Source organism: Podarcis cretensis (genome assembly GCF_951804945.1).
Source record: "Podarcis cretensis genome assembly, chromosome: 7".
NCBI classification, from domain to species: domain Eukaryota; kingdom Metazoa; phylum Chordata; class Lepidosauria; order Squamata; family Lacertidae; genus Podarcis; species Podarcis cretensis.
In genome coordinates this window covers 80,537,695-80,609,783 of record NC_137176.1, presented here as the reverse complement: position 1 = coordinate 80,609,783, position 72,089 = coordinate 80,537,695, and the positions used below count along the sequence as shown (strand labels likewise).

Below are 72,089 nucleotides of genomic sequence, written 5' to 3'. Positions count from 1 at the left end.
CGAAAGCACACCAGTGCAAGTAGGTACCACTGCGGCGGGAAGGTAAACGGCCTTTCCATGCGCTCTGGTTTCCATCACAGTGTTCCGTTGCGCCAGAAGCGGTTCAGTCATGCTGGCCACATGACCCAGAAAGCATTCTGTGGACAAACGCCAGCTCCCTTGGCCTGAAAGAGAGATGAGCGCTGCAACCCCATAGTCGCCTTTGACTGGACTTAACCATTCCTTTGCTTATATTTGCAGTCCTGCATGCAATCTCATTTGACTATAGCATTTTCTCAGGTAGCCCAAAAAGGGTTTCTTCCACAACCATTTTGTCTTTTTGGTCTCTTACTTTTGCCATCAATTTTCAACACATACAGTATAAAAACGTAATAAAACATCAAACATTAAACACCTCCTGATAGAGGGTTGCCTTCAGATGTCTCCTATAAAGTCATATATAGTCAAACCTCAGTTCCTGAACGCCTTCATTATCGTACGTTTTGACTCCCAAACGCCGAAAACTTGGAAGTAAATACTCCGGTTTTTGAACGTTTTTCGGAACCTGGATGTCCAATGCGGCTTTCGCTTGAGTGCAAGAAGTTCTTGCAACCAATCGGAAGCCGTGCCTCAGTTGTCTAACGTTTCAGAAGTCAAACGGTCTTCCGGAACAAACTACGTTTGACAACCGAGATTTGACTGTAGTTGTTTATCTCCCTCACATCTGATGGGAAGGCCTTCCACAGGAAAGGCGCCACTGCCAAGAAGGCCCTCTGCCTGGTTCCCTGTAACCTTGCAGTGAGGGAACCACCAGAAGACCCTTTGAGCTGGACCTCAGTGTCCGGGCTGAATGACGGGGGTGGAGAAGATCCTTCAGGTATACAGGGCCGAGGCTGTTTAGGGCTTTAAAGGTCAGCACCAACGCTTTGAATTGTGCTTGGAAATGTACTGGGAGCTAGTGTAGGTCCTTTAGGACCGGTGTTCTATGGTCCCAGCAGCCACTAGCAGTGACATTCTTCCCAAGTCCTTGCCAGATGTTGGGGTCATTGGGGTCAAGTTACCTAGCAAGCATAATCAGCAGCAGAGAAGGTGAGTGATAGGCAGAGCGAAACCCTTCAGTGACTTTAAGATTTGCCTAAAGATCGCCTTAGGGACCATTTCTTCCACTGAGTGTCTCAGGTAGGAGGATGGATGGTGGCTAACAGATTGAGGTTGAATCCTGACAAGACAGAAGTACTGTTTTGGGGGGTTAGGGGGCGGGCGGGTGTGGAGGATTCCCTGGTCTTGAATGCGGTAACTGTGCCCCTGAAGCACCAGGTGCTCAGCCTGGGAGGCATTTCACAGCTGTCCATTGAGGTGCAGGTCAATTCTGTGTCCAGGACAGCTGTTTATCACCTCCATCTGGTACGCAGACTGAGACCCTACCTGCCCGCAGACTGTCTCGTCAGAGTGGTGCATGCTCTAGTTATGTCTCGCTTGGATTACTGCAATGCGTTCTATGTGGGGCTACCTTTGAAGGTGACCGGAAACTACAACTAATCCAGAATGCGGCAGCTAGACTGGTGACTGGGAGCGGCCACCAAGACCACATAACACCAGTCTTGAAAGACCTACACTGGTTCCCAGTACATTTCCGAGCACAATTCAAAGTGTGGGTGCTGACCTTTAAAGCCCTAAACGGCCTCCGTCCAGTATACCTGAAGGAGCGTCTCCACCCCCATCGTTCTGCCTGGACACTGAGGTCCAGCGCCGAGGGCCTTCTGGTGGTTCTCTTGCTGTGAGAAGCCAAGTTACAGGGAACCAGGGAGAGGGCCTTCTCGGTAGCGGCACCTGCCCTGTGGAACGCCCTCCCACGAGATGTCAAAGAGAAGAACCACCACAGACTTTTAGAAGACATCTGAAGGCAGCCCTCTTTAGGGAAGCTTTTAATGTTTAACAGACCACTGTATTATCAGCAAACAGGACTTCTTCTCACCCAGAGTCACCTCTGAGAGCAAAAGCCAGCTCTGGACCTCTTGGAAACTCCCTGAAAGCCCAAATGCATCTGGCAGCATCAGCATAAAATGTTGCCACCCTCTCCCCATGGTGAGAAGCAGCAGCAGAAATAGCTAGGATCTGCAGCATGTGCCACACAGAACTGGGCAGTTTGATTCACTTCCACAACTTGCGTGTGATTTCTGGAAAAGGAGGCACTAGGGTTCAGCTCTTTCTGGAAGAACCACCAACCTCCGTGATGTGGGAGGACTGTCTAGACATTGCCTTATATATCATAATGCTTAGCATTTCTGTAGAAAACGTCAACGGTTCAAAGCTCCAGCCGAGCAAAAGATTTTGCTGTGAAAAAATGGAGTCAGAAAGGTTTTTTTAAAAAAAAATCCTCCACAAACTTGGGCGGGGAACTTTAGGCCAGGGACATAATGCAGCCCTCCGTAGCTCTCTGTTTGGCCCTTGGGAATCTCCAAAAACCATGCTCATTGGGCCTCTACACCCTAAATTGCTGCAGAATAAAGGAAGCTGCCTTATAGCGCATCAGGACCATTGGCCCCTCTGATTTAGTGTTGTCTACACTGACTGGCAGGATGAGGGTGGCGCTGTGGGTTAAACCACAGAGCCTAGGACATACCGATCAGAAGGTCGGCGGTTCGAATCCCCGTGACGGGGTGAGCTCCTGTTGCTCGGTCCCTGCTCCTGCCAACCTAGCAGTTCAAAAGCACGTCAAAGTGCAAGTAGATAAATAGGTACCACTCTGGCGGGAAGGTAAACGGTTTTCCGTGCGCTGCTCTGGTTCGCCAGAAGCGGCTTAGTCATGCTGGCCACATGACCCGGAAGCTGTATGCTGGCTCCCTCGGCCAATAAAGTGAGATGAGCGCCGCAACCCCAGAGTCGTCCGCAACTGGACCTAATGGTCAGGGGTCCCTTTACCTTTACTAAACACTGACTGCCAGCATTTCTCCAGAGACAGGGGACTCTCCCTAGAGATGCCAGGGATGGGACCGGGGGCTTTCTCCATGCAAATCAGATGCTCGTTCACTGGGCTACAGCCCTTCCCTTGCTGACACATGCAGAGAGGGCAGGCGAGGTCAGATGAGACATCGTGTTTCTCTGAAAATAGCTGTGTTTAGGGTAAACCACCTCGCTGCTCTGGAATCCTCTGGCTCAGGAGAGCGAAAGTTCCCAGAGAAGGAAATGAATAACCTACAAAAAAAATCTGAGGAGCAAACTTCACCATTCCAGGTGAGTCATTACCCTCTGTAGAACTTGCAGATTGATTCCAGTGCCGGCCACTCAAAGGCAGTGTTGCCACTTGGGTTACTGCTATTTGTTTTGAGGATATTTTTTCCCTTGTGGGTTTAAAAAAAAAAATCTGAAATTTTAAAAGACTTAGGCATAACTGCATGCTGACTTTCAGATTATTTAAGGAACACTGCAGCCAACAACACTGGCGTGGTTACCAATATTGAGCAATATTACCACACTATGTATTTTTTAAAAAATTGAAATTTGCAATGCCATGCATACACAACACATACACACACACACAGTGTAATATCTGCACTGTCATGATGACTGAAGGGTGACAGGAATCGTAGCTGGGTACTCCTGTGAAACTAGGCTTGCTAACTTTGTCTGCGAAGGCCCCTGTGTCAAGCAGTTGCATGATGGCAGGAAGAAATTAAGAATACAAGAGACTGGATCATGCCAATCAGTGGCGTAGCGTGGGGGGCGGTCCACAGGAGTGGTTGCCCTGGGAGCAAAATTGTTAGGGGGTGCAAAATTTCAACACCCGGTGATGCCTCAATACAGCTGTGCACTTCCAATGCTGGGCTCCATCGAAAAAGGCTTCTGCGCTTGAACCAGGAAGTGACCTCACCGGAAAACGGAACGCCTCTTCTTTTCTTATCTCTATAGCTGCAATCTCTTGGGTGATATGGATGCCATTAGGCAGCTGAATGAGCATGCATACTCCATCCATTTCCCTCCCACCCCAAGCCCTCTGCACTGCCCGGGGAGCTGGCAACCCATGCTAAGCCACTGAGGTCAATGACCCACCTCTGCTCCAGCATCCTGTTCTGACAGAGGCCAGCAAGATGCCGTGTAGGAAACCCACAAATAGAACTTGGGTTCAACAGCACTCTCCCCACATGCAGTTCCCAGCCACTGGCGTTCAGAGGGGTTACTGCCTCCGACAGCAGAGGGCAGAACCCAGTCATTGTTGCCAGTGTTCATTCATGGATAGCCTGATCCTCCATGATTCTGCTGTCTGAAATTCAACGTAAGATATCCAGTCTAGCATTCTGTTCCAAAGGCAACCAGCCAGATGCCTCTCAGGAGCTAATTCCATTAATTCATTCATTGAATTTGTATTCCATCCTTTTTCCCAAAGGTAAAAGGTAAAACTAAAGGACCCCGTGGACATTTAAGTCCAGTCAAAGGCACCTATGGTGTTGCGGCGCTCATATCGCTTTCAGGCCAAGGGAGCCAGTGTTTGTCCACAGACAGCTTTCCAGGTCATGTTGCCAGCATGACTAAAACGCTTCTGGTGTAATGGAACACCAGAGCGCACGGAAATGCCGTTTATCTTCCTGCCGCAACAGTACCTATTTATCTACTTGCACTGGTGTGCTTTCAAACTGCTAGGTTGGCAGGAGCAGGGACAGAGCAATGGGAGCTCACCCCGTTGTAGGGATTTGAACCGCCGAACTTCTGATTGGCAAGTCGAAGAGGCTCAGTGGTTTAGACCACAGCACCAGTGGCCAACATCAACACATGCAATTTAAAACAAACATCTAAAAACAAACACATGCCCTCACATTTATTCTCTTCATCTACCAGCCATCAAATGCTTTTAGAGTTCTCCTGGAAGTGAAGAAGAAGAAGAAGAAGAAGAAGAAGAAGAAGAAGAAGAAGAAGAAGAAGAAGAAGAAGAAGAAGAAGAAGCATATAAGCCAACTCCTAGGGGCTGAGGTCCCTTCACTCCACTCCCCAATAAAATATTTGAGGGGGGGGCACCACCACCCCAAGCTGATGGGCATAGCTATTCAAACAGACCCTCCAAGTGCCCCTATTTTCCAGGGACAGTCCCAGAATTACAGAAGCCATCCCAGTTTCTGATTTGATCCCCAAATGTCCCACTTTTCCTTACGTCGTCCCTATTTTCATCAGAGAAATGTTGGAGGGTATGGCAGGACATCCCTATTTTCTTCAGAGAGTATCGAATCATGAGACCCCTGAGCCAAGGAGATAAGTAACCATACAACCTTTAGAAGACCTCTGAAGGCAGCCCTGTATAGAGAAGTTGTATTTTTAAAAAAATTAAAAATAATAATGTTTAATTATGTTTTATATATATATATATTGGAATCCAAGCTCTCCCCTAATTCAAGCATTTCTACTCCACTTGTTAAATTTCTGTCTTCCATGCAGAAAGGTAGAACGAGGTAAAGGCCAAAGGCAGCAGGTCTTAATAATGCCAGGAAATGCAAGCAGACGTGAGCCTCACATTTCCTACAGGCAAAGATGCTTAAAACCTCAACCCGCCTGATGTCTTCTGATCTCTCAGTGATTTAACCTTACAGAGCCAAGAGTCAGAGAGGGTCATGGCTACGTGGAAACGAACTGTAATTTGTTAAGGGTGCTGAGAGTTGTATGGGGGGACACCCCCCAAAAAAAACCCCCACCCAGAGCTACAATTCCTAGAGTGGTTTAACAGTAACTCTCTCTTCCCAGGACAATTGCACCAAAGTGCTGCTGAATTTTTATTTTAATGCAAACTGGTGTGTAAGAAGAAGAGTTTGGATTTGATATCCCTCTTTATCACTCCCCGTCAGGAGTCTCAAAGCGGCTAACATTCTCCTTTCCCTTCCTCCCCCACAACAAACACTCTGTGAGGTGAGTGGGGCTGAGAGACTTCAGAGAAGTGTGACTAGCCCAAGGTCACTCAACAGCTGCATGTGGAGGAGCGGAGACGCGAACCCGGTTCACCAGATTATGAGTCTACCGCTCTTAACCACTACACCACACTGGCTCTCACCACACTGGTAAATACAAGGAACCAAATTTAGGACAGGAAAAGATAAGTGCTAGAAATGCAAGGAGGTTGAGGGAACGTTTTTTCATATGTGGTGTACCTGTAAAAGGGTAAAAGAGTTTTGGGAAATAATCCATAATGAATTGGGGGGGGGGTTCAAAAGTACTTTTCCAAAAAAAAAAAAAAATGAGTCCTTTTCGTTGGGTATAATTCAGACAGAAATTCCCAGGTGTCAAAAAGGTTATTTATGTATGCCACTACTGCGGCCTGTGTTTGGTTAGGCCAAAATTGGAAAACAAGCGAGGTCTCAGCTAAAGAAGAATGGCAACTTAAGCTGATGGAATATGCCCAGCTTGCAGACTTAACATACAGAATAAGAGAACAAGAAGAGCATACATTTAAAGAAGATTGGGAAATGTTTATTGGATATATGGGGGGAAATTGTGTACATTTGAAAACACTGGCAGATAAATTCAACAGTGTAAATAAGTTTTGACAGATGTAATAATGGAATACTGAATGGTTTGGTTTATGTAAAATATGCAGGGATTTATGGTGCGCAAAATGAGCCGTGGAAAGAGAAGATGGGGAGTCGTTGATATTGCAAGGGTGTTTAAATGAGTATTCAAAACTGTAAAAGAGAAAATTTAATTAAAATGATATAAAAAACAAAAAACAAATTTAAGACAGGAAATAATAAAGACTTGAGAAAAACCAAAATTAACAGCTTGGCCCATCCCCAAGAACATGGCTCCTGCAACCTTAAATAGCTGTGTTTGAGAAAGGGTTCTCCTAATACAATTGTGCCTTTTGAGGGGCAAAAGGTTTCGCCGGGTGTCAAACCGGGTCGGGAGAGAAAGAAAAGAAGCCGTTTTCAACTTTTCTTGCTGTGCGGCCGCTGCGTGAATGGAAGAAGGAGCGTTTGGGGGCTGTCCCCTCCCACCATCAAAAGACTCGGTGTTCTCCATGTCCCAGAAAATCCCCCTGGCTCCTACACCTTCCTGAACGACAAAAGGCCTCGGCTGTTCTCTAAAGCAACTCTCCCCACAACAGTGTATCGTGCAGTCAGGCGTTTTCAATAGAAGCACATGGTTGGGGGTGAAATAATTGGACTTCATGTCAGATGCCCTGTGGCTGCAATCAGTGTCGAATGAGCTGGGTTGGAGAAAGAAACGAGGAAGAGAGTGGGTGGCTGGGAACTGCAAATTAGCTTCCAACAAAACAGTGTGCCGTTATTTCACTGCTAAGTGTAGGGGCCCCACCAACCTCCTCCATCATTTCCTTGCACAAACTGTTCGGCAGTTTTGAAGAGGAAAAATATTTTACATCAAGTTGGAAGGCCGGTCACACATGCAGGCTTTGTCTGCTGGCTTGCTCTTTGTGGGACGTACGTGGGTGGGGACCCAATTCATCCTCTCAAGTGTGGTGTAGTGGTTAAGAGCGGTGGACTCGTAATCTGGTGAACCGGGTTTGCGTCTCCGCTCCTCCACATGCAGCTGCTGGGTGACCTTGGGCTAATCACACTTCTCTGAAGTCTCTCAGCCTCACTCACCTCACAGAGTGTTTGTTGTGGGGGAGGAAGGGAAAGGAGATTGTTAGCCGCTTTGAGACTTCTTCGGATAGGGATAAAGCTGGATATCAAATCCAAACTCTTCTTCTCAACAGCCCTGCGGAGATGGCCAGGATGAGAGACAGTGGCTGGATCACGTCACCCAGCGAGTTTCAGGGCTGAGAAGGGATTTGAACTGTGGTCTCTCAGGTCCTTATCTGACCACTGCACAACCATACTGGTCTCAGATATATGCACAGAGCAGTTATCTTTGCAAGCTCACCTTGGAAAGCTCATAGTGTAGCACCCTGCTTGTGGTTAACGCTTAGCTGGAATGAAATATTCAACGCAGCAATAGAGAAATTAAAATAATAATTTATTTGTCAGACAAATAAATGAGAGGCACAGTGGTATATGGTTACCAAGCTCTGGCCTGCCCTCCTGCCATTCTGGCCAGCACTTATATTTCCTTAACCCAGCCCCCTTGCTCCTCCTGTGGCTGCCTCTGTCCAATCAGCCTGGTTGAAATTCCTATTGGCTGTTTGCTAGAACCAATCACAAAAGATACACCCATTTCCTTTTGCCCTTTTATGGGAAACAAAAAGCTATATATTCTTCTATCTATAAATGACAAATAAGTAGTAATATATCTTACATGTGTCTCAACAAGGAAGCTTAATTACCAGCTCACCTCTTGCCCTCCTTGCCCTATTGCCCTCCAAAACAAATGGTTAATCTTAAATTTTTATCTTAAACAGATGTCAAGGATCTTGAGTTCACATCATCATTGAAAGATCTCCTTCTTTTGGAGGTCTTTAAACAAAGGCCTGACAACCATATGTGTGCTCTAATGATGTTTCCTGCTTGGCAGGGGGGCTGGGCTGATGGCCCCTGTGATCTCTTTCAACTATATGAAATAAGAATCTAGCATAAGGATTTAACATTTCTTAGTTTCTAAATCCTTTGCATAATTACATTTAAGCCAATATATTTAATACATAACATAAATAACCTTTTAAAAGGAAAAGAAATCTTAAAAGGATCTCAGTTTAAGAAAGAAACAACTTTAGAAAAAGACTTCCCAAAATACTCTCTTCCTTTCTGCCAGCCAGATGCTCTTGGCCTTTTAACCTTAGGAAAATATGGCTCAAGTTTAATGGGAGGCACATGGTTTTATTTTACTATTTACCAACTCTTAATTTAACCACTCTTACAGCTTAATTGTACTTTGCAACATGCAAGGTCAGTGTCCTCGCTCTCAGCCTATAATTCCCTTTTTACGACTTTGAGAATTGTTTTCTGCTATAAATCAGGGGGGCCCCTTGTCCGGGAGAATAAACATTGCCAAGGTTCTTAGGCAGCTGGTCTTCTGCCTGGCATGAAACATTTGAAAATCTTTAAGCTCATCTTAATATACAGGGCTTAATCAAAAATATAAGCTTTGATAAAAATGCAAGCTTATGATTAGATGCCTCAATAGGTAGGCCTGGGGAAGACTTGAGTCAGTAGCCATACTGTCTGACAGTGGGAACCTGTTTCCCTCCCTAAGTTGTTTTGACTCCAGCACCCATCTTCCCTGACTATTGGTCATGCTGCCTGGGGAAGATGGGAGGTGGAAGAAGAAGAGGAGGAGGAGTTTGGATTTGATAGCCCGCTTTATCACTACCCGTCAGGAGTCTTAAAGCAACTAACATTCTCCTTTCCCTTCCTCCCCCACAACAAACACTCTGTGAGGTGAGTGGGGCTGAGAGACTTCAAAGAAGTGTGACTAGCCCAAGGTCACCCAGCAGCTGCATGTGGAGGAGCGGAGATGCGAACCCAGTTCACCAGATTACGAGTCCACCGCTCTTAACCACTACACCACACTGGCGGAGGAGACAAGCTACTGCCAGTATTCTCCCTTGGGCAGCTCATAATGTCTGCTGGATGAGAAGGAAGAATGGCTGAGCTTTGGCTGGGTTACATGCCAGCTCTGAGGGGCAGGCAGAGGGCAAGGCCACCCTGGGCGGGAAGAAAGTTGGGGCAGAGTCTTGGTTTTTTAAAAAAAGAAAATGCTTTGTGCAGCCATGTCTAATCTCTCCACTTTCTAAAATCTATTTATTGGCGTTTGCTTTTCTTTATATTAATCTACCAAAAGATAAAACAAAATCTGGGGTTTTCTCAGGACGGTGGAAGGTGTGTGTCCCATTGGTTAAAGTGATGGTGACTTTTGCACTTCTTCTGATAAGAAATACCCTGCAAGCTGAGGAGGACCCAAAAATGGGAGGCTGGGGAGGTTCAGTTGGTGGGGAGTGAGAAACGTCCCAATTTTCATCTGATGAATGTTGGAGGGTGTGCAATTCATGGATGATAAGGTTGCAACCCAAGATGGCTATGTTCTCCCTCCAGATATCTTCTGGTTGCCTATCCCTGCCCAACAGTGGCACTAAATAAATAATAATTTGCAATTATAGTACCAGTGAAATATTGGTAGCTTGGTGTGCCAACCTCCCACAACAACAACAACAACATCATCATCATTATTATTATTACCCCACCCATCTGGCTGGGTTGGGCGGCTCCCAACAGAATATTAAAAACATGATAAAACATCAAACAGATGTCTTCTAAAAGTCAGATAGTTGTTTATTTCCTTGGCATCTGATAGGGGGCATTCCACAGGGTGGGTGCCACTACTGAGAAGGCTCTGTGCCTGGTTCCCTGTAATCTCACTTCCTGCAGTGAGGGAACCATCAGAAGGCCCTCGGAGTTGGACCTCAGTGTCCGGGCTGAATGATGGGGGTGGAGACATTCCTTCAGGTATACTGGGCTGAGGTCGTTTAGGGCTTTAAAAGCTCAGCACCAACATTGTGCTCACCGTTGCTTTCATTCATCTGTTTAAATTTTCCACCACAGAATCTCTTTACTGCCTCAGTATTAGTGGTGCAGACAACTACTCACCAATCTTATTGGTGCCTCCTCTCCCCATCTGACGTTTAGCCTATCTTGACTTGTGTAGGTTTTCCTTTGAAGGCCACACCTGTTGCAAGGTAGGGAATTTGTAACATTTAGCTGCAAACTTCCATTGGGCAACCTGATTGTGTCTGATGGAAATATCTTGAGTAAACAGCATCTTGTGCACATGGACACTTGCTCAAGAGGCCAAACATTGCATTACTCCTTTGCACATGGGGTGTTTTGAAAATCTATAAAAAGTCAGATTAACTGCCCAGACTTCTAAAGGCCAGAATCCGCACTGAAAAACCCGATGTGGTTCCGAAACAATGCACACATCACCTTGGTTTTTATTTGGTCCCAGGGTTCTCAAAGTCTGAAAATGAGTTTCTAGAGAAATGTAGATATGCAATTGCTACTAATTATATGGTTTTCTTTCTCAAGAGATCAAACAAACACGAGGAAGCTAGTCTCTGGAAGACTTTCGGATGCAAATTCTTTCCATGGGTCTATGGGCCATGGCATTGCATTTTGGGTAACTTAAAATGGTGTGTAGCCACAGTCACGGCTGTCCCCAGAGGATCCTGGGAAAGGTAGTTTGTAGCTTCACAGTCAAGCCCTTTTCCCAGGGAACTCTGGGAATTGTAGTCCTCTGAGGGGGTCTTCTAACAACTTTCAGCACCCTTAAACTACAATTCCCAGTGACTGCTGGGAAGAACCATGTTTGTTCGAAGTGGTGTGATGCTGTTTAAAATTTATAGGGCAGGTGGGGTCTTACATACCCTCCAAGCGTCCCGATTTTCCAGGGACAGTCCCGGAATTACAAAGCTATTCCGGCTTCTTTTGAATGTCCCTATTTCCCCTGCCAATTCTGCCCCTGCTGAGCTCAAAGGGAAGAATGAGTCAGCGATGGCGGCGGCAGCAAGAAAACATCCCATTGCCTCTCCATGGCTGCAGCTGCTGCTGCTGGCCTCCTCCCGTAAAGGTAAAGGTAAAGGGACCCCTGACCATTAGGTCCAGTCGTGGCCGACTCTGGGGTTGCGGTGCTCATCTCGCTTTATTGGCCAAGGGAGCCGGCGTACAACTTCCAGGTCATGTGGCCAGAATGACTAAGCCACTTCTGGCGAACCAGAGCAGCGCATGGAAACGCCATTTACCTTCCTGCCGGAGCGGTACCTATTTGTCTACTTGCACTTTGATGTGCTTTCGAACTGCTAGGTTGGCAGAAGCAGGGACTGAGCAACGGGAGCTCACCCCATCGCGGGGATTCGAACCACCAACCTTCTGATCAGCAAGTCCTAGGCTCCGTGGTTTAACCCACAGCGCCACCTGTGTCCCTGGCCTCCTCCCTTGCACAGGATTAAATTGAAAGGGTTTTCTCAGGACGGTGGAAGGCATGTAGGTTGTGTCCAATTGGTGGAGTGGTGGTGGCTCTTGCTATTCTTCTGACAGAAAATGCTGGGGGGGGGGGGGAGAGACACAAAAAATGAGGGGGTCAGAGAGAGTCAGTTGGGGTAGACTGAGCAACATCCCTATTTTCATCTGAGCAGTATTGGAGGGTATTGCCTTTGTGGGGAGAAAATGAGGCTTTCTTCTGCTTAGTCTTCCAAGCCAAACAGGTCTGGTCTCACACCTTCACTTGGGATGTTTATCTATTAATCCTTCCAGATCCTTGCTTTCCCATCCATGTTGTCTTTGCATGCCAATAAAATAAAATTTAATATGGCCTTGGTAAAGGTAAAGGTAAAGGTACCCCTGCCCGTACGGGCCAGTCTTGACAGACTCTGGGGTTGTGCGCCCATCTCACTTAAGAGGCCGGGGGCCAGCGCTGTCCGGAGACACTTCCGGGTCACGTGGCCAGCGTGACATCGCTGCTCTGGCGAGCCAGAGCCGCACACGGAAACGCCATTTACCTTCCCGCTGGTAAGCGGTCCCTATTTATCTACTTGCACCCGGAGGTGCTTTCGAACTGCTAGGTTGGCAGGCGCTGGGACCGAGCAGCGGGAGCGCACCCTGCCGCAGGGATTCGTACCGCCGACCTTTCGATCGGCAAGCCCTAGGCGCTGAGGCTTTAACCCACAGCGCCACCTGCGTCCCTCCTTGAGCACCTAATAAATAATATTCTTGTGGGTGTATGAGTTCATGCCTTTCCTTTTTCATGTTTACTACTTTTCTCTCATATTCTGAGCCCAGGCACGTTTCCCATCCTCTTCCTCTTCAGAGGCCTGTCTTGCAGCCAGCCCTTTTCATGTTTTATGTGCTCATTGGGGCTGCCTAATGAAACTGGGACTGCGGTGCATCATGATGGCAGCACGGGACACCTTTCCAATTTGGTTCGTAGCAATGTTTGCAGCACAGCATTGAAGTTCTGCAACGAAGCCTATTGTAGAGGTTAAAATAGCCATTGTTTAGATATATGGTGGCAAATTGCCCCACAAATGATACACCTCTGTCAGACCCCGAGGGATGTCTTTGTAGTTAGGCAGGGCCAAATGAAAACCTGCCTTTTGGGACTTAATGATGTTCACCACAAACCTGGAGCAATTTGTGCTCCATGAAGCTCCATTTCTAATGTAAGGGGTATTCATTCTGAATGCTCCCCCACATGCTGAACAAATGAATGGATCTCCTCGCAAGTAGAAAATCAGCACATCTGGGTCATTCCACTTCTTCATTATTATTCTCAAAAGAACGTCAGTGAGCAAGTGAAGAATGGATTAAAATGAAGGTGGCAGCTTGAATGTTAAAATGAAGGGGGAAGTTTGCGTGTTAGATTTCCATGGGGGGAGTTCCTTGCCAACATTATTGCCTTTGAAATAACCCAACCAGGAAGTGGGAGACTTTCCCCATAAAAACAGAGTATAGAGATGGATTTGACAGCATCACCAGCATGCTAGATCATCTCCCGCCACGGGTGAATGGGGCAGTCAATCTGGAGACTGTGAAAATGAGGTCATGAGAAAAGCCCTCCTAGAGGAAATGGCCAAACGCCTATCTAGTCCAACAACCTGTTATTAAGAGAAAGGGAATCTCTCCAAAGAGAGGAGGAAATGTGCTATTAACCTGCTTGGAGCAAGACTATTATCAGCTGTATGAATAAACATTTAAGACTTGTCAGAACAGACTAAACGTCTGGTTCTTTATACAGCGAACCAGGAAGAATGTAACAAAATATGACAGCAAAACATGGTAGGACAGGTCTTCTCATTCCAGAGCAATTAGCAAGAGTCCTCTGCAGATGTTGCTCACATGAAGCGGGCAAGCATGGTACGAGAGGACTGGAGAGGCAGTGCCATGCATTTAACCCAACAACCAAAGTCTCCAGGCTGCCGCCGCAAGCCATATTGGGGCATCACTTTGGAAGCACAAACTTTAGTCTACAAGCGGACCTTGGGCGTTCTTAGGGTTGAGCCCTGGCTCTTTTGCCCTAAGCCCCTGGATCTTTTGCTCTTTTATCAAATTTAATTTTTACAAGACACCCCACTTTCATAGAATTGGAAGGGGCTCCAGGGTCATTGAATCCAAGCCACCGCAATGCAGGAATCTCAACACACGGTCCCCCATCCAATTTGAAACCATTCCAAATGCTGCTTAGCTTTGCAAATGTGCTAGCAGTTTGATTGCTGCACCCTTTGGTTTGAGGGCAGCCCAGAGGCAGCAGAGCATAGAAATTAGCACATGAAAACATTGTGCAAGTGTTGAGAGCTCTGTGCTAGCACCTCGAGTCTTTCAATAACCTTGCAGCACCGCTGGCATGGAGGATTCCTACATGATTCAGCACCCTTGGTGGCCAGGGTTCTAGGTCACACTGAGAGTAGGCTCCCATCTTCAGAAGCTAGGTCCACGCAGCAGCAGGATGGGTCATGCAACTTTGGGGGTGGGGCTAAGTTCACATTTCTCCATCCCTGCTTCCTTCCTGTGAGCAACACCTGAAGAGACCTCATGTCAGTAACTAGAAGTGGAGCAACAATTTCCACAGAATATGGTGAAGTCAGTTGAGGACATCTGTAGTGAAGTGCTTCACCCAGAGTCTGGAAAGCTCACGTTCATCCTGTTCCAAAAGGAACCAGTTCCAGTTTGTTCCTTTTCAAAACAAAATTAATTTAGTATGGCATACAATTTAATTCAGGTTCATCTAAATTATCCTCGGCCATTTACACACATACACACAAACACACACACCAATGTTCAGAATGCTACACGCTGCTATGCTGAAGAATTAAATGTACTTTAAGAGGCTAAGAAAACATGGAATGGAATGTGGATTGTTGACTTTTCCCAACAGTTACCGTCTTTAAGCTAAAATGCCGAAAGTGTCTATAGCGTGAGATGACTGAGAAAACCTTGGAATGCACACATAGTGTAACTGTGACTGCCAACCTTTTTGTTCTTGGATCACATTTGGATTTTTGAAAGTGTCCCCTTAGCGCCCTTCACACAACAGCCACCACCAAATTGTGATCTAACAGGAAATGACTGCCGGGTGGTTTAACACAAGATGGCTGCCCCAAGGTAGCCATGTTACGGAATTGGGGGGGGCACTCCTGTGGTTGCCCTCTTCTGCTTTCTCATGGCACGGGACAATGAGCTCAGAAAGCCTTTTCTTCAACAGTCACAGAAGCACAACACACACACTTTTCTATTAAACAGAAACCCTGTCTCTTTGTCTCCATGTATGCAGACTCTGTATGTTATGAATCAAACTTATGAATGAACTCTGTATTTGTGAACTGCCTACGACTGTTTTGCTCCTATATTTGGCTGGAACTTCCTTCCTTTCTGGCTGCACAAACCCGCGGGTTCTTTCCCGACGAGCTGGGCTGTTGAGTAGCCTCACCACCTAGAATTTCTCGTATCAAGATAAACTAGAAAGTTCCACCCGAACTCACATTCAGTTCACCCAACAATGACGCAAACAAAGGTTCCAAAATGTTTGAACTAAGGCAAAGAACTTCGTTCAAGCAAACTAGCTCCTTTGAAGCATTGACATCACCACACTTCTGAAAGCGGACAAACTTCTCCACATTAACCACTTGGGAAGATGATTGCCTGTGTTCAATCTGCGTCCTATCGTGATACCTCAGACGAAACAAAACACTTTAATAATACCACCTGCAGACCAATAAATAACACAAGGCCAAGAGTGCCAGAAGTGGAGTTCTTAATTTTTATTACCTGATTAGCCCATGCTTTTGGCTTGGTTCTGGATTGCCTGAGGTGTGTGTGTGTGTGTGTGTGTGTGTGTGTGTGTGTGTGTGTGTTACGCACAACCCCAATCTCCACAGCCATGTGAGATTCCAGGAGCTCCTGGTGCGTCTTACACACCAGGGTCTTTGTTTCCTTTTGGAAAATGAGGCACAGCAGAGACTGTGGTGTCTTTATGATATACGGTTTATTTACACATATTTACAATCTGAGTCTACAATGGAGGGGTCCCCAGAATTGCACTCCAATAGGGTCGCACCTTCTCCATAACATTCAGTTCAAACAGACACTAGACATTTTTCTCCCCCTGCCCCCTTATATAATTTTTATTAAATTTCCTGTTATACAATTTTAAAAACTCATTTAAACATCCTTAAAATATCAATGACTTCCCTTCTCCTCTTTCCATGGTTCATTTTGCATACCATAAATCCCTGCATATTTTACATAAACCAAGCTATTCAGTATTCCATTATTACATCCATTAAAAACGTATTTACACTGTTGAATTTATCTTAATGCTGCCACCGTTTTCGAGTGTACACAATTTCCCCCCATATATCCAATAAACATTTTCCAATCTCCTCTAGACATTTTCCTCTGCCTCCTACATTCACATAACCTTGTCTCTCTCATCTTCCGGACCCGCAGAACCTCCTCCCCCTTCCCTAAGCTCTTGGCTCTGTCTCTAGAGTCAAAGGACCTATTTGATCCTGTGTCAGGCTAATAATCCATTGCCCCCAGGCTGCCACCTCAAAGGGGATCAGTCTGAGTTAATTAGTTTTAAACATATCGCAGGAAACACCAGCCTGCCTTAATTAGCCCTTAACACATGCTAATTTCAGAGGGTTTGGAATTGTCTAATACATGGGTCAAATATACACCTGGGTCTAGCTATCACCTCGCACAGGAGACTAGGTTTTGACATCCTAAATTTTAATTTAACTCACAGGATCTTTTGGCTTACTGTCATTTTAGAAACTGGACCAATGTAGGTTTTGCATTTGCATTAGAAAAGCAATAAACACCAAATCCCACCCCCCATATACACCCTTGTGCAAATTAATTGAAACAAACAATGAATTTAGTACAGTAGTTTATTACTCACATATATGTACATTAGTAACGGATATGACCTCCACTATTTTTAAGCAGCATTTGAACACGGTTTGGCATGGAGTCTACTAGTTTCGAACTGTCACTGTTGATTTTCATATCCCTGTACCAGACTTGAATCAGTGCCTGAATGAGCTTCTCCATAGCTGTACAGTCTACAGCACGGAGGTGACTTTTGCATATAGCCCACAAATTCTCAATGGTATTTACGTCCGGGGAATTGCCTGGCCAATCAAAGTACCTGCATTTACTGCTCTGTCATGAATTTCTTCACCACTTTCGATGTGTGACAGGGGACTAGGTCCTGCTGCAATATCCCAGTACCGTCAGGCTACCTCTTTTCCAGCTCTGGAATAACTCTCTTTCGTAGAACCTCAATATATTGTAGCGAGCACATCATTCCTTCTATTGGCTGCAGGCTTTCGACATCATAAGAACTGAAGCATCCCTAAAACATCTTCTTTTGTGGGTGCTTGACAGACTGATTGATGTGGCATAGAAAACATGCTTTGCTTCAATTAATTTCCACAAGGGTGTATATATATTTACAAGTCATACCTGCTTGGCTATAATCCTAAACACATCCAGCTTAGCAAAGTGGCCATGGAAGCAACTTTACAGTCTTCTCTGTTTGAAGGAACCTATTTGAAGAACTCTCCAGTCTGTGTCTAGTTGAAAGATAAAGAAAGGAGATCAGAAGGAGACCTTGAAGTTGCCGGTCTGTGTCTGTCCTTCCAGTGAGCACTCAGGGCTGATTTCCATTAAGACATAAATTCAGCAATCGACTGAAATACAACTTAAAAGCGGATTAAAATCTAAATAAGATCAGATGGATCAAACAGGACGCGGGTGGCACTGTGGGTTAAACCCTTTTTAGGGAAGCTTTAAATATTTGATGTATCACAGTATTTTAATATTCTTTTGGATATTTTAATATTTTAATATTCTTTTGGAAGCCGCCCAGAGTGGCTGGGGAAGCCCAGCCAGATGGGCGGGGTATAAATAATAAATTATTATTATTATTACTAGGGCTTGCCGATCAGAAGGTCGGCGGTTCGAATCCCCGCGACGGGGTGAGCTCCCGTTGCTCTGTCCCTGCTCCTGCCAACCTAGCAGTTAAAAAGCACATCAAAGTGCAAGGAGATAAATAGGTACCACTCTGGCGGGAAGGTAAACGGTGTTTCCGTGCGCTGCTCTGGTTCGCCAGAAGTGGCTTAGTCATGCTGGCCACATGACCTGGAAGCTGTACGCTGGCTCCCACAGCCAATAAAGCGAGATGAGCGCCACAACCCCAGAATTGGTCACGATTGGACCTAATGGTCAGGGGTCCCTTTACCTTTACCTTTAAGGTCAGATGGCTACCCACAAATTATACCTATAGGGGTTAGGAACCTTAAGTACTCATTGGGCTCAACTATTTGTATGAGCCGGTAAGAAGAGTTAGAGAAGCCACTTATATGCAGGGAGAGGAGAGGAGAGGGCTCAGACTGAGCCTTGACCAAAGGCCAGGCGGAACAGCTCCATCTTGCAGCCCCTTTGGAAAGATGTCAAGTCCCACAGGGCCCTGGTCTCTTGCTACAGAGCGTTCCACCAGACTGGGGCCAGGGCCAAAAGGGTCCTGGCTCTGGTCAAGGCCAGTCTAACCTCCTTGAGGCCTGGAACCTCCAAGATATTATTGTTAGCGGACCGTAAGGTCCTCCGCGGGGCATACCCAGAGAGGCGGTCCCGTAGGTACGAGGGTCCCAGGTCATATAGGGCTTTAAATATTAGAACCAGCACCTTAAACCTGACCCTGTACTTCACCGGGAGCCAGTGCAACTGTTGTAGCACTGAATGGATGTGATCAGTCAAATTCATTGGCTAAAAACCATCACAAAAACTATTGTTAATGTATGAGTTATAATATAATGCAGTGGGGACAGAGAGAAAGCAAACTGAAAATACTACAACGGATACACCTTCACATAAAAATCATTTTTACAAGATGAGCATAATGTTACTTTCCTCCTGTTACTTAACAACATGCAACAGCATCTCTCCCTGCTCATAAAGATGTTCATCAGATTTTGGTGGTTTCCTTGCTAATTGAGATTGTTCTTAATCCTAGGTTACAAGTGTACTTAAAACCTTAGTGCAGCAGTTCTTGGCCTGCCAAACACTACCACTGTCTGGGACCATAAACATATCACCTTTGCTTCATAACTGTATTAAGATTTCTTCCTGGAAGAATTTTCTCAGGCTGTGCACTGTTTGTACCGGCATCACCTGACGGTTCTCCTTCGGACACCTGCTTTCTGGGAAACGCGTGCCGGATCTTAATCTTCCTTATAATAATCCGTTTTGCAATGGGGCGAGCAATCCGTTTCAGCACCCTTAGCAAACCATGGACCCCAGAATTCATTGGGGGGTTGGAACCATGTCAGTTAAAACCGGTGCAATACTGCTTTAAAGGTATAGTGTAGCACCCTGCTTGTGGTTAACGCTTAGCTGGAATGAAATATTCAACGCAGCAATAGAGAAATTAAAATAATAATTTATTTGTCAGACAAATAAATGATAGGCACAGTGGTATATGGTTACCAAAGCTCTGCCCCTTCCAGCCCTGATGGCCAGCACTTATATTTCCTCAGCCCAGCCCCCCTTGCTCCTCCTTTGGCTGCCTCTGTCCAATCAGCCTAGTTGAAATTCCTATTGGCTGTTTGCTAGAACCAATCATAAAAGATACACCCATTTCCTATTACCTTTTATGGGAGACAAAGAGCTATATTTCCTTCTATCCATAAATGGCAGACAAGTAGCCATATATCTTACATTTGCCTCAACAAGGCACCTTAATTACCAGATCACCTTTTGCCCCTGTTGCCCCTTCATTCCAAAACAAATGGCTCAAACAAATGGCTCGTGGCATTAAATTCTATCTAAACAGAGATCTTGGGTTCACATTCTCACACACCATCAATGAAACAAAAATCTAACATAAGAATCTAACATTTCTTACTTTCTAAATCCTTTGCCTAATTACATTAAGCCAACAAATCTCATACATAACATAGCTTTTTAGAAGAAAAGGCCTTTGCAAAGTAAAAAGGAACTCAGTAAAAAACAGCTTCAAAAGAAGCCTCTTCAGTTTACACACACCCCTTTCCTAGCCAGCTGCTTTTCCCATTAGCTCTTCCCAAAATTTATGGCCCTTTAACTCTCTCAGTATACCTTAAACCTTGGGAAAATATGGCTAGAGTTCTAATGGGAGGCACATGGTATAATTTTCTGTTAAACAATAAATCTTACTATTTACCAACTCTTAATTAGTGTTTTTGCAGCTTGATTGTGAATATGTAGGGTCAGTGTAACATTTGCTCCCAGCCTGTAATTCCCTTTTACAACTTTGAGAAACTTATCTCCTGCTACTGCTATAAATCAGGGGGGCCCTTGTTCAGGAGAGCAGGAAGATAAACAACTGCCAAAGTACTTAGCCAGCTGGTTTCTGCCTGGCATGAAACATACAAACATTTGCAAATATATCTTTAAGCTCATTTTAAAATACAGGCCTTGTTCAGATGCCTAAATAGCACAGATGGGGAATTAGTTTGGTGTAAAAGAAGTGCAGGTGCTTTCAGGAACTTCTGGAAATCATTTATTTATAGCATCCAGTCAAGTGTTACTACTCAGAGGAGACCCACTTAAACAAATGGCCCTAACTTGATCACGTCCATTAGTTTCAATGGGTCTACTTTGCGCAGAACTAGCGTGGGATGCAATTTCCTTCCATTTATGAATCACTTAGCCTTGTGAAGGGATTTCGCAATGAAAGATTCAGCAATAAAAAAAATCTATGCACAATAAAAAAAACAAAACACTTTCATATGTAGCTTCAAAAATCCCCTCTGGCAAGCAAGGCTTAGGGTAGCCCATGTGATCCCAACACAGTTCAACAACGTTGCTTTCGAAACACGTTTTCTAAAAATTAGCTCCATGTCAGATGTGCTGCGCTAGGCTAGCCTTCCATGTGCTGTCCCTAAAGTTACTTCCACTCCTCTGACATTTGTCGCCCTCAGCATTTTGTGGAAAGCAGAAGGTTGTGTGTGTGAGAGAGAGTGCTGGGGAATCTGAATTGAGCAACAGGGCACAATTCACAATGGTCTTACAGTCACAAGCGGCCATCAGCACTGCAGCCGAACAGTTTGCTCAAGGTAGACTTCACTTAATCCTTTAACAAAAACTGCCTTGTAAATAAATAAGCCCACTAGGCTCTGGAAAAATAGTGAAAGAAAAGAAAAACAAACAAACAAACAGAAAAGTAACTTTCTCTGTCAGTCACCTTGAGATTTATTTATTTTACTATGAAAGGATGAACAAATGAATTTTTTATGTACTTACATATTTATTTTATTAAATTTGTATCCCGATCCTCCTCTCAGTGGACGCTGCTCCTTTGCTCATGCTTAAAGTGGTTTCACAGTTGAAGAGATACGAAACAGAACATATCTCATTTACTGGTAAAGTCTATTGCAAAAGCCAGGAGTGGTAAATCTTAGAATTAAATAGATTAAACCCTACTCAGAGCAGACCTACTGAAATCAATGGGCATGGCTAATTTAAGCCCCTGGTGAACTCTGAGTAAGACTAAGGCCCCACCTGGGCTTTGCATTTAAAGCGGTATCATATCACTTTAAACAACCATAGCTTCCTCTAAAGCTATGGTTTAGAGCAGGGGTCAGCAACCTTTTTCAGCCATGGGCCAGTCCACTGTCCCTCAGACCATGTGGGGGGCCGGACTATATTTGGGGGGGGGGTGAATGAATTCCTGTGCCCCATAAATAACCCAGAGATGCATTTTAAATAAAAGCACACATTCTACTCATGTAAAAACATGCTGATTCCTGGACCGTCCATGGGCTGGATTGAGAAGGCGATTGAGCTGGATCTAGCCCCAGGGCCTTAGGTTGCCTACCCCTGGTTTAGACAGAAACCCTGACAGAGCTACAACACGTTGAGTTGCGTAACCATCGATCCCTCTTCCTGCAAACTATGGAAATGAAGTTCTGTTATGGGAACAAGGTGTGATGTTTCCTAACAACCCTTAACAAACTACATCTCCCAGGATTTTTTGAGGGGAGCCATGTCTGTTTGAAGTGGTCTGGTGCTGTTTTCAATGTCTGATGCAGGAGGGGCATTTGCTGGAAACAAACCTTGGGTCTGGAAGGGACCCTGAAGAGCATCTTCTCCAATCTCAAGGTCTTGCCACTACAGCAGCCGCCCAGCCTCCAATTCAATAACTCCAGCGAGGGAGAGCCTTTCACTTGCTTAGACAGACCTGTCAAACTAGCTCTATGCCATTCAAAAGCACATTCAAAGCACATTCTTTACCTCGAAGAATTCTGGGCTCTGTAGTCTCTGCCCTTGCAGAGTTTCCTTTCCCAAGAGCCCTTTACAAACAACAGCGCCCATAATCCTTTGAAGTAAAGAATGTACTTTGAATGTGCTTTAAAGGTACGTACAGTCTGCTCCAACTTGATGGGCAAACGTCTGTGGCGCAATTAATTCTGCATGTGCCAATTTCACACACCATAATGTGCATATAATTTCCTGAACAGCAATTATCGACATGATTGTGTGTGTGTGTGTAGCTGCCCTAAATCTTCTTGATCACACCATCAGAGATACCACCGGAGGAGGAAATAGTCATAATTATCCTGAAGCCTTTTACGGGCAATGAGTAACTCCTAATCCCACAAACAGGCCTAAATGCCTCCTTGGCATTAATTATGTGAGCTAAAATTGGCCACAAGTTATTCTGACAACTTCAAGCCCCTCCTCCCTCCCTTCCTACTTGGGCTGTGACCATAAAATGCTTTCACCATGAGGTGATGTGTCGAGGCCTGAGGTAAAACGAACACAGGCATTAGAACCAACAATGCTTTTACACTTGATTACATTTAGAGTTTCTTTGTGACTCATCTCAACTTTCATAGGTTTGTCATCACCTGTTTACTGTACTTATTTTGAACATTTATCAGCCACTTTTTAGAACAGCCCTATCACCTAGATGGGTTAAACCACAGAGCCTAGGACTTGCTGATCAGAAGGTCAGCGGTTCGAATCCCTGCAACGGGGTGAGCTCCCGGTGTTTGGTCCCTGCTCCTGCCAAGCTAGCAGTTCGAAAGCACGCCAAAGTGCAAGTAGATAAATAGGTACCTCTCTGGCGGGAAGGTAAACGGCGTTTCCGTGCACTGCTCTGGTTCGCCAGAAGCGTCTTAGTCATGCTGGCCACATGACCCGGAAGCTGTATGCCGGCTCCCTCGGCCAATAAAGAGAGATGAGCGCCGCAACCCCAGAGTCGGCCACGACTGGACCTAATGGTCAGGGGTCCCTTTACCTTCACCTTATCACCTAGAAGTAGGAGCCGATCCGTGTCTTTGAGAATCACTGCATTACACAGCACCGGCCCAACCATTAGGCAAAGTGAAGTGACCGCCTCAGGCAGCAAAAGTTGGAAGCGACAACCAGTTTGTTGCTAGTATTGAACAAAGATCCAATTGCCACGCTAGCCAGCTTCTGTGCATGAAAAAGGGAGGGGCATCATACTGACCTTTTCCACAGGCCACAAAATGTCTCAGACCATCTCTGTCATCAGGTGCTACTACTAGCAAACCAAGCTCTAAACGATTTGCAGCCCAAGTACCTAAAAGCACAGCAACCACCCTGGGCCCTACAATAGGCAAATAGCCTGTTGATAGTGCCACCACTGGGTGCTGACTGGTTGTTGCTCACCCAGAACAGGGACTTCTTGGTGGTGGCTCCCAATTTGTGAAATACCTTACCTGGTGAAGTGCATCGGTCACCCTCACTATTTACTTTTTTTTTAATTTGCTTTTTATTGAAATTTCCACAAAAAAACAAAAGACATACAACAGAGGAAAAATAAACAGACAAAAAGAAAAAAGAAAACACTCTTATTAATCAATTATAAGTATTATCCACTTATTTAAACAACGTTAACACACATCTTGACTTCCCTCCTATCCTGTTGCGGTTTTCTTACATCTTTTCTTCTCCTGCAGTTTCTAACTCTGTGATTTACGCATAGCAAGGTGTTTATGTTAGGCCTACTGTAGTTTTTAATTTGTTACAATTACTTTCAATGTACTTCACAAATTTACTCCATTCTTCAATAAACTTTGTTTCTTTTTGATGTCCCTCACTTTTAGACACCCTCACTATTTACATTCAGGAAGACTTAAAGGAAAAAAAGCATTCCTGTTCACTCAGGCATTTGATGACTGAAAGGTGTCGTATGGGAATATTTCCTGGGGTACCTTGTTGGGAAAATTTGAGTAGGAATCTCTGGCAAACCTATTTGGAAGACAGTGGCTATTTTTGTTTGATTTGTTAAGGGGTGGATTAAGTTTGTTTGCTGGAGTCTTCTGGAGCTGTCTGTCCTGCAGACAAACCTTAGTTCTCGCTTGCATCTTTCTCTGTTTGTGCACCACCTTAGGGGATAGGAATTTGGCCTGGTAAAATGAGAGGTCTCTGTGGAATGTAAAGCAAAAAGGGAGGAGTGAAACTGAAGAAGGAAGAGAAGCCAGATGACCAACTGACGTATTGGGACATAGGAACAAGAAAAAGAGCCTTGACAGATCAGAGTAAGGGTGGTCCAACAAACCCCTGTCTATTTATTTATATGCAGACTTTCTGTGCTCAGAGTGATAACAACAACGATAAAGCATGCAGTATCACTGAAACATAACACCCAAAAACAAATAGCCAACAATTAACAGATCATTTAACGTACATAAACGTGTAAGCAAGCATGCAGCATACCAATAGGTCAAGTCAAGGTATCCGTTAAGCTACTCCCTTCTCAGACTCACAGGACTTAGAGGGTGGGGCAACACAGGTGAAACCCACCACCCCCTGATGGCAACTACAAAGCCTCTCTCCACACAGTTATTCCTCTGCAAAAGGCTGGAAGGTGGTCAGTAATAAAAAAAAACAACCCACACATTCACCCACATAATGCATGCATGCATAAGGACTGGCCACCCTGTCATCAGGTGTTAGTACTAGCATAGAAAAATTGGTTCTGGCAAGTCCTGCTGTTCCCCCACAAATTGAGAAAATAGCTTGATTCATTCCAAGCCAGCCAGATCATAGTCCTGTTGAGAATGTGAATGCCCCTTTTACCATATGTGGTGGGAATGCAGAGAAATGAAGCAATGTTGGGAAATGATATATAATGAATTGAAGAAAATGTTTAAATTAACATTTGTAAAAAAAAAAATAATCCAGAAGCATTTTTGTTAGGGATGGTAGGAGAAGACCTGCCAAGGAAAATAAAGAATTGAGCCAGTGTGGTGTAGTGGTTAAGAGCGGTAGTCTCGTAATCTGGGGAACCGGGTTCGCGTCTCCGCTCCTCCACATGCAGCTGCTGGGTGATCTTGGGCTAGTCACACTTCTCTGAAGTCTCTCAGCCCCACTCACCTCACAGAGTGTTTGTTGTGGGGGAGGAATGGAAAGGAGAACGTTAGCCGCTTTGAGACTCCTTCGGGTAGTGATAAAGCGGGACATCAAATCCCAACTCTTCTTATTTATGTATGCTACAACGGTGGCAAGAGTCTTAATACACAAGGATGGAAGAATGAGGAAACCCCGACAAAAGAACAGTGGTAAGAGAAATTGATAAAGTATGCAGAACTGGCAAAACTGACATACAAATTGCGAGACAAGGACAACTGTGACTTCAAAGAAGAATGGGAACTTTTTACAAACCACTTAAAAAGACGGCAAAATGAATTGGACTCCTTGGCAGGTTTTGAATAAACCTACACATATTTATTGATTGATAACATAATAGATAATGTTAGGATTTATATAATTTTACAATATGCAGAGAATAACATGTATTGAGATATCAGAGAGGAACTGAGGGAAGTAGGGGGGAGGGAGGCAGGGGGGAGGAAATAATGTAGGGGGGAGGGCTCTTTGGCAAGGGGGGAGGGGGGAGGAAATAATGAAGAAGATATGTTTTGATAATTTGTTATGTTGAAATTCTTAATAAAAATTATTTTTGTTAAAAAGAGAATGTGAATGTCCCAGTTCAATGTGAGCTTCTAAATGCCCCCCCCGACCCTGCACCTCTCACTCCCGTGCACCCCTAAATTCTAATACCTGCTTGCAGAAACATCTATGTCTCTTGCTGCTCTCTCCCTCTCTCCCTCCCGCATGAAACATTTCTAAACATCCCTGTTACAGCAGTATTTCAAGCATCCCAGAGGGAAGGGAAAGGGAAATGAGGTGAGGGGGGCGGGACCTTTGTTGAAGACACTGCCAGAGCCACAGCCAGAAAAATGGGTGAGATGGAAATAGGAAGACCTTTTCAGGTTAAAGTTGTCATCCAAGCCAGAGAAGGAATGGGAGGGTAGGTATGGCTCAGTTCAAAACACCTGTAGGCTTTTTTTTTGTTTGTTTGTTTGTTTATGCCAAATTCTAATTCCAAACTAGGCTATTCTTATTTTTATTATTTATTAAACTTACTAGTCGTTGCTGGGGTTTTTTTGTTTTTTTTTTTAAAAAAAAGTAGCTCAAAGCATCTAACCCCAAAGAAATAAATAACACCTGCATTTAAACCAGCATAAAAGCGAAACAGAATAAAATATAAAACTCTAAAAGGCAGGACTGAAACTTTCCACCCACTGAAGGAGGCAACAAATGATCAAAAAGCCAGAAAATAAATGTTTTTGCTTGGTGCCTAAAGATAAGCAATGATGGTGCCAGGCGAGCTGTCCTGGGGAGAGCATTAAAGGTAAAGGTAAAGGTACCCCTGCCCGTACGGGCCAGTCTTGACAGACTCTGGGGTTGTGCGCCCATCTCACTTAAGAGGCCAGGGGCCAGCGCTGTCCGGAGACACTTCCGGGTCACGTGGCCAGCGTGACATCGCTGCTCTGGCGAGCCAGAGCCGCACACGGAAACGCCGTTTACCTTCCCGCTGGTAAGCGGTCCCTATTTATCTACTTGCACCCGGAGGTGCTTTCGAACAAAGGCCTGTTCTCGTGTTGCTACCCCTCTGAGGAAGACCTCAGATGATGATTGCAGGACCCAGGTCAGTTCATATGGGATGGGACTGCCCTTGAGGTACTGAGGTCTTGAGCCATGTAAGGCTTTGCAGATCAAAACCAGCATTTTGAATGGAATTATGAAGCCACTGAAAGGATGACTTCATCTACCTTTTGTCAACGCTTGCTAGCTGGGTGCTTTTAACATATTTCAAGTAGGATATGGATGACAAATGTGATAGCCCTCTCCCATTCTTTGCCCCCTGATCAATATATTAAAGAATATAATTGTTTCTGAACATACAGACTTATTTTAGCGATCTTATCAATCCGTTGTAGCAAGAGCTGCCCAGAACATATGGTGACATCCTGGTTTTCTCTGGAAACAGCTGTAACCAAGTTGAAAGTTATTTAACAATACAGTGGTACCTCAGTTTACGAACTTAATCCGTTCCAGAAGTCCGTTCTTAAACCAAAGTGTTCTTAAACCGAGACGTGCTTTCCCATAGAAAGTAATAGAAAATAGATTAATCCGTTCCAAACGATGAAAAATAACCCCTAAAACAGCAATTTAACATGAATTTTACTATCTAACGAGACAATTGATCCATAAAATGAAGGCAATAATCAATGCACTATGCTATAAAATAAATAAGACAGTATTGTAGATGATAAAAATTAAAAGTAATTTTTTTTCTTACGTGCACTGATGATAGTCATTGTTTGGATGGGGGGCTTTTATACATTTCTGCAGTCACACAATCAATCAGTAGCTGAACTGGATTCCACACCCAGTCACAAGTCAGTCCCATAAAACGAAGAACAAGTCACAGTCAAAAAAATGAAAAAGCCACACAAACCAAAACCCAACAAGATAGCAAAAACAAAAGCTCAAAATATCACCTCTGTGTTGCGTGGGTGCTCGGGACTCAACAGCCGACAGACTTAACAGCAAGTCTCTGATTAGCAGCGGGGAAAACATGTTCAGCTTTCAAGACAAAGTTCACAAACCAAAACACCTACTTCTAGGTTTGCAGCGTTCTTATACCAAGTTGTTCATAAACTAAGCTGTTCTTAAACCAAGGTACCACTGCAGTAGAAAAAGGTGTGGGTGTGGGTGTGTGTAAAATGCAGACATAGGTTATTTTGCCAGAGAGATTCAAGGACGTGCTGGAAACTTAGGGTGTCGCAACAAAAGTGGGAGAAATCATTCTGACACTCTAGCAAAAAAACCCCAGCAACATCCACTTAAATATAAACAAAACTGTTGTGGTTAAAAAAAGTATCAGGTAAATGCACTGAAGCATGTGGGATGGATGAATAATTAAGTGAGAGAATGGAGGATGAATGGCCATTGTCACCACTCAGCTACCGCCCTTTCCATTTGAAAGTGGTGCCCTGGAAAATTCTGCCCTCTCTCCCCTTCCCTTCCCTTTCTCTTTCTTCCTAAATGAATCAGCACTTGTCATACTATTCGATATTGCGTCAACCTTCTGTGGGTTGCTTTGACAGATATTACTGGTATGTGGGTGACTGCACTTTGGATGTGGGTATTGGCTGACAACTTCCGGGTCTCCATATCCCGCTTCTTAAATTCCACTGGTGTCATCAGTTCCAGGGCAACCTCGCTCGTTTCTACACTGCCAGAGCAGTGGGACCAAAATCTGAGCCTTGTAGGAGGAGTCTATGCCATGACTCCTCTGTTTGCCAGCCCGACTATCATTGGCTCCCAGTATGTTTCCGAGCACAATTCAAAGTGTTGGTGTTGACCTTTAAAGCCTTAAACGGCCTTGGTCCTGTATACCTGAAGGAGCGTCTCCACCCCCATTGTTCTGCCTGGACACTGAGGTCCAGCGCCGAGGGCCTTCTGGCAGTTCCCTCATTGCGAGAAGCAAAGCTACAGGGAACCAGGCAGAGGGCCTTCTCAGTAGTGGCACCCATTCTGTGGAACGCCCTCCCATCAGATGTCAAAGCAGTAAACAACTACCTGACATTCAGAAGACATCTTAAGGCAGCCCTGTTCAGGGAAGTTTTTAATGTGTGACATTTTAGTGTATTTTTGGTGGAAGCCACCCAGAGTGGCTGGGGAAACCCAGCCAGATGTGCAGGGTACAAATAATAAATTGTTGTTGTTGTTGTTGTTGTTGTTGTTGTTATCATGAGGGGGAGCCAGCATCTCCCCACAGTCTCCAGTGGCATGGGAAAGAACATTTTAGTCTGGGTAATTTCTTAGTCTGGATAAAGGGCAAATAAGAAGTGACACGACAGAGGTTTATAAAAGCAGTGCTATTTTTCTAGAACATGGGATGCCGCAACTCACCATGAACGCTTCCCTCGTTCTCTTAGAATGGCAATGGTGCCCACCTGAGAGGCGCCGGAACTGAGTGCCGGTGAGATCCAGCTGGAAAACAAAAAGCTCTGTATACATAGACTGAAGCTGAATGTTGGAAGACTTGGGACAGATAAAAGGAACAGCTTTGGCCCTGTATACAGTGGTATAAGTTCTTAACCCAAGGTACTACTGTACCTCAAAGAAAGTCTCCACCCCCATCGTTCTGCCCAGACACTGAGGTCCAGCTCCAAGGGCCTTCTGGCTGTTCCCTCGCTGCAAGAAGTGAGGTTACAGGGAACCAGGCAGAGGGCCTTCTCGGTGGTGGCGCCCACCCTGTGGAACGCCCCCTATCAGATGCCAAGGAAATAAACAACTATCTGACTTTTAGAAGACATCTGTTTGATGTTTTATCATGTTTTTAATATTCTGTTGGGAGCCGCCCAACCCAGCCAGATGGGTGGGGTAATAATGATGATGATGATGTTGTTGTTGTGGGAGGTTGGCACACCAAGCTACCAATATTTCACTGGTACTATAATTGCAAATTATTATTTATTTAGTGCCACTATTGGGCAGGGATAGGCAACCAGAAGATATCAGGAGGGAGAACATAGCCATCTTGGGTTGCAACCTTATCATCCATGACTTGCACACCCTCCAACATTCATCAGATGAAAATTGGGACGCCCTCCCATCAGATGTCAAGGAGATAAGCAACTATCTGACTTTTAGAAGACATCTGAAGGCAGCCCCTGTTTAGGGAAGTTTTTAATGTTTGATGGTTTATCATGTTTTTAATATTCTCTTGGGAGCCACCCAGAGTGGCTGGGGAAACCCAGTGAGATGGGCAGCATACAAATGTTATTACAGGGGTACTTCAGGTTAAGAACTTAATTCGTTCTGGAGGTCTGTTCTTAACCTGAAACTGTTCTTAACCTGAGGTACCACTTTAGCTAATTGGGCCTCCCACTGCTGTCATGCTGCCACCGCGCACTTTCTGTTCTCATCCTGAGGTAATGTTCTTAACCCGAGGTACTATTTCTGGGTTAGCGGAGTCTGTAACCTGAAGCATCTGTAACTCGAGGTACCACTGTATTAGTAGTAGTAGTAGTAGTAGTAGTAGTAGTAGTAGCATTAGTATTATTAATGTTGCTTATGCAGCACATTGTTAAACTATGGAACTCCCTTCCACAGGAGTGATGGCCACCAACTTGGATGACTTTAAAAGAGGGTAGGACAAATTCATGGAGGAAGGGGCTAACAATGGCTACTAACCACGATGGCTATGCTATTCCTCCACAGTTGGAGGCTGCAGTGCTTCTGAATACTGGAAGCCACAGGAGGAGGAGGAGAGAGCTCTTGTGCTCAGGTCCTGTGTAGTGGCGTAGCGTGGGTTGTCAGCACCCGGGGCAAGGCAAGTAATTTGCGCCCCCTAACCTGTGGATTTGCGCCCCCTAACCCGTGGATTTGCGCCCCCTAACCCCCAGATGTTGCGCCCAGTGCAGCCGGCCCCCCACCTGCACCCCCCACGCTACGCCACTGGTCCTGTGTGAGGGTTTCCCACAGGCATATGGTTGGCCACTATGAGAACAGGACGTTGGACAAGATTGGCCATTGGCCAAATCCAGTAGGCTCTCCTTATGTTCAGATGCTAGCTGTATTTTAGCAGCCTGGGCTTAACCATTTTGATGTGAGGAGGCGAAATAATAATAATAATAATAATAATAATAATAATAATAATAATAATAAATTTTATTTATATCCCGCCCTCCCCAGCCGAAGCCGGGCTCAGGGTGGCTAACAACAATAAAATAGTACAACATTCTAATATCATTTCATTATAAAATTAATTCAACTCAGATTGATGGCAACCATTAGGCTAAAGTTCTGTGAAGATTGCCAAAGGAGGGAGTCAGGCTGTGCCCTGACCAAAGGCCTGATGGAACAGCTCTGTCTAGCAGGCCCTGTGGAAAGATGTCAAGTCCCGCAGGGCCCTAGTCTCTTGTGACAGAGCGTTCCACCAGATCGGGGCCACAGCCGAAAAAGCCCTGGCTCTGGTTGAGGCCAGCCTAACCTCTCTGTGGCCTGGGACCTTCAGGATGTTTTTGTTTGAAGACCGTAAGTTCCTCTGTGGGACATACCAGGAGAGGCGGTCCCGTAGGAATCCCAACTCCACTTACCTAGGAGTAGGCCACATTGAATTTAGTGGGCCTTACTTTTGAGTAGGCATGGCCAGGTTTGCAACCTTAGGCTCGCAGCCCAGAGATTCTGCAATCTTCAATAGCGAGCAACCACATTACTGATCAGAAACTGAGCTGCTTCCTTGAGCGACGGGAGGGCCATTTCTTGCGGTGACCAGGGCTATATTTGACTTCTTAAGCAATGTCAGCTTTTGCATGCTGAATTCCTTGGCTAATAGCCAGAAATGATGTGTAATACTTAAGACACACTGTTGTTACTTAATCCTTTCCTAATCTGAAATTTGTGCTACAGGGTAAAAAAAAAACACACTAAGAAAAGCCAGTGAGCACACCATTGCTAACCATTTATCAGATGTTGTGGGGTTGTTGCAACTGACAGATGCAGACCCTTTTTACTGTAAACAGAGGCTTTCCTGGAATACTTTTTTTTAAAAAAGCATTTTTTAAAAAAATCCATAGTATTGGCCAATGCAATACAGGGTCTCTCTTTTCTGGAAAGGCTTAAGTTAGAAGAGGGAGGGACAATGTGTCATCCAAATCCCCCAAAGGGGTTTGTTTGTTTGTTTGTTTGTTTCATTTATATCCTACCATTTTCCTCCAAGGTGCTCACAACAACCCTGTGAGGTAGGTTAGGTCAAGAGGCAGTGACTGGACCAACGTCAACAGTGTGGTGTAGTGGTTAAGAGCGGTAGTCTCGTAATCTGGGGAACTGGGTTCGCTTCCCCGCTCCTCCACATGCAGCTGCTGGGTGACCTTGGGCCAGTCACACTTCTCTGAAGTCTCTCAGCCCCACTCACCTCACAGAGTGTTTGTTGTGGGGAAGGAAGGGAAAGGAGAATGTTAGCTGCTTTGAGACTCCTTCGGGTAGTGATAAAGCAGGATATCAAATCCAAACTCCTCCTCTTCTTCTTCTTCAACTAGTGGATGAGTGGAGAGTCGAACCCTGGTCTCCAAGGTCCCAGTCCAATACTCTAACCACTATGGCACACTGGCACCAGCACACACCAGCCTTAACAGAACAAGAGCCTGGCACGAAAAACAAGTTTCGCTTTTAAGCTTGTATTGTGCATAATGCCATTTTCTTCCTCTCCTTCCTTCCTTTTTTGTCTTCTTCTTGTAAAAGCTTTAAGCAAGCAAAGGAACATTCTGGTGATGCCAGCAGAATGGCCCCTCGCGGCCAGCGTGTTGCAAAATGAGCAGCGACTGGGAGAATTATTGCAGCAGAACAGGAGATACAGTGGTACCTTGGGTTAAGTACTTAATTCGTTCCGGAGGTCCGTTCTTAACCTGAAACTGTTCTTAGCCTGAAGCACCACTTTAGCTAATCGGGCCTCCTGCTGCCATCGCCCTGCCGCCACTTGATTTCTGTTTTCATCCTGAAGCAAAGTTCTTAACCCGAGGTACCATTTCTGGGTTAGCAGAGTCTGTAACCTGAAGCGTCTGTAACCTGAAGCGTATGTAACGACGAGGTACCACTGTATTGTCCTCCTGTTTCACGGGCTGCAGCTCCTTCATCCACCTCCAGGAGAAAGCAACTGAAGAAGTTTATTCATTGGTCCTCAACGCTTTCCCTTGGAAATATGCAGGTGATAGGATTTGTAGTCCAAAATATCAGGAAGGCACCAAATCAGGAAAGGCCACTGTATACTAATGCATAAGGCTGCCAAGACTATTTTAAAAAAAATGATTAAATTGTCTAATATACTAGACAATTGATTAAATTGTCTAATATATTAGACAACGCTGTGGGTTAAAGCCTCAGCGCCTAGGGCTTGCCGATCGAAAGGTCGGCGGTTCGAATCCCTGCGGCGGGGTGCGCTCCCGCTGCTTGGTCCCAGCGCCTGCCAACCTAGCAGTTCGAAAGCACCCCCGGGTGCAAGTAGATAAATAGGGACCGCTTACTAGCGGGAAGGTAAACGGCGTTTCCGTGTGCGGCTCTGGCTCACCAGAGCAGCGATGTCACGCTGGCCACGTGACCCGGAAGTGTCTCCGGACAGCGCTGGCCCCTGGCCTCTTAAGTGAGATGGGCGCACAACCCCAGAGTCTGTCAAGACTGGCCCGTACGGGCAGGGGTACCTTTACCTTTACCTTTAATTGTTGATTGATTAATCATCCTAAGTTGGAATGTGCTATGCTTTTGTTATTTGATTAAATCACCTGATATACTCTGATTTAATAATTGTTGATTGATTTATAGACCCGAGTTGGAATGTGTTATGCTTTTTTATTATTTGATTAAATCATCTAATAGACTCCGATTTAGTAATTGTTGATTGATTCATCGACCTGAGTTGGAATGTGCTATGTTGCTCTTAAGACTGAACCTCCCATTTCCACGCGATTGCAGCAATTCTCCATCGACGGTCATGCCTAGCAGTTCCCTCAACCAGACCAATGAAACAGAGGAGGTGGGGCTTCTGAGCTTCTGGCTGCCATTGGCTGGACTGCTCTGATGTGAGAGAAAAGCAAAACAGGCAAAGATGTAGGAGTGGGCAAATTATAACAAAAGCATTAAAAAAAAATTAACAAAATAAATGGGTAACAGGTAGAGGATCCAGTGCAAAAGATCCAGGGCTTGACCCTTCCCACCCCAAGACACCCCTGAACACATCAGAAGCAGCTTCCCAAAATTTATCCAATGAAAGTATGTGTCCTGACTGAAATTTAAGCCCTCTTTTAAAGTGCTCCCACCGAAAACAAGTGGGGATCAAAGGAATGATTGGGGTGTTTTTAATTTATTTTTTAATGTATTGTTTTTGCAGGATAACCAGCCGCATATAACCAACATGCATAAATCTAATTAATGCATTAAGGGGTTAAGACCAGAGTAAGCATTCCTGTCAAGTTTAGCTCATCTGGGATTAGGTAACCAAGCCTTTGTTCCACTTCCAGTCTATCTGAGAAGTTGAGTGTGTGAAGAGTCTAAGAGTCTAAGCCACATGGCTCTCACAAGCCACTCTTGAGTTTCTTTACCAATAATTTAGGAACTTTCACCACTATAACTAAACCAAGTTTTACTGCCTGTGCAATTTTTCAGACTGATGTGTTGAAAAGCACATAAATCTGACCTTGGAAGGGTTTGTAAGTAAACCATTTTTTAACTTACCAAATGTGTGGTCTTTTCCTATGCTGGGGAAAGAGGGACATTTTGGAACTCACATGGACATATGTTAAAGTCCTAACAGCCTATATTTCCACACTTTCCTTTGCTGCATATTTTGCGATTTTTAAATCTCCGCTGGAGTTCTCTCACCAAAGAGTACTTGCCCAAACTTGGATCTTGGTTTCCTAACAACTCTCAGCCACCTTAACAAACTATAGCTCGCGGGATTCTTGGGGGGACACTGTGCATGTTCCTTTGGCAAGGAAAAGCAGCCAATTAATTTGATTAATAATAATAATTCACTCTGGGTGGGTAGTTTCTGAGTCGTTTTATTGTCTTCCACAAAACCCGGTGGATTGCTTAACAACCAACCTACAGAATGCTTCTTCACACCAGGGCAAGGCCCGACCTAACCTCTTCTGTCTAATTAGAAATTAATTGCTCGTGAGGGTTGTTCAAGGAGCTCTAAACAACCTCCTAGTCTAATGAGTCTCTGAGCCCTCTCCTATCAGTCACGGTTTCCATTCCTGCATAAGAAGCAACACCCTGCCTGTGCAGATATCCAGTCATCAGAGATGCCTGACGGTCCGGCGAAGGCATGGGGCACGCCAGGAATGCACTTGTCTCTGCAACTCCACCGCCCCGGAGTCGAGAGAAGTGTTACCTCTTGCTCTGTGAATTCTATTTATTTTGGTCTTCTGTGCATGGCTCGCCGTTGTTAGGGGCATGATTGCTTCACGCAGTTATGCTAATGTTTGCGCTTCGCAGAACGTAATTGATACCCCGGCTGCTTCCAGGCCAAATATGGAAGCGGAGTCCTGCACATCAAGCTTGTTTTTCTCCTTCAATACTGTAAATAAATGGAGAGAGTCAAGCTGTAAAAGGGTGGGGGACTTTTAAAATGCCTGCTCTTTTGCAGCTTGCATACATATATATATATGTCTCAACAGCATCTCCTCCCTTCTTCTTTCATTGGAGATTATGGGTCATTGCAGCCAAGGGCCAATAATTGGATTTCACGCGGTGAGCAAATGCTTTTCAGGTTCCGTGAACCATATCCTCGTAGCCTTCTCTGCAAGTGTGCTAAGTGGATGTCACTGGACTTCAGGCCACCTGGTCCCATGGAAGTCTGTGCAACAATCCACTCGGTTCATCGCTGTATCTAGAGGGCCAGGAGAGATGCAAAGGGTAACTGCAGCACTTGAAGCCACAAGGTCTCCCATATCCAAAATTAGAAGTGGGGAACCTGTGTCATTGGACTCCAACTCCCTTCAGCACCAGCCGACTTGGCATACAGTCAGGGATGTTGGGAGATGTAGTCCAGCAGCATCCCCACAGCCACATGAGCTTCAAAAACAAGGCTCTTTCCATTTTAATGCACCCTATGTTGAGGCTTCCATCCAAGATGTGACTTGGGGAAGGCCTGTACTCATGCTGGTAGCTTCAAGAACACTGTCCAACCATCTCATCCTCTGTCATCCCTTTCTCCTTGTGCCCTCCATCTTTCCCAACATCAGGGTCTTCTCCAGGGAGTCTTCTCTTCTCATGAGGTGGCCAAAGTATTGGAGCCTCAGCTTCAGGATCTGTCCTTCCAGTGATATCTCTAGTAAAGGTAAAGGGACCCCTGACCATTTGGTCCAGTCGTGGCCGATTCTGGGGTTGTGGCGCCCATCTCGCTTTATTGGCCGAGGGAGCTGGCATACAGCTTCTGGGTCATGTGGCCAGCATGACTAAGCCGCTTCTAGCGAACCAGAGCAGCACATGGAAACGCCGTTTACCTTCCCACCGGAGTGGTACCTATTTATCTACTTGCACTTTGATGTGCTTTCGAACTGCTAGGTTGGCAGGAGCAGGGACCGAGCAACAGGAGTTCACCCCGTCATAGAGATTAGAACCGCCAACCTTCTGATCGGCAAGTCCTAAGCTCTGTGGTTTAACCCACAGCGCCACCTGCGTCCCAGTGATATCTCTAGGCAGGCCTAAAATCCTGGAGAGCCACAGCTGTTCAGCAAACGATGCTGAGCTCAATGGTCTCACTGTGTATAAGGCAGCTTCCTATGCCTGTGCCGGGGCACAGGGTAACCTAATCAGGCTGCCTCGTCTATGTACACAACACAGTCAAGATAACTTCAGGGAAGTAACTTGAGATACGATGGCATCGGACATCCATTCAGTTCATGGGTGCGATGCTTGCTCTGTGTGACAACACCTTCAGAATAGTGCAAGAAGCCACAGCTAAGAGGAGCGTACCCTTGCTGTTGTTTTGATTGAGGGACTCCGGCCATCCTTCTCCTCTCCGAAAGGAAACCAGTAGGATGAAATATTGCACACAAATGTCATTTGAAGCACTATTTGTAATGCTTAAACTGAGGTTTGCTGTGGTGTATCTATAGTGGCCACAGGTTCACCTTCCCTGATCTAGGTGACTAGATAAAACCCCAGTCCTTGTAACCCAGCGGTTCTCAACCTGAGGGTCCTCAGATGTTGTTGGACTGCAACTCACATCATCCCTGAGCTCTGGCCTTGCTAGCTAGGGATGATGGGAGCTGTAGTCCAACAACATCTGGGGACCCACAGGTTTGAGAAAGGCTTTCAGAGCACCTGGCAGGCTACCGGTTGTCTCGGGAGAGCAGGTGTGCACTGGTATGTATTGACATAAGGCCAGCCCTGCAGAATGAGACCCGAGACTTATGTAGCCCAGCCCTGAGTTTTTTCCACTAGGGCCAAACGGATGTGTCTGGGAAGCCCACAAACAAGGCATGAGGGGGGGCCACTAGGGGCGCATCGGAAGATGGCTGACAATAACATCTCTCCGACCCACACGAGGTAATTTGGAGGCTATGATGGGAGTAATTAGCCTCCCTACCCCCCCCCCAGGATGGTGGGGGGGACTGCCCTTGCCTGCTGTGCCCTATTCCACCCCCGAATTTGTGGGGATGGGGGCACTAGGCACAAAGTCCTCCTGTGGGATTCCGGCACTCCTGGACGCCGTCCCTGATCCGTGCCACTAGCTGCAAGAACTTCAAAAGAAACAATTTGGATGAAGGAATGCACATATCTCAAGGAAGGAGGGGGAGTAAAGACTGCTAACAGAAGAGATCTCTGATAAAACAAGACAAGAATAAAACATGAGAAGATACGCCAAGATACGGTATGGCAAATGACTGATTGGGGAGGGAGGGAAACTTTCCTTTTTTTCCTTATGTGATTAAACAAGAATCCCCTCCCCTCATGAGTCAGAATTGTCATTTTAAGGACTTAAGCTATGGATTTAAGGCTGTGTAGAGATAAACTTTCGAACCAAAGCATGTTTTAAGAAGAGCGTGGAATGTATAAGAGCTTTGGAATGACGCAGTTAAAAATGCCGTCGCCATATTGGGAAGTTCTGTCGGAGGACTTAAGTCTGAGAGGAGAAATAGAGAAATAGAGCTGTTTTATATTGTGGGTGAAACTCCTCAGTGGGACTTAAGAATGACAGTTCTCTAATTAATGATGGAAAGAGCGCTGTTGTCTATGAAGGTGATGATATATGGAAACCATCTCGATTTGAGGATTGGAAGAATGGAAAATTCACACAGGATTATTATTGGTGTTTCGGCTTAAGGAGACTATCAGAAGAGATCATAAAGAAATGTATGTTTTTGTTTTTTATGTCTCTTTTGATATTGTTTGTTTTTCTGATGTTTGTTATTTGTTGTTTCGAAGTTTGTTATATTTTGTGAAACTTAATAAATATTATTAAAAAAAAATAAAGAAAAAAGAGAAAATATATGAACAAGATGTGATGTGGAAACAGCAAGATAAGACTGGATAGAATTATGAACTCTGGACTGATTTGGATTGATTTGGACATTAACGCAGTAGCAAGAAGATGATCAGAATCCCCCTTCGAATCTTGAAATATGGGTCCCCCCAACAAAATTTAAAATTCGGCTTTGTAATTCGGAATTTATGTGATGTGATTTAATTTGATTTGATTATAAATAAATAATTAATAAATAATAAATAAATAATAAAAATTATTTAAAAAATAAAACAAGGCACAAGGGCATTGGCCGTCTCCTGCAGTTATTTCCCTGGAACTGGTGGTTTAAAGGCATACCTGAAGTCTCGTAATTCAGTAGTTGCATCCTGGCACAGAGACACCTCCAAGGGAAACTCCACCACGAAACAACTGAATTACAACATCCAAAGTTCAGTTCTGTTCATTTGGGTCTGAACAGAGACAAGGGCTTCCTGTTCCCCTACAGGTGTTAATTTGCTTAGCGCTGCTAAGGCGATTTGGTTAGCGCCAGCTACTGGTGCCGTGAAGAGTCGTTTCATCTACTTTTGGATGTAATTGAATTTATTTATTTATTTCCAAGCACTTATAAGCTGCTTAATAGGTTTTAAATCCCTAAGTGCTGTACAATATAAAAACAGACAGTATCGGGGGTGGGGGAGAGAGAGAGAAAATGCAGCTTAAAGCCAATAAAACAGCAGCACAAAAGCATAGGAAAATGTGCATTTTTTGTACACATTGCCTGCCCAGAGAACCACATGGCAAAATTCAGAGAACGGTGAATTTTGAAGGACGGTTGTGTTTCAGTTTACACGTTTCCCCAGAAATTGTGTGCAATATCCTTAAGTGGATACCTCGTGCAGCTGCTCACACGGGTCGCACACTGCCCTGTGAACCACATGGCGCCACAGCAGACTCTGAAAGAGCAGCAGAATGGCTGCTTTATTGAACAGGTGATAAACAGGACTAGCTCAGAGGACAGCTTAAGCAGAGCTTCCTTGGTTTGGGGCCCAGAACACAGGCACACAGGCACACAGGCACACAAACACACACACACACACACACACACACACACACACACAAATCTTGCTCACCGAGCTGTGAGAAGAGCAATGGCTGCTGTTATTCTACTTTTTAACCCCTTATATAACCACATACCACCATAAACTAAGACTTTAAATGCAGACCAAACTGAATTTGCTGTTTTTGCTTTCTGCGGAGAACTTAGGTGTGAGATTATGCCTTCCATATCAAGGCGCAGCTTTTTTCTTCTTTTTTCTTTTGCAGAAAGCAGTTTGTTTATCTAGATCAGGGGTCAGCAACCTTTTTCAGCCGTGGGCCGGTCCACCGTCCCTCAGACCATGTGGTGGCCCAGACTATATTTGGGGCGAGGGGAAATAATGAACGAATTCCTATGCCCCACAAATAACCTAGAGATGCATTTTAAATAAAAGCACACATTCTACACATGTAAAAACACCAGGCAGGCCTCACAAATAACCCAGAAATGTATTTTAAATAGAAGGACACATTCTACTCATGTAAAAACACGCTGATTCCTGGACCGTCCATGGGCTGGATTGAGAAGGCAATTGGGCCGCATCCGGCCCCTGGGCCTTAGGTTGCCTACCCCTGATCTAGATCAGCCTGCATTGAGAAGCAATCATTTAATAACAACAACAACAACAACAACAACAACAACAACAACAACAACAACAACAACAACAATAATCTATTATTTATACCCCGTCCATCTGGCTGGGCTTCCCCAGCCACTCTGGGCGGCTTCCAGAAAAATATTAAAATACTGTAATACATCAAACATTAAAAGCTTCCCTAAACAGGGCTGCCTTCAGATGTCTTCTAAAAGTCTGTAGTTGTTGTTCTCTTTGACATCTGGTGGGAGGGCGTTCCACAGGGAGGGCACCACTACTAAGAAGGCCATTATGGGGCATGTTATGTAGTGAGTTGAATAGGATCCAAAATGCAGCAGTCTGATTGGTCCTAGAACAATAGGATCCAAAATGCAGCAGTCTGATTGGTCCTAGAACAATGCAGCAGTATGATTGGTCTGCAGGAGCCACCCAATCCAGCTCCAGGTGGAAGTGAATCCACAACCTGATTGGCCTACAGGAGAATCCCGGAATTAGCCAATCACGTGGGGCCCATTGTGTAAATAATGTATATAAAGCAGATATTGTGGGGGAACTTCCATTCCTCCTCACCACTATGAGCTGAATAAAGAGCATGAAATCCACTCTCGACTCTGAGTATATTTCAGGGCAAGATAAAAGGGATTTAAAAGCTCTGCTGCCTCCTTTGGATTAAATGTGCTTGTGGTTGTTGTTTTCCTCCATCCATGCACACACAGAGACACCAAGAGATGATCCTTTGCCTGAGCATTGCTTCACCAAATGACTGAGCCAACCTGGCAGCAGTGGCAGCCAGAAGTGGTGTGATGCCTCACACATGACTGCCGGCTGCAATCATGCCCCCACACGCTTGCTCAACATCCAGTGGTGTAGCGTGGGTTGTCAGCACCCGGGGCAAGGCAAGTAATTTGAGCCCCCTAACCCATGGATTTGCGCCCCCTAACCCTAACCCCCAGATGTTGCGCCCGGTGCAGCCGGGCCCCCCTGCACCCCCCACGCTACGCCACTGTCAACATCGGATGGACATCAGCTTTAAAACATGATGCCTCCCCGTAATCTAAACCAAACTCCACCCACAGAGAACCATATTGCACAGCAGTTCCTCGTCTGCAATTACCCATCCTCAACTTTTCTACCTGTGGAGCAACCAAGTGGGAAGTCGTGGGAGGGGAGAAAAACTGGACCAAGCTCTCCTTTTAAAATCTAAAGTTGGGAAACCCAGAGGCCTACTCAATGCGGTCAGACTGCAACACCCATCGGCTCCAGCCAGCAAAGCCAGTGTTCAGGGGTGATGGGAGCTGGACCCAACACTGGCTCCCTTCCAGTGTTAGAAATATTTTTTTTTTTTTGGCATCTCAACATTAGACCTGCTCTCTACAATATGGAGATTAAAATATAAGTTAAAATACAGTTTAAAATGCAGCTTGAAATGCAGCCTCATTTTAGTGGTAGCCTAAAGATCAAAGCCATAAGGGGAGAAAACGTCAAATATTCACGGGGGCCAACTATCCATGCTGGTCCTACATGGGCCAGCAAAAAGAGCCAAGGGAAAATCCCATATAAGGGGTTCCATAAAAAATAATAATACATGGGCGGGGGGGGGGGTTGGGTTAGACTGAGTCCAGCCCAAAGGCCAGGCAGAACAGCTCCGTCTTGCAGCCCTGTGGAAAGATGTCAAATCCCACAGGGCCCTAGTCTCTTGTGACAGAGCATTCCACCAGGCCAGGGCCAGAGCTGAAAAGGCCCTGGGCCCTGGGTTGAGGCCAGCCTAACTTCCTTGGGGCTCGGGACTTCCAAAGTGTTGTTATTTATGGACCTTAAGGTCCTCCACGGGGCATACCAGGAGAGGGGGTCCCATAGATACAAGGGTCCTAGGCCGCATAGGACAATTTAAGGATGTTGACAAGCTGGAACATGTGCAGAGGAGGGCAGCCAAGATGGTCAAGGGTCCGGAAACCAAACCTTATGAGGAACAGTTGAAAGAGCTGGGTATGTTTGGCCTACAAAAGAGGAGTCTGAGAGGAGATATGATAGCCATCTTCAAATATCTAAAGGGCTGTCACCTGGAGGAGGGAGCATGCTTGTTTTCTCCTGCTCAGGAGGATAATACTTGAGGCAATGGCTTCAGGTTGCAAGAAAGGAGATTCCGACTAAACATTCGGAAGAACTTTCTGACAGTAAGAGCTGTTCAGCAGTGGAACAGATGCCCACAAGAGGTTGTGAACTCTCCCTCCTTGGAGGTTTTTGAACAGAGGTTGGATGGCCATCTGTCATTGATGCTTTAGCTGAGATTCCTGTATTGCAGGGGGCTGGACTAGATGACCCATGGGGTCCCTTCCAACTCTAAGATTCTATGATTCAGTCCCACAAATACGATGAGCCCAGACAGTTGGTGAATCGTCCAGAGATGGACGCCACCACTGAGGCTACCATTTGCTTCCAAAACACAGGGGCATTCAAGGACCTCTGAAGATCTTAAGCAGGCATCCCCAACCTTCGGCCCTCCAGATGTTTTGGACTACAATTCCCATCATCCCTGACCACTGGTCCTGTTAGCTAGGGATCATGGGAGTTGTAGGCCAAAACATCTGGAGGGCCACAGGTTGGGGGTGCCTGATCTTAAGGAAGGTTCAAGCAGGCGGTCCTTTTGATATCTGTCCCCACTTCACATGTGGTCAGAAGAAATTGGTTGGATGACTCAACTGACTTCCAGCTTGTGTCCATTTTGCCTGCCCTCATTTGCAAGCCTTTTCTGTCCCTACTTCTGCGGGCTTTTCTTCCTTTCACAACTGCACAAATATTTTGCATTTAAGTTGCATGTGTTCTTGTATGCACCTTCCCCTAGGTTTGTGGGCCAGCTAGGTGGCTTCTCTCCTAGCAATGGAGGATATTTTGTTTGGTCTGTGTATATTAAGGACAACCGGCCAAATTCCCAGTTTCCTGGACAATGAGGTGGTACATACACATTCATATATTTTTTTTGTCCATTTACTTCTCCATCAAACAGCCTCGGTCCAGTATATCTGAAGGAGTGTCTCCACCCCCATTGTTCTACCCGGACACTGAGATCCAGCGCCGAGGGCCTTCTGGTGGTTCCCTCACTGCGAGAAGCCAAGTTACAGGGAACCAAGCAAAAGGCCTTCTCGGTAGTGGCACCCTCCTTGTGGAACGCCCTCCCAGCAAATGTCAAAGAGAACAATAACAACCAGACTTTTAGAAGACATCTGAAGGCAGCCCTGTTTAGGGAAGCTTTTAATGTTTGATGTATTACAGTATTTTAGTATTTTTCTGGAAGCCGCCCAGAGTGGCTGGAAAGCCCAGTCAGATGGGCGGGGTATAAATAATAAATAATTATCATCATCATCATCATTCTTCCATAATGGAACCAAATGCTGTTTATGCACTGACCAGACCCAGATCCGATTTAGCTTCCCCAAAGTGAGGGCCTCATTTGCCTCTAGTCTAGACCATAACCCTGGAACTTAAAGGAAGAGAAAGACAAGTATTTGTTATGAAACCAGATTTATTAAACCTTTTTGTACAGGAATTCTCCAACATCATTATGTCGATTTTCAAATATGTACATTATTTACAAACATCCAACATAGTGTTATTAGCATGGTACCTACCAATATATACAGATTCATAGGCAAGTTTGTGGATTTTTTTTTCTTTTTTTAAAAAAAACAACAACAACTGTATCACAGATACAAATATATTAAAGCAATCACAAGAGCTTTAGTGCAATCAAGGTAAAAAATTAAAGTTTCACCTCTAATTCTCTTGATTCTATCAAGTTAGTATTGCCAGCCATTAATTCACATTTAAATGCTCTTTTGACACCTCGGGTTTTAGGACACTCACACACACCTCTACAGTCATTAAGAAAACACAAAACCAATCAGAAGATGGCAAGACATTATGTGGGAAGGTTCATAGCAGATGAGGTATAAAGAGATCACAAGAGCACAGTGGCTCCACCCTTTGGACAAAGCTAAGCCTTAAGAAATATAGTAGGATTCTTAAGCAACGTCCACATTTGGTACTTTGAATTCTGGGCTAAACATGTATATCCAACCAGCTTTTCCCACAAAGAATTATGGGAACTGTAGTCCCATGAGACTAGCAATCTCAAGACAGCCCAGCAGAAATACATTCCCCAGAGTTCCTTGAAAGGTAAAGGTAGTTTGCTGGTAGCATATCCCAACGCTGATGAATACATCAGTTTCAGATACGGGATAAAAGTATTTTTGAAACAAAACCTGGTTGGCATGTGTTTACACACACACACACACACACCCTTGCAAGCCAGTCAACAAGAGATGCTGATCCACAGAGCTGTTTGCTAGTTTGTTGACCCACACATTTTTCCACAGGGCACACCAACTGCCTCTGAGAAACGAGAACCAACCGTCTCCCAAATGAACAAAAGTTTCCCTCTCTAGTTCTCTGGGTGATTTCCAGCTCACCCAGGGGCAAGTACCTATTTGCACAAACCGGAGCAGTCATCTTTGTCAGGAGGAAGTTCATTACCGCATCCAGGAAGCAAATGCTTATTCAAGTGTATTCATTATTCCACAAGAACTGGAGATACAAAAAACAACCACCACCAATGACCGCCAGTGGTACATGAACATTTAATAAGGGGAAGAGATTTCCAGAGGGAGATTACTCTTGAACAGCCTGATGGGAAGGTGAGGACATTGTTTAGAGGCTTACCGAAATGAGGATTTGTTTTTGTTTTCCTTCTTGTACAAAAGAGTGGTGCAAGCCATCAGAGAGGAGAGCCCACACCCTGCCAACACAAACGTTGTTTCGGTATAAGTAATAAGATCGGGCTTCTATTTGCCTCACAGGTTCAGGTTGGGACACTCTGGGCTGGTGTTTTGGCATTCAGATAGATATACTGGGCTACTTTTGGAGCGACACCTTCACACAGGAGCGCCAGGCAAGTTCCTTCGGATCATTTGCCTCGGGAGCTAAAAATGTCAAGTTTAAAAGCAGGAATGAGGAACACCTGTGTCCCTTCAGATAGCTGATGGACTCCAACTCCCATCATCCCAAGCCGGTATAGTCAATGGCCAGGAATGATGGGAATTCTAGTCCAACTGGAGGAGAACCACAGGTTTTCTCACCGCTGGTTTAAAGAGCTCAGGCAGATGCAACACCAAGGCCAGAAGTGAGCTTTAAATCTGCACCCACCAAGGACCAATCCTAGCACTCAACGTAGAACACATTCATCAGCCAAGTCAAGGAGATTACTACATCTGAGCCAGAAATGTCTCCGCCAACTGCCAACATTTCTTCAGGGGCTCAGGAATAAATACCTCCTGACCCGTGGGGTGGGGCTGTGTTGTTGCTGAACTACAACTCCCATCATGCTTGACCACTGGCTGATGGGAGGGCAGAATATGAAGTTCCTCTTATGCTACACAGATATGCTTTTCACTGGAGATGCCAGGGAGCTGTTTTGAGAACGCAAACCACAATTCCTCCTTTTCTTGTCTTACGCAATGAGGCAATGCGGTCGGTTAGCTCAATGTCGGACCAGAAAGTTCCTGATAAGATGGGAAGATCAAGTCCCAGTAAGCCTTGGGCAGGTCGCTACCTCCACCTGTTTGCCTTCAGCATCCCCATCTGCGAAATGGGTACAGCAGTGCTCTGCCTTCCAAGATTACAAGGCTATGTACGCAGGGGCCAGCAGCAGTACTGCATCACCTAACAAGTGCACCCCATTTTATGGCTAAGACACATCTGGCAGAGGGGTTTTGGGGGGGGGGGGCTAGCTGGCCAATTCAGGTTTTCCGTAGCCCTCCGTTAAGGCTTACACACCTCCTTAGAATAGGCATGGCAGAGGAGGAGGAATAGGGCCAAAGGGAGAGAATGTCAAAAGGATACCTCAACTATATGTAAGAAATCTGAGAACTGCTCCCCTTAAGGAGGAGTCCTCAAGTCTGCTAAAGAATTGGATCCAAGGGAAATTGGATGTGGAAGCATTTGGAGTCAGAAAAACAAGACTTGCTACCTGCACCGTCACTGTCACACAAGAGACAGGGGACTCCAAGGTTGTAGGGGCTTTTGTGACAGTTCAGGAGGCACCAACAGTCCTGATCTCATCAATCAAACAGACATTCCAGGTTTAGGCTGATAATGGGTTAGGAACAGGGTGGTCTGACGTTCAAGCCAATGGCAAAAATCCTCCTTGTTTTAAGAGCCCCTGTATTCCAAAGCAAAACAATTCTGGTGCAAATGCACCTGTCGACCCAAATCCACCCCAAACCATTAAAGTCCCAAGAATTCAGATAGGAGCCCAATTCATCCCACAAGATGCACGGCCAACTTCTACAGCTGCCTGATTTATCCACACCTTGGCTAGCACAAAGCCGTTACAGCTCTGTCGAAAAGCCAACGAGCTACAGTTTAGTTGAGGTTCAGATTTTGAATGGGGGGGAAAGGTGAATTTGACAAACCAAGTAATTCCAGGTTAATCGCCTCCTGGAAGGCTGAAAACAGTCAAATGGGTTTCAAGCCGCAAACTCTGAAATGCAGCTAAGAAAAGGAACTGGCAAACTGGAGGCAGAAGGGGGTGATTCTCACATGTCAGGAGACGCAAGCTCAAAACCAGTTAGATAATCTTAGCTATAAAAATAGACAATCCGGCTGATTATTATTTTTTGCACCGTGACTATCACAAGCCCCCTGCCTAGCACTTAAAGAACTGTGCCTGCATTCTCTCTTACATCACCAGTGAAGAGATTCTGTAATCTAAGACAGCCCAGAGCCCTGTCACTTTGATGGATGAGAGACAGAGCAATCCAGTTGGCCCTTCTTTTCTACAACAATATAACCTTGCTTGCAGAACAAGGCTGTGTGCATCTGAACATGGAACCAAGAAGCTACAAGGTGTTCTGCTTTTTCTTAAAAAACCAGCCAACAACGACTGCAAACCTCAGACTGCTTATTCCAGACAGCCCTATATATAAAATTCCCACTGAAGTTCAGAGCAAACTTTAAAAGTCACAGCCTAGAAGTCCCAGGCTGAAGCGCGTTTTGCAAAGGTCCATTTGCTCCAGAGTAAGTCCCACAGGGATTCAAATGGGAATTCGTGAAGAAGGTGAAGGATGTCAATCTCCTACTTGCAAGGGTACTACTGTCCTGACCGCAGCTCGATTTTTGGGAAGGACCACAGAAAACGAAGAGAGAGGGTGGAAATTAAAGACTGCACGAGAGTGTGAGAGGCTTCTTGTCCCCCGAGGCAAAAACCCAGAGCTAGCAAAAGAAGGAGCTAATGTCGTCGTCCTCATTGGATTTCTCTGGAACAACCTGATCGGAGGCTCTCATGTCCTGGTTGGCGTAACCCGATTCCAAAACAGAGTCAAACCAAGGATGGAGCAAGATTTCTGGAGCTGCGAGTCTCTCAGAGGGCTCCCTTCTGAGCAGGCTTCGGATAAGGCAACGGGCTTTGGGAGAGACGTGGTCCGGAATGCAGAACTGTCCGCGCCGGATTTTAGAAAAGAGGGCAGTAGGGTCCGAGTCATGGAAAGGGTAACGTCCTACGAGGAGGGTGTACAGCATGACTCCTAAGCTCCAGACGTCAGCCGACTTGCCGGAATAAGTCCCCATCGTGTTAAGGATCTCTGGGCTGACGTAGGCTGGGCAGCCGTGTTTGTCCGACAAAGCATCGTCCTCCCCTTTGATGATGTGCGTGTCCTCCAAGCTTTCGAGCCGGAGCTGCGTCCTGGAGAAGAGGAAAGAGATTGAGGCATCAGTTACCAAGCAAGGCCAGGAACTGGCACAGAGGAGGAAAGTTGACTGGGGGAAGGGGAAAATGGTATCATTGCATGCAGGAGCTCCCAGTTTCAATCCCAGAGATGTCCCGGTAGGGCTGGGGCAGTCTGCTGTCTGAAACCTTGGAGAGCTGCTTCCAGTCCGTGTAGACAATACTGAGCTAGATGGACCAATGGCCGCCATTTAAGGCAGCTTCCCTAGTCACTTTCCCACACGTTGGTGAGCAAAATGGGTCACAAGACAAGGAGAGAAACACAAGGAAGGCGCATCAACACGTAAGTCCAACGAAGGGTCCAGCAACGGTGGTGGACTCCTTCATTGTATGTTTTTAAGCAGAGGTTGGATATGGAGGCTTCAGTTGGGATTCCTGCATTGCTCTACGCTTCTCTGAAACTATCAGATCTCAAAATACATGAACCAGAGTCAGGTCAGGGATGATAACATAACCAAGAGCCAGTTCCTCAAGAATGGCAAGTGTAAGGAATTGGCAAACAGTTTCGTCACATCCTGGAGATAAGAACCGCCCCCTTCCCAAATGACAGCAACTATGTTGTATCCTGGGACATGGGTGGTGCTGTGGGTTAAACCACAGAGCCTAGGACTTGCCGATCAGAAGGTCGGCAGTTCGAATCCCCTCAATGGGGTGAGGTCCCGTTGCTCGGTCCCTGCTCCTGCCAACCTAGCAGTTTGAAAGAACGTCAAAGTGCAAGTAGATAAATAGGTACCGCTCCAGTGGGAAGGTAAACGGCGTTTCCGTGCGCTGCTCTGGTTTGCCAGAAGCGGCTTGTCATGCTAACCACATGACCCGGAAGCTGTACACCGGCTCCCTCGGCCAATAAAGCGAGATGAGCGCCTCAACCCCAGAGTCGGTCATGACTGGACCTAATGGCCAGGGGTCCCTTTACCTTTATGTTGTATCCACGACCTGTACCAAAAATGCTCAAAACTTTTAGATTAAGGATCTAATTCTGTGTATTCAGAATTAAGTCCTACGGAACTCTGTGAGGCTTACTCCCAGGGTAAGTGAGCTTAGGTTTGCAGCCTTCATCGATCAGAAACCATTACACACAAACCGCTGCGGAAAGGTTTCTGCGTGTTGTGCTCATCATCGGTTGACTGTAGCATCAAGAAGTGACTCAGGCTATGATGAATGGGATGCCTCAGATCACAGACCACAGCCAGAACTTTCATAATCACCCACCAAATGAAAACACAAAGGCAAGGCTTTTTGACTGAGACAAGTCACACGCTCCGGGAGAGGAGAGATTATGCACGTGAAGGAATGAGCTGGATGGGAATATAGTTCCTGATGTCAACAGCATGAGACAACTGAGCCACTCAGGACCACAATCTCACTTCAACGGTGCAGGGCAATTTCCCTGGGCAAATAATATATCAGAGAAACACATTGCGAAGACACTCACAGACATCACTCTGTGACTGCCACAGCCACCGATGCCAGCACTCAGGTGACACAGCTTGGTAGGTGAAGCGTGAGACCCGTGCTCTTGGGGTCGTGGGTTCAAGCAAAAGGTTTCTGCACTGCAGGGGGTTTGACCAGATGCCCCACATGGCCCCCTCCAACTCTACAAGAGCATTGCTCGATTACTCCGGCCTTGAGGATTTCAGTGCGGCGATGCCAAATTCACAGGGCAGAGAATCCTGGGCTGAAGCCAGCTGAGCCCCAGTGACGTCAAGCCTTAACTGGCTGGTGGATCGCAGCCAAAACCCACATCCCTTTTGTTCCTGATATAGTCACAACACTTTGGGCTCAGATATGCATTGCCACCACACACACAAACACACATACAAACAAACAGGCATTGCAGGGTATATACCCTGCTTTTAAGCAGACACCCCATTTCCCAGAGCTTTTCACCATTTCAGTTGCCGTTTTTTACGTTAAGTTGGTTAGATATTCTCTGGCTCCTGCAGGGCTCCCTGCTCAGTAAGCCTTCCTTACAGTTTTGTTGGCCTGTAAAATGCATTGATTTGCTCGCTGTCCTCAGGGTGACCTTCCTGTCCTCTAATGCAAAAGATTCTTCCCTCCTCCCTCCCCACCGGCCACAACTCCACCGGATGGTTTTCTAAGCGGAAAATATGACTCAACCTACCCTCGCCTGCCCTCCCACTGCCTGGCGGGCCATCCAAACTCTGCACCTGTGCTTGCCAGGCTAATTGCTTAACCCTCTGATTACCAAACAGGGAAGCACATGACACCCTCCCTGCGCAACGCTTCGGTTTCCAAATTCGCAGCACTGGATGCAAGCTGCTATTTTGACTAGCGGTTGTTGGGGGGGGTTGCTTTTCTCTACAGGACAACTTGTCCTTTCTGCTGCAAAACTATAAATCTGCAAGCAGGGAGGGCAGAGAATTATTTGGCTACAAGGCTCCAGTCTCGATTTTTGCTCACCAGGGCGATGGTTCGTACATGCATGCCCCCCAGCTCTTAGGTGTTATTCAGCTGTTGATGACTTGGGAGCAGAATGTGTGATCCAGTTTCATTTTTTTTTGGGGGGGGGGTGGTAGGTGGGCAAGGGGGCACACTGGCTGAGAATGCAGGCTCCGTTTGTAGCATTTTGATCATTCCGGCCACCCCATAATGCCCACGCTCAGCACTTCCATTAAGAAGATGATCAGAGCGTTTTTTTTTAAAAAAGAAAGAAAATCCACTGTCTGCTCTGCAATTGATTGGCACGCAGGGCACACAATTTGAACTCGCTTCCTGGGGCGGATTCCAAGCCCTCCAATAGATTACTAAGTCCTTTCGACCCCTCTGCAAAAAATTACACTCACTACTCATCTTTTTTTTAAAAAGCAGAAAACAAATTTGTGTTGTTGCACCTCGCTATCCCTCCATGCCCATTGACATTTTTAAAGTAAAAACTAAACCGAATAGCATTAATAAATAATAATAATAACAATAATAATCTGGGTGGCTTCCAACAGGTATAAAAACTTAACAATTATCTCTCAAAGTTCCTCGCTCTGCAATGTCAGGCCCCCTCCCTCCAAGCAAACTAAACTAGATTGTGTGCAGAAGCCCCCAGATTGAATTCCCAGCATCTCCAGTTAGCATGCCAGGGGGCAGGGTGTGGACCCTGCCTGAAATCCTGGACAGCTGCTGCCAGTCAGTGTAGACAGTACTGAGTATAAGTCAGCTTCCTGTTTTCCTAGATTTACTGTGGTGTTTATTGTGGGGCGGCTGTACGAAATCAGAACTTATAAAATGCAACCGCCACCTCTTTCGTACAGTGGCTGGAAGTCTCCAAAATGGCAGGAAGCTCGCTCCCTGTGTCTCAAGCCTCCTTTAGATGGCCTTGCACACGGGAAAGACATGATATTCTGTACCAAGAAAGCAATGTGGGCAAATTGAATGCAAAAAGGAGTCTTGCAAACAAGCTGTCCTTCAGGAACTGCTCTGCCAGGCTGAACCAAAACTTCCTTATTCCTGTCCAGGAGCAGATTCTCCCACCTGTTTGGAGGTTACTGTGTGGGGTGCCTTGAAGCAGATCAGAGAATCCAGGAGTTATATGTCTGAAACACAGGAGAACCAAAACCTACGAGAGCTTAACAGCCCTATGAGAGCTTAACAGCCACCTTTATGAAGAAGAAACCATCGGAATGATGCACAGTCATTAACATCACCCCAACGCAGGCTGCAATTTGCACACTCCCTAAGATCCAACAGCTGACTATGGCATCACTTCAAAGTAATGCGTGGATTGCAGCCCTCAAGTGTGAAACTGTTTCTGCTGATGTCAAAAGCAGAACTCCCACAGAGTTCAAATGGGCTGGAGTTTCACACCTATTCCGGGCTGCCCACATTAACACCCAACTGCAGGTTATCTTCAAAGAGTTTTGCAAAACCTGCCAACACTTTAGCAGAAGCAGCAGCATCCTCAACTCCTCATTTTCAGTTGCATGCATATATATTTATAACACAGAGAGAGAGAGAGATAAAGGCTCCATGCTTCTTGCACTCCTACGGCCTCTATATACACAGGGAAAACAAGAGCTTGCTTATCGGCCACTTGTGACTAAGCGAAGGCACCCAACATCTCCTCCATCTGGAAGTGCGTGCCTGGGGATCCTGGGATCCTGACCGTTTTTCGCACGCGAATGACACATCCTGCAGAATCCTACCCCTTCTAATTTTATCTGCACAATCAGAAGGAATTTCAGGAGCTGAAAAGTCATGTTGAAAAATACAACGTTTGAGCCGCCTGGCCCCAAAATGGCAACTGGGCATTGTGTTTTGGCAACTATAACCCTGGTTTAAGTAGCTATTTGGCACCTAGCTTATACAGTGGTACCTCGGGTTACATACGCTTCAGGTTACATACTTGGTTAAGAACTTTGCTTCAGGATGAGAACAGAAATCGTGCTCCGGCAGCGCGGCAGCAGCAGGAGGCCCCATTAGCTAAAGTGGTGCTTCAGGTTAAGAACAGTTTCAGGTTAAGAACAGACCTCCAGAACGAATTAAGTACTTAACCTGAGGTACCACTGTATATCGGAGTTTCTATGAAGATGATGGACTTTTCGGAGCGAGCCAACCTCACCGGAAGAGTCCGCGACCAGAAGGAGGAGGAGTACCAGGAGGAACGGAGGAAATTCAAAGACTATTTAGTTAAGTATGCTAAGATAATTTAAATAGAAATACATGCAAACACCAGATAGGCTCAGGATTTAAATATGTGATGTTATAGAATAACATGTTTAAATTTAATATGAAAAGAAAGACGTTAATTGATTCAAGTAAATTTTATGAGAAATTTGTTTTGGAAAACTGTTACAATGATATATATTGAAATTCAGCCAGGGGGATTTGAGTAAGTCACGTAACCATGCTATTAAGAGTGGAATAATTAGGATTTATGTTTGTTTGTTTGTTTATAAATTTTGGAAAATCAATAAAATTTTTGATTATATATATATATATATATATATATATATATATATATATATATCGTTTCTAAGACTGGTTCTCCCCCACCGACCCCATACAAATCCCTCCCATATATGCAGGTGTGGCTGAGCATATGTACAGCTATGGGTAACTGGACAATCATGGGACTGAGAGTAATCTCAGCCGTGTCTCTGCTTCCAGTAGGTTGTGTCACGTGACAACTGCAATAACACAGCCCCTGGCCAACCCTGGATAGTTAACTACATACCTGTTCAAATGCAATGGAAATCCATGCTCTAGGGAAAGGAGGGTGGGCTGAGGAATCCTTCTTGGACTGAGGACACAGGAGTTGCACTTTGCTGAGGCTCACCCCCAACCATTGTTCTGAGCGAGCCAGCATTGTGTCAGCGTCAGACCCATGGGATTTGGACTGCATACCTTGACTCTTGAGTATCAGTACTGCCTTAAACAATTCATCGCAAGTACACACTGTGCCAACTGCAACCCATTTCTCTCGCTTCACCACCTCCAGCCAACACAATTCTCATTCACGGTCCGTGCCCAAATGTAAACCATTTGAATATGCAATACTTAAGAATGACACCAAGGTGTAATTTGCTGCCTTCCTGCCAGACACCTAGCCCTGTAATCTCAACGAGACCTGGAGTAACACATGACCCAGCGCAAGCCACAAACCAGCTGAGCCAGTCTCCGTGCACCTGAACCAATGACCCACCTCAACAAAATCAAGTCAAAGCTGAATCCGAGACCAGGGAGAAGAGTCGGTGGAGGAAGATTGGAGGAAATTTAAAGACTATTTACAGAAACTTTGTAAAATTAATAACTGTTAGAAGAATGTTGGAATAATATTATATGATTTTAGCAGGAATGATATAAAGGATTTGGGAATAACTGACTGTTAATTGGTGAAAGGAGGAAAAGTAAAGTTACATTATATTAAGACAATTTACAGGACAAAAATTTTAAAAGAGGGAAAGGATTTGCTGAAATGGATAATTGACCTAGAATACAAAAAAGGGAGGTGTGAGGAGGTCAAGGAAATAAGCTAATGAAAGATTAGTAATGAGGAGATCTGATGTATTTTTCTTTGTGTTTTTGTTTAATGGGTTTTATTTCTCTGTTTTTTCATATTGTGATGTGTTGTTTTGTTTTTGTTTAATGTGGTATTTTTACTTTTTCTTTTTGTAACCTTTAAAATTTTAATAAATATTATTAAGAAACAACAAAAAAAAACCAAAATCAAGACAAAGCTTTTTGGATTCTACACGGTTTAAGTCCAGCTGAGTTCAGTTCGAGCTCTTGGTTATAGGTCAAAAGCACCCTCTCAGTCCTGATCAGTATTCCTTTGCTTGCAAAGGAAGCAATTTAGGAGCAACTTCACAGATGGAAACCTCCCTACAAAGGGGTGCCACGAGGTAATGCATCGTCCACAAACACCACGCAAGATTGAATTTCATCGCAGGCATGCAGATTGGGAAATCAGGATTTGGCAAATAAATCCCCGACTTCGGTACATGCCATCTGCACATACGATGGAATGTATGTTTTCTCTCACACCTAAATAAAATTGTCGGAAGCTTGGAGGTCCCCATCTAAAGCTGGAAGACTCAACGCATTACTCTGGCAGATGGATAGCTCAGCTGGTTAGAGCAGTGGTGCTGATGACGTCAAGGTTGCAAGTTCGATCCCCCCATGAGATACTTGCCTATTCCTGCATTGCAGGCACGGGTTAGATCAGGCATGGCCAAACCTGGCCCTCCAGATGTTTTGGGACTACAACTCCCACCATCCCTAGCTAACAGGACCAGTGGTCAGGGATGATGGGAATTGTAGACCCAAAACATCTGGAGGGCCAAGTTTGGCCATGCCTGGACTAGATGATCCCTCCCAACTCTACAATTCCACGATTTCCCTGGACGGCGGGATGTAGCACAAGTAACAAATTCATTGACTTACGGTAAAGAACAGCCCCTAAGAGGCCAAGATCCAAAGAACAACTCATTTAGCCCACTGCACCAGCACCGGATTCAGAAACTGTGTGGGGCGTCAATTTGCTTTAGCTGCTGAACGTAGGATCAAAATCCAACTAGGCAGACATACAGTAAAATAATACTCTGGATCCCTTGCCATAAACAAGACAGATGTTTATATAACATAATTAATGTGGTGCAAAGTCAAAGAAGGTGCGCTTTGAACCAGGAAGTCCAAAGTTCAGATCTCTTGACTGTCATATACACAAACCAATTGGCTTGGGTACGCTCCCGTTTTTATTTTGGGTATAAAACTACAGGGTTGTTGCACAGATTAATGTGATAGTGACACTTGCAGCAGCCAATGTGGTGGCCTCTGTATGTTGCTAGGCAACAACTGCCATCACCCCGGATCATCAGCCTCCCCGGCTAGGGCAGATGGAAGCGGGGTTTCTCACAACACCTGATGTTTCTTATTATAAAGAAAGAACTGTAAGATATTGTGCAGACAAAGATATATAGCGAAAAAGAGGACACGATGGTGGAACCTACACACATAAAAAACCGCTTTGAAAACGCTTTATTTGAAAACGTTTTTAAAAATACATCCAATTCTGCATAGCTCACTTTCACCATCTAGAGTCACATTTGTATACTGCAGTTTGCAACGCCTTTAAAACGTTTCACTTGCAGTTGTGTAGCTGAGTCCTACGACGACTTGGCCCCCACCAAAACTACCTTCGGCTCAACAGACCAGTCAAACCTTCTCTCCTAAAGAGTCTTCTATGCCAATACAGGTATGCAACTTGCAGCCAGTGGGCCAAACCTGGCCTTGCAACCACCAGCTACAGAACAGAGGGGTTTGAATACAGAGAATGCAGGAATCTGGCATATGTTTGACGAGTGAGGCATTTGATCCTCCTAGCTCAGTACTGACAAGCAATGGGTTTCCAAGCGAGGGACGCCCCCCCCAGCTCCACCTTGAGATGCTGGGTCTTGAACCTGGGACCTTCTGCATGCAAAGCAGATGTTCTACCACCAAGGAATGCCCCTTCCCCTGCAAAGCCCTGGGGGAAAGTCGTGGCTTTCTTGCCCCCCACCCAACTAGCTGAAGAAACAGCTCTCCCCAGAGCATTTGGGGAACTTTAAGACAACCACAAAGCCCTTGCTCACCTTTCTTCACTAGAAAACACGAACTTCCTGAGTTTGAGGTCCCCCAGCACAATGGCGGACTGGTGGCAGTGGGCAACCGCCGAGACGATTTGCTTGAAGAGCCTGGCTGCCTCCTGCTCTGGAAGACGCTTGCAGCTCCTGACGTAGGAATGCATGTCGCCAAAGTCCTTATCGAAGAAGACGTAGGCTTTCGTCTCCCCGAGAATCACTTCCACGATCCCGGTGATGTTTCTGTGCGACGGCAGCTGGATGTAAGGTCGGATCTTGTCCTGGTAGTGTTTGAGGGGGAAGACCTGGAAAAAGAGGGCCAAGGGGAGAGCTGTGGTTAGAGAACGGGGATTTGCCAAAGCGGTTTTCATACCGAGAAAATCTAAGCAGATGGGCATAGCTTGAAACATCCACCGCCTTCAAGCAGCAGTGGAGAACTTGTGGCCTTCCAGATGTTGTGGGACTACAACTCCCATCCTCCTTGACTGTTGGCCATGGCTGATGGGAGTTGTAGTTCAGGAACCTCTGGAGAGCCAAAGGTTCTCCTCTCCCTGTTTTAAAGCATTAGAAATCAAAGAGGGAGCAGGTGGCATAAATTGCAGAGGAGGAGGAATGACACGCTGTTTAAAAGGGGCAGAGAATGGGAAGTGGGGAGGGTGATTTTTTTTTTAAAAAAAAAAAGAATTACACATTTTCTTAATGGTGTCTGTTGAGATAAATGGATTTCAGTGAAATGTATTTAGAATGCACAAGGGTTTGCATGCTGATAATTTCATGCACCATGGCATGCATATCAACAGCCACCAGACAGAAGAACTGGAGAGCTTCCACTTGGGAGTGGCTGTATATCTGGAATTGTTACTGGAAAGAGGTGTGCCCAGCCAGAGACATCTGGTTGGCTGCTGATGGAATCGGAAGGCTGAACTCATCAAGACCAGGGTTTCCTAAACTTGGGTCCTCCTGCTGTTTTGGACTACAATTCCCATCATCCCTGACCGCTGGTCCTGCTAGCTAGGGATAATGGGAGTTGTAGTCCAAAACCAGTTGGAAACTCAAGTTTGGGGAAACCCAAGAAGTAGTATTGTCCCCAGACCAAAGGCATTTGAATAGCCACACCCCTTTCTGTCCCACGCCAGCTTGAAACGCCGGCCAATTCCTAGTTCTGCACGCTCACAATTACAGAAGAGAAATGAAACCCCCATTTTCAGCACCAACACCAAGCCAGACACCTCCTGGAAGCAAAGCGCCCAAGTTACGTGTGAGCTCAGTTCCCGAGGCTTCTCTGCCAGCCCTGAAAAAGTACCTCTAGGTATGCAGTGGGAAAGAGAGAGAGGAGCAGGGAGAGGCATTTAAAACCATCCACCCTCCAATCTGTCTGCGGTGATTCAGACAAAGGCGATGGCGACCGAGCTCCCATTCCGGAGCATGCGAAACTCTGAGCAAGGGAAGGAGAGGATTAAAAGCCTCTCTCATGCTTTATTCACAGATGTTTTGCAAGACTTTGGGCATGTTCTCCGGCTGACCTGCAAAGGCTCTGCTGGGTTACTCACATCCTAGGCCTGACTGGAAACTGTGACATACACACAGAGTGTCATCATTCCAGTCCAGGCAACCCGGCAAGAGACTCCTCGCCGTGGGAGCCCCATCGTCCTCTCCTCCCTTCCCAACTTAACTCCCTGTCCCCGGCTCGCTCCATGTCATTTCAGCTGTCTCCAGTTACTGCAAACGACACAAGTGTACAGAAAGTTAACAGTCACTGAATCAGTTGGAAGGGGTAATCTGGTCCAATCCCCTGCAATGCAGAAATCTCAACTAAAGCATCCATCAGTGGCTATTAGCTCTGATGGCTGCATTATTGCTCTAGTATCAGAGGTGTTTATGCCAGGCTGCATACATATCACACATTTAAAGCACATTCTTTCCCTCAAATGCTTCTGAGGCTTAGCTTCCACTGAGCTACAATGCGCAGCAATCCTTAAACCGGTGAGTCCAGCCACAATCAGTCTATCAATGGCCTGGTTGAGTTATTCCATTGGAAAGATATTCCCTGCTTGGGGAAGATCTGTGGGGCTGCGTGCAAAGCTTGATTAAAAGATCCTTGCAGCCCAACCTCACAAGCAGAAATAGGTCAGAACTGCTACGATAAAGTAAACCAAGGAGCAGCAAACTAAGCGGTGTCGCCACTAATTTGGCATGCAATATCCACTGAAACCTTTGGCACATTTTCTCTGTCCCCTGCTGCTTAACAAAGCCTAAATAGGGGTAAGTGAAATACATGATTATTCTCCCCATGTTAATTCCTGCCTCTTTCCCTCCTCCACTTCCGTCTTCTGCCCTGTATTGAACCTTGTCCTTTCATATTTTCTAAAATCTGTTGAAGAGACCTGTGTAACTCAAAAGCTTGCCTCCCAGTTTGAAGATGAAATCAAACGCATCTCGCTTGTTCCAAGCTATGCAACTGTTAAGTGCTGCAATCATCCAGGGACTTGCTCCAGAACCATCTCATTTATTTTAATGGGTTTGCTGCAGAGTGAGCAAGTGCTGTCCAGGTCTCCACAACTGCACCTCCTATGAGAGAGCCTGCAAACAGCAGGTGGCAGCAGTAAACCCCATCTCTCTAGCTACTGCCCTGCTCAAAGAGACTGGGGAAATATTCAAGGACAGTGTGAGTGTGCGCGTTTTATTTAAAGAGCTGAGGACACCTCATGGAAAACTTGGAAAGCTCTGCTAGTCTCAGCCAATTCCTGCTTGCGTACTATTCTGCAGGAGGGAAGCGGAAAACAGAGGAGGATGACGGAGGAGAAACTTAACCCTTTTTTGTCAAGTGTGGGGAATCTTTCCAGATGGCTTCCAACCACCACCACCACCCCCCCAAAAAAAAACCGAACGCGGAGAAATCCAGCCCTGGTCTCTGCACGGATCTCCACAAAAAGAACACAATCTAAGGTTGCAAAGTTCTGCCGGCTCAGTGCAGCCCCGACCTAATTCGTCTACATCATGTTTTGCAGATATTTGCCTGCTGGCACCATCATTACATAAATCCAGCGCCCACTACGATCCTATTTCCCTTCACAAGTCCATTCTTACACGAGTTTACTGGGAAAGAAGCACAAACCACGCTCAATGGCACTGACTCGCGAGAAAGCGCGTCTAGGCACCCACATCCTTTCGGATCACGGGAATTCCAGGAACGTGTGGAACCTACAAGTTTGCCAGTGGGTCACCAATCCGTGTTGTTTCAAATTCTGCCCCCAACCTTCCACCCCGCGCACAAGAGTCCCGATCCACGCGCCACTTAAGCCCGAGGAGATTCTGATTCAGAAGACCCGATTCGGCTCGCGTGTGAAAACCCCGGGTTTTCAAGGCTGTTACGCACGCTTTCCTCAAGGTAGCCAAGTTCCACTGAAGTTTACTCAATGGAGCTTGCTTCCTTCCTTCCTTCCGAGCGCAATCGCCGACGGCGCGGCCGAGGCTGGCCGGTCCCCCCGCTTTCCAAGGCGCAGAGGGGGCTCCCCCCAAACACGACAAACGTCCCAAGCGTCCCCGGCGGCGCTTACCTTGCAGCGCAGCTCCCGTCCGGTGTTGATGTCGAGCGCCCTGGAGACGTGATCCCGCTCGGGCAGGGGCAACAAGAGGTAACCGGCGACCAGGCTGGGGCCCTGCGCGCTGCCGTTCCCTCCGGGGGTGCCCGCAACCGAGCCGCCACCTCCGGGGGCCGGAGAGACCGGCCCGCAGGGCGATCCGGGCGCGCTGAAGCAATCGTGGGGCGCCGCCGCCGCCGCCGCCGCCGCGCTGGAGCAGTCGACGGCGAGGCGAGCGCACTTGGCGGCGGGCGGCGCGTCCTCGGCGCCGTCGTGCAGCAGGAGCCGCTTGGCGGGCGCGCACCGGCAGCGAGGGCCTCCCGCGCCGGCTGCCGGCGGGTGCAGGAGCACGGCGGGGCTGCGGGGCTCGAGCTGGCGGCTCATGGAGCTGGCGGGCGGCGGCGGCGATCCGAGCGCGGTGTGGCGCGCGAAGCCGGGAACAAGGCGGCCAAGGAAAGCGGCTCCGGCTGCTGCTGCTGCTGCTGCTGCTGCCCAATTAATTGTCCTTCCGCGGCTGATTCAGGCGACCTCCTCCACTCCGAGGGAAGCAGCGCTCCCGGCCGAGGCTTGTGCAATGCCGTCCAGCAGCCTGGCGCGCATCCCCTCCTGCTCGCCTCCTCCCTCGACGGAGAGCGCCCGGCCACAAGTGCAGGCGCGCCCCTCCGCTCACCATCTGCCGGCAGCGCGGCCAAACTCCCGGGAGCTCATCAAAGTTCCCCGTGACGCAAGGGGAAGCGGGCGGGGCCTCGGGGAGCCCGGCCTCCCATTGGCGGCCTCAGCCCCATTCAGCGCGGCTGCAGCCGACGGAGCGAGTAAAAAAAGGGAAGAGAGCCGAGCGCTCTCCAGCCAGGCAAGGGGAAGAACCCGCGAGGCGAGAGGGAGCGCCTTTGTCATTCGCCTGCAGCGCACCGGGGCGCTTCAGAGCGGCGCGAGATAGAGGTTAGAGCACTGGGCTGGGAGATCGGGGTTCAAGTCCCCCCCCCCCATCAAGCTGGGAAAATTTGGAGAGCAGTGGAAGAAACGCTCAAATGCAGCAGCCTTCCCCGACGTTGCATTCGGGCCCCGAGCGCGACTTGCGATGGGTGCGAGAAGCCGCCGGCTGCTCTGGAGGAGAAGTCTCGTCAGTCTCGTGTCGTCGTCCCACCACAGCCACCCACCCCCCCCACCCCCCGTTTTCCCAATCTTAAATTCAGTTCTCCACATTCGGCCATGAATAATAGAAAGGGAGAACTGCAAAGTTGGAAGGGAAGCCCGAAAAACATCTCCAGTCCAAACCCTCTCAATGCAGGAATATGCGCAGGGAATCGAACCTGCAACCTTGGCGTCATCAGCACCACACTCTTAACCAACTGAGCTGTCCAGATGGACATTTGCACATCAGTTTTGGAATTCGTTTTATTAAAAAAAAAGCCCTTATGAAAATGCACCAGCATTTTAGTTCAAAATTTATCCAATTTTGCATGCGCTTTTGCTCCATAGGCACATTCCTTTTGCAAGCAATTTCCCCCTAATGTTTTTGCACGTCATTCTCACCTCTCTATGTATCCCTATGCATCCTTAACCTAGCAATATGCATTTTCCTACAGATTCCCTGGTTGGAGCCTTTTGCATTGCAAAATCTGGAGAAATGCAAAATTTGCTGCAGTTTGGTTTTTGAGAATTCCCTCAGGCCAACAGCGTTCATTGCATGTGACTTAAAGCTGCAACCATTCCTTGCAAATAGTACAAACTGGATGTGCTGAAATGATTTGTTGATTTGGACAACATCTAGAATCATTCTTCAGACAAACCACCAGCTGGAGAAAAGCAGCCAGGACCAACATATATTGTCTAGAGATGGTTCAGGCATCCCAGCCACCACAGGAAGAGGAACATACTCAAATGTGCTATTATTTACACACACACCTGCAATATCAAGCCTTGAATAGTAAGCAATTTGTAGGGCAGATCATCCGCTAAGTGGCAGATGCAATCAGTACCATCTGCTGATTCTAGAGGCAAATTTACTGCTTGAGGTCACCATCCGCAGAATCATATGTTCCAGGAATACAGGTACTTTTAGAGATCTCCAAAGAGATATGCAAACCGCAAGACCAGTGGCCAGCTTGCCATGAGCTACTTTCAGTGTATTTTAAGAAGCATATGCAATGCCTTGTGCTGGATGACTCATAGCATATCAGTCCCATTAATGCATCTGAACACTAAAAACAAGAACTGCATTTGTTCAAGGAGGTTATCCTGGGGGTTCCATTTGTTGCTTCCCTACATGATGACACCAGAGAAAGGTTCTGCAAATGCTTTCTCAGCCTTTTCTTTCAAAGTGCATCATTTCTGGGTCTTCTAGCCTCGTCGTTCAGCAACTACATAGGCAGCTCAGTCGGTACAGCGTGAGACTCTTAATACTCAGGGTTGTGGGTTCGAGCCCTGCGCTGGGCAAAAAGGTTCCTGTGTTGCAGGGGGGTTGGACTAGATGACCCTCAGGCCCCCACCCAACTCGAATTCTGTGGTTCTAACGTGCATAGGGATTTTTTGAAATGTTTGGTGTTTTACTGTGCTTAATGTTGTTCATTTGTTGGAAGCCTCCCAGAGTGGCTGGGGGCAAGCCAGCCAGATGGGCGGCATATAAGTAAATAATAATAATAATAATAATAATAATAATTACTGTACTTTCATCTACGCTGTCTGGCAACTGTCTACACAGACTGGCAACATCTCTCCAGAATTTCAAGTGGGACATGGAGATGCCGGGATTTGAACCTGGGATCTTATGCATGCAAAGCAGATTCTCTGCACTGTTACAGGGGTCGACATTAGGGCAGGGCTGTGGAAACTGTGGACCTCCAGATATAGGTGAACTATAATTCCCACTGCCCCAGACCTGGCTGGGGCTGGTGAGAGTTGGTGGTGTACAGAAACCTCTGCATGTCTGCCAATTACCCAGGCCTGCACTGGGGCCGAGATCTCTCACCAAAGTGGTCACCCAGCAGTTTGAATCCCCACGACGGAGTGAACTCCCGCTGCTCTGTCCCAGCTTCTGCCAACCTAGCAGTTCGAAAGCACGCCAGTGCAAGTAGATAAATAGGTACCGCTGCAGCAGGAAGGTAAACGGTGTTTCTGTGTGCTCTGGCTTCAGTCACGGTGTCCCATTGCACCAGAAGTGGTTTAGTCATGCTGGCCACTTAACCCGGAAATCTGTCTGTGGACAAACACTGGCTCCCTCGGCCTGAAAGCGAGATGAGCGCTGCAACCCCATAGTTGCCTTTGACTGGACTTAACCATCCAGGAGTCCTTTACCTTTTACCTTTTTTGTCCCACTTCAAACGGCAAGCTTCGACTTACTCTTCAGGTGAGTTGTTTGACAGTGGAATGGACTATTTTGGAAGGCGGTGGGACTCTCCATCTTCCTTGCAGGACGTTGGACTATATGAGCCTTGGGATACTTTCAGTGATTTATTTTTTAAAAATTAAGTTGTGTGTCCTTATTTCTCAGTCGGATCCTGTTGTATGTTTTGTGGTATTTTAAGCACTGTGACTTGCCATTATTTTTATTTATAGTTTACTATAATTATTTACTGTAATTGATGGGTGTAAACTGTTTAATTATTATTTACTGATCTCTAATGTTTCTGTTTGCTATTAGATTCTAATGGATTATTGAATATTGCTTTAATTTGATACAAGTTGTTTATTTTAGAGTTATTGTGACTTTTTTGTATTGGATCAGATGGTTGTTTTTTTAAAATAATTTTTATTGGGATTTTATGTACAACATAACATAACCCCCCCCCAATACACAATATACCCTCAGTGAGCATAACATACAACAATACAAACAACGAAATAAAAGACTTCCTTTATCCTGTTTACTTCTTTTTATTTTAGAATTATTGTGACTTTTATTTTTTGTATTGGATCAGGTGGTTGTTATTAACGTGTTGGAAGCCGCCCAGAGTGGCTGGGGCAACCCAGCCAGATGGGCAGGGTATAAATATTTAAATTATTACTATTATTATATCCTTTCCAACTCTGCAGTTCAGGACGATGCCCCATCTATGCACGTAGGAAACTAGATGCCAAGCAAAAGGTTTCCCTGACATGCTTGGGGGGGGGGGTTTCTTTTTTTGTCTGGAGCATTCAATTACCTGTCACTGTCAGTGAGAACTAGGTCCTTAGCGGCTGCCAGCAACTCACAGCCAACAGTCATACACTTCTTTTATCTATGGCAGATGCAGGTGGGTGAACCTAATAATTGTCAGGCTGGATTTGGCCCTGAGGCCCACAGGCAGCCCCAGTTTTCTGGGGCACACAGATAGCAGAGGAGCTGAGTGAAGTACTTGCTCACAGACACAGCCAGCAGCAATTTCAGTGCTTAGGGGGTGGGGAAATCCCGTTAAGGGGGCTCAATGCCACTGGGTTCAACACGTAAGCTGCACAATCTGCTCCACTGATAGAAGAGGTAGGCAGAGGCTGTCAGAGCTTTGCCATCGTTTTACGATCACTGTTTGTCACCGCGCTGAGTGCTTTGTCTTGTTTGACCTCACAGCAACCCAGTGAGTAATCTGCAACTCCTATTAATATTTTTATAGTGCTAACCATGTGCTTGGATGGGAAGCGAAGGCACACAGAGCTGCATGTGCCACCTCTCTCCGATAGGCAGCCTTCCCCCCCAGCCCCCCAGATGGAAACATGCCAGCCAGGATCTAAGGTCTCAACAAACCTAGAGCTAGTGATCTGCAGGAGGATGTTGGTCGTCTCTGCCACCAGCCAGGTCTTTCCTAAGGAAGGACGATGTAGACTTCCTCAACCTTGCTTTCTTCTTCTGACCCGTCGTTTCAGAACGGTCTGAAGTGGACTTGCCTCCTAACTCCCAACTGCAGTTTGAGACTGAAATATACTCAGAGTCGAGAGTGGATTTCGTGCTCTTTATTCAGCTCATAGTGGTGAGGAGGGAATGAAAGTCCCCTCAAAGTATCCGCTTTATATACATTATTTACACAATGGGCTGCACGTGATTGGCTAATTCCGGAATTCTCCTGTAGGCCAATCAGGTTGTGGATTCACTTCCATCTGGAGCTGGATTGGGTGGCTCCTGCAGACCAATCATACTGCTGCATTGTTCTAGGACCAATCAGACTGCTGCATTCTGAATCCTATTGTTCTAGGACCAATCAGACTGCTGCATTTTGGATCCTATTCAACTCAGTACATAACAGAGACCATTTATAATTTCTTGCAATATACACCTCTAACTCTCTCTCTCAAAACACACACACATGCACACTTAAAAATTGATTGGTGCCAGATTCAGGACAGACCAAAGGATGCCCTGCGTCCAGAAGAGCTCTTCTTTTTGAAGGAAGCGCTAGAGCTCAGTGGCAGCGCACTTGCTTTATACATAAAGGTCTCAGGTTCAATTTTAGCACCCCCCAGGTAAAGCTGGGAATGCCTCTGGACAGCCATCAGCTGAGCTAGTGTCAGGAGCGAGCCGGCAGTAAATCACACTGTTCAAAGTTGGAGTTAACTCTTCCTTAGCAAGAACACAATCTGCACAGAGTGTCAGGTCTAATGAGCACAGCAGCTCTTCTCCAGTAGGTCTTCCCCACGGATGAGTTGCTGAGACTTAAAGTCCCCGCTTCCCTATAGTACCCTCCTCTCAATGGTTTCCCCCATTGCGTCTGTTTGAAGCTAACTTCTCCGCCCTTTTCATGCCTCTTCTGGTTCTGCAAGACCTGGGAGGTGGGGAGCTTGTCACAGCAGCAGCAGGAGGAGGAGACACCTGTGACTTCACCAGCCTGCCTCTTGGGCCCTCTTCGCTTCAGCTTCAGCTTCTCGACCTCTCTCTGCCACAGACTCTCCCAGCTCACTAAGCCCTGTTATCTCTTCAGCTTCTGACACCTCCTCCTCCCAGTCTTCTCCCTCTGACCACTCATTGTTATCCCATCCAAAATTCCAGGGCTCTGAGCCTTTTTCCCTTGGGGGCTCCCCAGCTGTTTCCTGTTTGTTGTGGGGAAGGAAGGGAAAGGAGAATGTTAGCTGCTTTGAGACTCCTTAAGTAAAGGGTAAAGGGACTCCTGACCATTAGGTCCAGTCGTGACCGACTCTGGGGTTGCAGCGCTCTGGGGTTGCAGCGCTCATTTCGCTTTATTGGTCGAGGGAGCCGGCGTACAGCATGTGGCCAGCATGACTAAGCCGCTTCTGGCGAAGCAGAGCAGCACACGGAAACGCCATTTACCTTCCCGCCAGAGTGGTACCTATTTATCTACTTGCACTTTGACGTGCTTTCAAACTGCTAGGTGGGCAGGAGCAGGGACCGAGGAACGGGAACTCACCCCGTCGCAGGGATTCGAACCGCCGACCTTCTGATCGGCAAGTCCTAGGCTCTGTGGTTTAACCCACAGCGCCACCCGCGTCCCTTGAGACTCCTTAGGGTAGTGATAAAGCGGGATATCAAATCCAAACAACAACTCCTCCTTCTCCTCCTCCTCCTCTTCTTCTTCTTCTTTTTCCCACCATTCCTCTGCATCCACAACAGTCCACTACAGCCAGATGGACCAAGGGTCTGACTCTGTATAAGGCAAGCTGTTTTCCTATGTTTCCTAAGTTGTTCAGGACCTCTCCTTCCCAGTTGACGCCCAACAACTTAAGGCACATATGATTCTTCTAGCACAGGGGTCAGCAAACTTTTTCAGCAGGGGGCCGGTCCACTTTCCCTCAGACCTTGTGGGGAGCCAGACTATATTTTGGAGAGAGAAAATGAACGAATTCCTATGCCCCACAAATAACCCAGAGATGCATTTTAAATAAAAGGACACATTCTACTCATGTAAAAACAAGCTGATTCCCGGACCGTCCGTGGGCCGGATTTAGAAGGCGATTGGGCCTTAGTTTGCCTACCCAATAAAAAAAGGAGAGGCAGTAGAAAACACAGCACCTGATGTGAGCAAGCAACCACAAATATGGGGACAGACTCACATGTAACGTCCTGATGACATGCACTGTGCATGGTTGGAGAAGAGAATAATGTGAGAGTTTTCTCCTGTGAATGTGAGATTTTCCCCTGGGTTCCAGCCATATGTTTTACCGAAAAAATCCAGTTCCTCCCCACACCTTTTCTTCCTCTCCTATTCTTTCGGGGCTGTCACAGCCCTTTCGTTTCACAAACTTCTCTGGAGGTGGGTGGAAGTTACTACGGAACAGAACAACTGCCGAGCGGGGAGCGTTTTTCATGTCAGCTGCTGGCAGGCTTGTTGAGGGTGACAACTTGTCTCACTGCTTGGGTGGTAGCGGAGAAGCCTGACAACAGAATACTACTGCAATGACTCAGCGTGGGAAGAATGCTAAGAAAACCTGCGGCGGGGGGAGATAACTGATTCAACAGCACCACTGGAGAGACAGGCCAACGCTTTGCAGAAAGGGCTGCTTAGTTGTTATTTTTCTACTCGACGTTGTTTTGGCATTTAGAAAAAGGGAAAAAACATGAGGCTGAACTTGAGCCAGAATTCATCTGGGCTCAGAGCTCAGAAGCTGCCCAGAGCGGCTGGGGCAACTCAGCCAGATGGTCAGGGCAATAATAATAATAATAATAATAATAATAATAATAATAATAGCTGTTTTCCATGCTAGAGCTCAGCCCCCGAGAACAGGGGAAGTTCTCTAACACGCAGGTGTGCCCCGACTTTGGGATTAAGAGCATGGTGATAAAACAGGCACAGTTTCTCCCAAGTTCCTTAAAGAATGCCTGAAAGCGAAACCCACACAGAAAAGTGCACCCCTACTTGCTGTGTGTACAGAACTCGCACGACACTATGGCTAGTGGTGTAGTGAATATTATTATTATTATTATTATTATTATTATTATTATTATTATTATTATTAATACCCTGCCCATCTGGCTGGGTTTCCCCGGTCACTCTGGTGGCTTCCAACCAAATATTAAAAACAATACAGCATCAGACATTAAAAACTTCCCTAAACAGGGCCACCTTCAGTTGTCTTTTCAAAGTAAAATAGTTGTTTATTGCCTTGACATCTACTGGGAGGGTGTTCCACAGGGCAGGCGCCACTACCGAGAAGGCCCTCTGCCTGGTTCCCTGTAACCTCACTTCTTGCAGTGAGGCCCTCAGTACTGGACCTCAGTTTCTGGGCAGAACAATGGGGGTGGAGACGCTCCTTCAGGTCTACTGAGCCAAGGCCGTTTAGGGCTTTAAAGGTCAGCACCAACACTTTGAATTGTGCTCAGAAACATACTGGGAGTCAGTGAAGAGGGAACATGGGGAGAACACAACTCTTGGGACTTTTTCTTTCCAGAGCAGAGGTGATGGAGAGCAAGCAGTAACTGAGACATCTTCCTTGTGATAACGAGGATTTTGCGTTTTACTATTGTTCGCACCAGATTAGCATGGAGGAAACCGTATTCTACGACCTGTTGTACTAGGATAACTCTTTTAGTAGCAGCTGCAAACTTTGCTTTTGCAGCTTCTAAAAGTTTGTGTCCAATTTTTACCTTCTCATTATCACACCTTGCTATTGTGAACCTTTTTTTTTGGTGGGGAGTACTTATTCATTATTATTTTCTTACCTACTCTTGTGACGGATACAGTGGTACCTCGGGTTAAGTACTTAATTCGTTCCGGAGGTCCATTCTTAACCTGAAACTGTTCTTAACCCGAAGCACCACTTTAGCTAATGGGGCTTCCTGCTGCCGCCGCACCGCCAGAGCACGATTTCTGTTCTCATCCTGAAGCAAAGTTCTTAACCCAAGGTACTAAGGGTGCTGGGCATGTTTAGCCTGGAGAAGAGGAGGTTGAGGGGTGATATGATAGCCATGTTCAAATATATAAAAGGATGTCACATAGAGGAGGGAGAAAGGTTGTTTTCTGCTGCTCCAGAGAAGCGGACACGGAGCAATGGTTCCAAACTACAAGAAAGAAGATTCCACCTAAACATTAGGAAGAACTTCCTGACAGTAAGAGCTGTTTGACAGTGGAATTTGCTGCCAAGGAGTGTGGTGGAGTCTCCTTCTTTGGAGGTCTTTAAGCAGAGGCTTGACAACCATATGTCAGGAGTGCTCTGATGGTGTTTCCTGCTTGGCAGGGGGTTGGACTCGATGGCCCTTGTGGTCTCTTCCAACTCTTCTATGATTCTATTCTATGATTCTATTATTTCTGGGTTAGCGGAATCTGTAACCTGAAGCGTATGTAACCTGAAGCGTATGTAACCTGAAGCATATGTAACCCGAGTTACCACTGTAATTGGAACCATAAATACCGATTCTCTGTGTTGTTGTTTTGTTATTTATTTGTACCTGACCCATCTGACTGGGTTGCCCAGTACACAAACACACACACGGCTCTCAGCATTTGAACTCTTCCTTGGGAGAGTGGTTACAGATCTGAAGCTACGGCGCATTCAATAATTACAAGCCCAATGGCAGGGATGATGCTGGTTGCAGTTCAGCAACATCTGAAAGGTTAAAGGTTCTCTGCACCTGGATGCCAGGAATCAAACCCAGGACTTTCCTGCCTACAGCACAGGGCACCTACCAATGATCAACAGCCCCTCTCTTTCCGAGTCATCCTAATGCATCCCTCGGCGGCATCACCCATGCCTTATTACTTGCTAGTAGGAATTACGTGATGTCTACTTGCAACATGGGGTGGTAGCTTAGTTTGCAAGATAGCTACCGTATTTTTCCTTCTATAACACACAGATTTTTCCTCCTAAAAAGGAAGGGGAAATGTCTGTGCGTGTTATTGAGCGAATGTGTGGTCCCTGGAGCCAAATGGCGCGAGGGGAGGCAAAAAAAAAATCAGGCAAAAATCAAATCTCGCGTCTCCTAGAAGGGAAACCTGAAAAGAGGAAGCGGCTGCTTTCCTGCATTCTGCCTCAGGGTCTTACTGCCCACCCACCTCTGTTTCCTTGCTGTGTTTGCTCAAACGGAACAAAGAGCAGGGAAAGCCCCTCACCTCCAGGCAAGCAGAGGGGAAAGCAGAGTGTCGTCTCTGTGCTCCGTGCTGCTGAAAACATGCAGGAGGGAGGGAGAGAGAGAGAGAGAGAGCGCAAGCTTGCTGGCTTGGGTGGGTAGGTGAGGGAAAACTTTTGCCTTCCTTTCCTCCCTCCCGTTAAACCCCTCTCCTGCATTCTTAGCCAGCTGCTTCTCTGCACACCCCTCTCCTGCTCCTTGTCCGTTCTGTGTTTTTCCTTCCCTCCCCACTTAAAATGTGGTTAAAAAGCATGGATCCACATGGATCCTCAGGATCTTTGCATTGGGTCACCCCAAATTCACCATCAGATCACATAGCATGTCCATGGTTACAGCCTGCCCCCCAAAAATCACGCACCCACTGTTGCCTGGGGCTGCAATGGTGCAAAAATGTGGTTACAAAACATGGATCCACATGGATCCTCAGGATCTGTGCATTGGGTCAGCCCAAATTCACCATCAGATCACATAGCATGTCCATGGTTACAGCCTGCCCCCCAAAAATCACGCACCCACTGTTGCCTGGGGCTGCAATGGTGCAAAAATGTGGTTACAAAACATGGATCCACATGGATCCTCAGGATCTGTGCATTGGGTCAGCCCAAATTCACCATCAGAGCACATAGCATGTCCATGGCTACAGCCTGCCCCCCAAAAATCACGCACCCACTGTTGCTTGGGGCTGCAATGGTGCAAAAACGTGGTTACAAAGCATGGATCCACATGGATCCTCAGGATCTTTGCATTGGGTCAGCCCAAATTCACCATCAGATCACATGTCTGTGGCCACAGCATAAAGCACAAAAATGATACATCCACTGTTTCATTCAGAATGTTTTTTCCCTCGTTTTCCTCCTCTAAAAACGATGTGCGTGTTATGGTCAGGTGCGTGTTATAGAGCGAAAAATACGGTACATTGACAACGTGTGTTGATTTCAGGGAACAGACAAATCTGGGGTTTGGATCCACCTCTCTGCCACTGACAGCCATACAGAGCCAAGGCAGATGGAACTAACCACAGGGTAAGATACCAAACAATATATACAGGTCTTTTTTTCCAGCTGAAACACACCAGAACTCAATTCTGGCACCTCTGAGTTGGGTGCCATTGCCTTTCCAAGAGAACGAAGGAGGCGTTCATGGTGAGTTCCGGCACCTCATTTTCTAGAAAACAGCACTGCATCTATTGCTGTTGTTGTTTAGTTGTTTAGTCGTGTCTGACTCTTCGTGACCCCATGGACCAGAGCACGCCAGGCACTCCTGTCGTCCACTGCCTCCTGCAGTTTGGTCAAACTCATGCTGGTAGCTTCGAGAACACTGTCCAACCATCTCGTCCTCTGTCGTCCCCTTCTCCTTGTGCATCTATATATTTCCTAAATAGCAAAAGCGTGTGGCCCTTAGCAGCTTTAATTTCCAAGCATTTTGGTGCTTGAGTGAACCTGGAAGGCCTTAACACCACGTGAAACCGAAAAGGCCTTTGTTAACAGAATCCGGTTGTCGTTCCACCAGTACAATGGTACCTCGGGATGCGAACGGGATCCGTTCTGGAGCCCCGTTCGCATCCTGAATAGAACGTAAGACACGACAGCACGTCTGCACATGCCGCTTTTTGCCACTTCCGCACCTGCGCATGATGTAATTTTGAGCGTCTGCGCATGTGCGAGCGGCGAAACCCGGAAGTAACATGCTCTGTTTATTCCAGGTTGCCACGGAGCGCAACCCGAAAGTGCTCAACCTGAAGCACATTCAACCCGAGGTATGACTGTACAACTTCCGTGTAAGCCAAGCACACGCTTACTTAGGAAAGTGAGGTGGAGTCACACCACAAAGCCCCGTCCTCAAATTCTCTTTCTCCCTAAATGTTCAATGCAAAAATAATGGATGAATCCAGTGATAGGAAGTAGCTGCGATCTCCTGTGGGCATGTGACTGCTCCCATACTTAACAAAGGGAGACACCTCTGTTCTTGAGGCTTCAGGGCATCATCAGCCCTAGCGAAAGAGACAGGGGTTTGTGCCAGGAGTGCGAAGGACCTCAGCCAACATCTTATGAACACTCATCTCCTGACTTCGCTCCTTTCCAATCTACGCAGCATGAAAGCATCCTTTGTTGTTGTTATTATGGGATATTTGCAAATCAGAGAGACAAGCTTTGAAACCCCATTCAATATCCCTCCCCCCTCCTTCACATGCCCCAGAAGTTGATTACACAAGTGAAAACACTCGAGTCAGTGTCTTTTCATTTCCCTTTTTCCTTTTGGCCCGGAAAAATAAGTCTTCATATTTGTCTTATTTGTCTTTCGTTACCCAAAGGTCTCCAAGCGATTTATAACACATTTAAAATATAAATACATTATACCATAAAAACAGAAAGAAACCACCCCACGTAACAGCTGCAGGAAAATTCGGCGGCATGCTAGTTAACAAAAGAGCATCGCCTTAGCCCAGCCTTTCCAAAATCAGGTTCCCAAATGTTGGACTACAACTTCCATCATCCTTAGCTAGCAGGGATGATGGGAGTTGTAGTCCAACAGCATCTGGAGACCCAACGCTGAGAAAGGCTGCCTTAGCCTATCAAAATCTGGGGGGTGGGGTGGGGTGGAATGTACACCTTTACCTGGTGCCAAAAAAGATATCAATGAAGGCACCAGGCAGACCTCACTGGGGAGAGCATTCCGCAGATGGGGAGCCACAACTAAAAAGGCCCTCTCCTTTCATTTGATTAATTATTATTATTATTTTGCCGG

The 72,089-nt window shown here is 46.2% G+C and overlaps 1 protein-coding gene across 1 annotated transcript; it reads right to left on the bottom strand.

Annotated features, from left to right (window-relative positions):
* Positions 1–43,437: 43,437 nt before the first annotated feature.
* On the bottom strand, positions 43,438–60,056 carry TRIB1 (tribbles pseudokinase 1). The gene is made up of 3 exons (XM_079984431.1): positions 59,339–60,056; positions 55,794–56,086; positions 43,438–47,670 (listed from the first exon to the last, which is right to left on the bottom strand). The coding sequence occupies exons 1-3, from the start codon at positions 59,744–59,746 to the stop codon at positions 47,202–47,204; spliced, it is 1,170 nt and encodes a 389-aa protein (XP_079840557.1). The 5' UTR covers positions 59,747–60,056; the 3' UTR covers positions 43,438–47,201.
* Positions 60,057–72,089: the final 12,033 nt, after the last annotated feature.

What these genes read in the sequence shown, in the direction of transcription:
- TRIB1 (XM_079984431.1), bottom strand. Translation starts at nt 59,746, where the DNA reads ATGAGCCGCCAGCTCGAGCCCCGCAGCCCCGCCGTGCTCCTGCACCCG. An exon ending in GACGGGAGCTGCGCTGCAAG is followed by an intron (nt 56,087 to 59,338) that starts GTAAGCGCCGCC and finishes CTCTTTTTCCAG; the next exon opens with GTCTTCCCCCTCAAACACTA. An exon ending in GTGTTTTCTAGTGAAGAAAG is followed by an intron (nt 47,671 to 55,793) that starts GTGAGCAAGGGC and finishes CCTCTTCTCCAG; the next exon opens with GACGCAGCTCCGGCTCGAAA.